A 71,556-nucleotide genomic window follows, 5' to 3' on the forward strand; every position below is an offset into this window, starting at 1 on the left:
AGCTGATGACTACGCAGTGCAGTATTGAGTCTCAGTACTGCCACACTCACACACCTCTAGTCTCTGCTAACTGGCCCCCCACACTGTGAAGGTCTGTGGCTGTGCCACATGATGCAGAGACAGTTTCAAAGCTACAGCCTGGATTTGGTGCAGGAAGGTGAATTTTCCCCCATTCTCTCCTGCAGTGCATGAAATAATAGCAGACCATGCAGCTTCTGGGGCGGTCATCAGGATCTTTTAGTTTTGCAAGGCAAGAACATCAATGGAACTGAAAGTAGGTTCACGCCACAGTGCCCACCCATGCAAAAGTATAACAAACCACAAAACCAGGCAATTACACAATCTTCTTCTAATGTTTACCAGGTTCATCTTCCGAGCACTGGCTGCTGAAAACAGCCTCAGAAGAGTTTAGTCATAAAAGTGACCTCTTGGTCTGCTCTTGCCAGAAAAACCACTGAGCTTGTCCTAGAAGGTAGAAGCACACGATTCAGGTCTCTAAGAACAAGCCCCAGTCTTCAAATAATACTGCAAGCATTTCAGTACAAACCAGACCTCTCATAACACCTTCTGTCACATACTTGAGCTCAAAGGGAGAACATGTAAAGCAAGCTTTTATCCCTGCATGGCAAGGATGGACAGCCATCTCCCAGGAAGACGGAGCCTGAGGTTCATGGTGCCTGCAAAGAACCATTCAGAAAGGCCGTATCTGATTAACAGTAGACAGTGGACCTCTCCTAGACCCAACTATGTCCTTTTAGCCCATTTCAGGAGCTGCCAAACACTGTCCCTGCCAAAACCCAGACCAGGTTCTCCTTGGTCATGCCAAAGGCACTATCACACACGGCATCCAGCAGAGGAGAAGGCAGGTAACCACAGACACCACCACAATGCCTACGTGATGTTCCTTCTCCTACAAACCTCCTAAAATAACTGAAGTGAAGTCAAGGTAAGAAGCAAGTTGCAGTACTCTCGCTGAAGAACAGAGTGTGGGAGCCCACCCGGACACACTGGCATGTGAGCTGCCTCGGCCATGCCATGGGGTCTGGAGCTGAAACCATCTCTACCCATAAAGGATGGTCAAGGCCAAGGCTGTGTGTACACTGAGGTGTGCAAACTGAAACCCCACTGGGCTCACACTTTGTAGAGCCATGCCAGCTCTGGACACTGTGCCCACCTTGATGCAGTGACACTTCTCCAGGTCAGAAGAGGGATAAGACCAAAGAGCTCTGGAGTGACCAGTTCCTTCCTCTAAGCAGATTTCCAAAAACCCTGAGAAATCCCTGTCCAGCTGCATATAAGGACTCAAAAGAAAGCACAATTTACAACCCCTTCGCACAGGTGAGGACATGCCCACCCCTCCCCCCACAGCACAGGAGCAGCAACATGGCTTGGAGGATCATGGGGCATCTGCAGCCACTGCTCCCATGTCCTCCTCACAGCTTGCAGAAAACCAGTGTTCATGGGATGGGACAACTTCCTCCTCCCTCCCAGGTGGAGAAGGAAATTTCTTCCCTAACAGCTGCTACTACCATGCTTTGCAAAGTGGTGGCTCCTGCTGGGTGGCAAGGTGCCAGCAAGTCGTGCATAAAATTATGCCTCAGGTAGGAAAAAGGCCAGAGCTCTGCATGGGAAATGAACCGCTCTTGAAATTACATAGCTGTCCTGGGGATATGAGCCCACAAAATTAATGAAGAGCCCTGGAGCGTTTCATACACCGGCGCAGCATACAGCCTCGGTGAACACCGAGCCCCAACACTCAGCCGCTCTGGGGCGTGATTAAGGCAAAGGAACACTCAGCAGAAGGGAATCCTGAACTGCTGTGCCCCTGCAAGGTTCGGTGGTGGCGGGGCAGAAAATCTCACCTGGATTGGCAGCACATTGGTCAGCAGTTTTGGTTCACACACGGCATTAGAGGACGTGGGGTGGGGTTGCATGGTGCTCAGCACACAACATCTCATGGGCTGAGGGCTGAGTTACAATGCCAGCCCAGCCCAGCTGGAGCTCAGGAGACACCAGGCATAAAAGCCATCTTACACCAAGAACAAAGATCCAATGCCTACCTCCAAGCATAGCTGAAAATCAAGGAAATTAAGGACCCACCTTTGCCAATCAAAGTTTGTTTGTAACTTCCTAAAAGGGGGGTTGCACCCAGAGACCTGCATTTAGAGAGCATTTGGAGACCTGTGCGTACTGCTGTCCCCCACGGCATCCCTGAGCTGGGAGCACTACAGCTTGGTTACACGCTCCAACAGAAACAGTTGTTCTCCCTTGTTTCACCTGTCTGTCTGATCCTTGCTGAGCTGCTCTACAGTTTTCATTCCCTTAGCAGTGGGAACTCACTCGTTTTATGCACTACTCCAAGGTAAAGCTGGTGGGAAGTGGCTTCCCACGCTGTGCCATTTGAGGGCAGCTCTGGAACGCAGCGAGGCTCCCCAGGAAGCAGCAGTAGCTGTGGCAGCCAGGACCTTGGAAGAAGAGCTGGCTTGCATGCAGTCTCTTACTGCCTCCTTTTGAGGGCTAAGACACATGCAAAGCAGTGTGCCGGGAGCATGCATGAGCTTTGAATTATCCCTCTTCCACTGGGCATTGCGGGTGGCTTTTCCAAATATCTTCTTATTGCAATACGTTTCTTTTTCTTGTGTCTTTTGCTGTCTATACAGCAAATGCGATGTTCAAAGACTGCAGCAGAGCATGACAAATGTTAAAGTCTTTGGGATCAGTGAGCATCTTTTCATTCTGGACGTCTACACAGCAGATTATCTTTGTCCTGACAGAGCCTCCTGGAATTGCCATACTAGCATCCTGACATTTGTCACTCGGGACCTGCACCACCTATCCATCGCAATCACTGGCACCACGATGAATCCATTGACAAACACGTGGCAAACTTAATTGCGTACGCGCAAACACATTGCATATCCTCAGGCATGCAAAGTACCGCTAATAGCACCAATGATCTCAAATAATAAGCAAAAGCAGCCAGAGGTGACCCTTGCTATTTGGACTGCCCCCGCTCTCCTTCCGCTGCAGTGCTGGAAGCAACTCAAGGCCGGAGACAGGAGAAATACCCTGCAAAAGGGAAGAGGCACATGCAGCTTTTGCATAACCCAGAGGCACAGGGGACTACGCACATGTGGCGAAAACCTGCTGCAGCCAAAAATATCCATCTAACGAGGCCAGACCAAGCGTCCTTCCTGACTGAGCCACACTGACACAGCTGGATTTCCCAGTTTAGGAAGAAATAAGTGTATGCCTCAGGAAGAAGAGATGCTCATCCTCTGACCCTGCCAGCCACACGCCAGCAGCACCCAAGCCCAATGCACAAGCCCTGCACACAGTGGAGTGTCCCTGCAGAACGAGTGATCACGATCACAGACAGCAAAATCACCAATATGATGTTTTTTTCAAAGAGAGCAGCTAGGAATATTTTTTTCTTTTGAAGAGAGATTTAAGGAGCTCTAAGCTCTGAACCAAGCCCTGAAAAGAAATGAATAATAATGGCTCATGTTTATCCAGGGAGTAAATGGCAGCACTGTGTGTTCAGGAAATGCAAGACCAAATTGATTTCCTACATCGAAAACAACAATATCTTCTGTCATGCCACAAAGACTTCAGGCTCTCAGTATTTTTACTATATGCCAGGTGACTGAAATAGAGGTACTTGAGTTTAGAGTCACCAAAGAATTAGACTGACGTTGCTGAAGCCATTGCTTTGGCTGAGTTTTCAGAAGGGCTTTTAGAGAAGTACAGAAACAAACCAAATCCAAATGCAGCCTTGTGAGAAGGGGTCTTAGTTTCATATCCAGCTACATTTGGGGAGAAAAAACCCGAACACTGATATTTTATCAGCAGCAGGATTTACCCAAACCTACTTCTGTATAATCATAAATCATAAAAGTAGCTGTCAGCTGAGACGCAGTCTCAAGAACACACATCAAGAGCCAACACAACAGCTTAAAAAATCTGCAAATGCATAGAATGATTCGACTCATTTAATTGCTTAAATCAAGCCAAAATCCAATTTAATAACACCCTTATGTACAAAGAATATGTCACAAATAATGCGTCAACAGAAATACATGTTTAACACAAAGAAGTTAAACTGGTTCTGTGGCAGATGCTCGTTTACATATGTATTGATTTAATTACAGATTTCTCTCTATCCTTTCAAGATTGCTAAAAAAGATTCAGAACACAATCCCAGAACTGCTCAAACTGAGCCAGATTGACTAGATGCACTAATTTTTTTCTTTGGTTGTATCTACAGAGATGTGCAACATTCCTGCCCTTGTTGACATAAACAAAGTCGGAGGCACAGGCAGGACTGCCACGGCTTAAGCTCCTGATGCACTGCTGCATGCGAGGAAGTGTGTATCTGCCTTCATACACGTAGCAGCCAGAGCCAGGCCAGAAGATCCTTGGGTTTTTCAGGCTGTATTAAAGCAAATTTCTGTGTACGCTGCAGCTGTGTGTATGAGAGGCGAGGGGGATTGACATGCACATGGAAATAAACCTGGCTTTACGTTCCCGTGCTCCCCAGTCTGCAAAGCCACATAAAACATTTTTCCCAGGCAAGGATGAGCGATAGAGAAGGCTCTTATTTGCCTGAAACCCCTCCCTTCCCAAGCATTTCTGTGTGGAGACAGGCAGCAATTCTCATTAGTCACTATTATACAGTTGTTTTGTGCCCTACAGCCTGTCAGTGTGGGAAATCTGCCTAGAAGAAGACCAACCTGGCAGCCTGATGCAGCCCGGGCAGTGCCAGCACCCTGCAGGATGATGCCAAAGCTGCTTCCCAGACTCTCATTTCTCACCAGTATTTCCAGGCTGCTTTCCTATGTAAGCAAGGAAAAATAATAATAAAAAAAATACCACCTACTTTTTGGGATACCGCCTCACAGCCTGTGGGAGACAATGGGTTTCTGTGCAGGGAGGTGGGTCACCGCTTGTGCCTGTGCTGGAAGGATGCTGCACGGGGATGCCTTGCGGGATGACAGCGTGTGCTGCATCCCTTGACTCACTGCCTGCCCGTGGCTGTGAGCTCCCGTGTGGCTTTGCCTCCTGATCTTCCCCATCGTCGCACCATCCCACGGGTGTTCCCATGAGACAAGAGGTCCGTAACAACGTGTTTTGAACGACAGACCTGGAAGCCTCCTCATCAGACCAGCTCACCCTCCAGCCCTGCTTAGGTGTGGGCAGGTGTTAGTCATGCACTGACCAGCTTTGTTCAATATGCCACTTATAGACAGTGCGTATGGATTTTGTGCCTCAAATCCATCCAGTAAACTGAATCCTCCAGCATTTTTTTTTTTTTTTTTTTGCAAGAAGTGGAACAAATGTGCAACAAATGAGCAACGGTGATCCTGGTCCTACATATTTGGACAAACCCAGAAAAACATTCCAAATTGCCCGGGGCAGGCGTTGGGCAATTGTTCACACTCTGTTGGCAAACACCGAGGTCAGCGAGAGGGTGCTGAGATCCTGTGTTGAGTAGAGCAGAAACACCGCCTGCCCCAGCCCTTTTACTCAGAATAAGTCACTCACCTTCATGCTACGCAGAGACCTCGGGAGCCGCCAACCCCTAACGCAGCACAGTCCTCGATGCTGCTGTTGTAGCAAAGTACCTTTATGATTCACAAGGAAAATAGTGCCTGGCTGCTCTTTGCACACTTACAATCAGCAGTCACTGGTTTAACCTTAGGGGAAAAAGAGTATTTCGATATTAATCTTTTCTTAAAACATGGCACTAGTCCAGCACCAACAAACAATATGTGGTAGGTGGAACTGTGATAGTATCACACGTCTCAAATGTCTTAGTTATGTGACAGCTTGACTAAAGACAGTAGATTTGCCTTAAAATCTACTTATTCTATTTAAAAAAACCCAACTCCTTTATGCCTTGAAAAGTCCAGCTGGAGGACTTTCCTAATTGCCCATCTTTTTTAATTAGCCCTTGTGTTTTTCTCTGGAGTGATTTGAGTACAGTACCCAGATTGCACACAGTGTTCCTCACGCTGATGAGCTGCATATAGCAACTTTTGTTAAATATCATTTATCAGGCACACACCTGAGATTTGACGATATCTGGGTAGTTTGCAAGAAGTGGTATCATTCCTCCCTGCCCTCCTGAGAACATGGCTATGCTGCATTAGCCCATACTGCTCTACAACCTACACAAATCCAGGGGTCCTGGTTTCCAGAGCCACGAGACCCAGCCAGACGCGGGGACTGTTCTGTGGGGCCAGTAGCTGGATGGGCTTTGAAACAAACAGACTTTCAGGGTTTTCATGGGAATTAATCTCTAAAGACCAATAAAAGGTTGATCTTCTGCAAGACCAGAACAAAACATTGTTCCTTGACTACATCATTCAGTGGTATCTGCAAGACTTGAGTCACCTCTGAGCCTACGAACATGGTGTAACAGATAAAGCCTGTGCATGCGGGGGTGCTTCTCCGCTGCCGGTGGAGTCACTTGCAGCCATCCAGGCACGGGGAGGCAGCGTGCAACAGGCAGCCAGTACAGGATTATTTTAGGCTGTACTCAGTTACCAGACATGCCCTTTGGGTGTTCAGTACATTCAGTTTCCTTCCATCCGCTCAATTTGTTTTTTCGTTTGGCAGAGGGATTTGCCTAAACTGACACTTCTCTTTGGTAAGTGTACAGCATTGGGAGCTAACGTGAGTCATAATGCTGAGCGTAGAAACTTTTTATTTAATCGTGGGAGAGAGCTGTTACTTTATCCCTGTCTCAGGTGGGAAGGTAGTAAACAAATGAAATACTGCTGCATTTCAGTATGAAATATTGCTTGATAATATTTATATAGCCATGTGCTGTACCTAGCATCTTCCAGGTGGAGGGAGAGAGACAGGGAAAACACAAATTGCTCTGTTCAGGCTCAAACCCTGAGCCTGCAAAGCCCAGGCTAGGGTGATGGGGGAAGATGGGGGTACAGAAATGAGGATGGAGGTCAGGGAAGGAGCCAGCTTTCTGGGGTGCGAGGGCTTTGCAGGGCCAGCCTTGCTCACAGGAAGCGCTGCACCCAGCTTAACCCCCACTGAGAAACCAGGCTGCGGGGACCGCGTGAACCGGCAGCGTGGGTGCTGACAAGCTCAGCCCGGTTCATGATGGCCTCTCACTGGGCCATGTTTTGGGTAACACCACCTTTGAGCTGGCTCATGGCCAGTTTCGGTCAGCCAGCTCCATTATGGCTCCAGCTGCCCAAAAGCATCCTCCAAGGTGGCCCAGAGAGCCCTACAACCCCATGCCACAGCCCAGCTGCTGACTTCCCACCCCTCAGCTGCCTTTGCACCCCTTCAGCAAAGAAACTGAGATCTGGATGATGTGACCACAGCCGAGTTGCTTGCACAGCAATATTGCCAGTGCGGTAACACACAGCCCTCTGACATGGTGTGTGATACTGAAATGAGGAGAGCATCCTCCTCCCAGCAACCAAGGCACCCAAACAACTGGTTTGCACCAGTTTTCTGCTGAAACCATCCAAGTGTAACGAGATATGATAACGTGGAGGGGAGTACCAAGGTCTCGGTGGATCAGCAGATGAGAGCCCTGACCCCAAACCATAGTGTTTTAAACCAGACAGTAGAGGAAAGCAGGGCTGGTTCTAGATTGCAGTGCAACAAGGCTTTTACCCTTCCCAGGCAACTGCCTCTTCTAGTTATTTTGGGTTCGCCTTCATTTGTACCAAGGCCAAATGGTCACTTAGTCATAAATCTGACCAAGGGTAAAAAAAAAAACCCCAAACACACACAAAAATTAAAAGGCATTTTTACTGACACCGTTTTTGGAAAAGGCTGGCAGAGCCCTGTGCTGAGCAGAGGCACTGATGGGACAGGCAGGTTTGGCTCCAGCACCCCTCCTTGCCGCAGCTCCGGCCGGGGTGGCTGCAGGCGGCAGCACCAGCCTGCCAGGCTCCTCCTGCCCAGGGGCAGGGCTGGCAGCCTGCAAGGCTCTCCAGGCTGCTTAGAAATGAAGCAAGCAGAGCCAGCCCTTCAGAAAGGGGTAGAAAAGGCTTGGCTTGGTTTGACTGCTGCTTTCCTGCAGGGATTTGGGAGCTCACCCACGCAGGAAGGAGGAGCTGTCACATTCACGAGTGAAGGTGAAAGCCTCTCTGGTCAGGCTGCAAGCCCTTTTCTGCCCGTGCTTCTGCTGTCCATGCTGGGGGGGAAGGACGCCATGAACTCACAGCTCTGCTCCCCCAGACTACTTGCTTTCTTTAATGCTTTCAGAACTTTCCCATGTGAACCACCCAAGATTATTTTTCTTTTAGAAAAATATAATTTGGGGCACTTGCAAACATCACCCCTATTTCCTGACCTTCGCAGCATTGCGCAGGGTGCAGATCACACCTTTAGTTCAGACAACAACAAATTCACCAGTGCCAACATGCTCCAGCCAGGTCTCAGCCTTGCCAGGTGACTCTGAACCCCTCATCAGGAGCAGGACTCTCCTGCTTGGCAGAACCTGCCAGAAAAGAGACTTAAAAACCGCGAGATGGTTAAAAATTCCAGTGATGAGTGAGTGTTTACGAACGACTGTGTGCCACGTCCCTTTCTCACCTGCAATGGGGCAAATTAATTGACACCTGAATAAAAATGAAAGCAACAGCCGCTTGGGTTCTCTTTTCTCAAAGGGATGAGGAACATCAGCTCCAGGGTGAGGGCCACCAGCTACGGCCATTTTCCACAGATAGCATCACTGCGAGATGGTGGTCCACTGGCCTGGGGGCTGCCAGCCCTCTCGCGGTGACCCCGCAGAGAACCCAGCTCCCCAGCAAAGCGCTGCCACCTCCAGCCCAAGCGCACACAGGAAAATTTGTGTTTCTTTCAGCTGCTCATCCAAAATTAGGAATAACATAAATGCAAACATACTGTCACATCTCTGACACATTTCCAGGACGTTTCAGAACTAGGCTGACTTCGAGTAAAAAGCTAGGCTGATGGGGAAGGGAGGCAATGAGCGCCCAGAAGAGGCCATTTCGACTGTGGCCAAGTTACCCAGTGGCATTCTTTTATTTTTTTAATAGCAAAAGAATCTCTCTTGTTTGTCATTGCAGTCCGGGACTATTTTTAACACTGCTAATGAGTGACTAAAATGGGGTGGAGTAGCTAAGCCAGCCGCTCTGCTCCCAGCCACCCACAAGGTTTATCTGACCATCAGAGGAGGAGCTGGACCAGGGCCATCCTGCACAAGAAGGCGGAGCAAGGCGCCTGCAAACACGAGATGCGTGGAAGAAAATGGCCGTGTCCTGGGACATGTATGGTGAAAAAATGTACAACAGTTCCTGCAGCTTCTTAAAAAAGCCCCAGACTCCTCACAGGTTAGGCATGTCAAACACTTCAGTATTTTTCTCTCTGCATTAAACCCTGAACAGGGCTCACAGAGCATGTAGTTTGCATTTCATCTGCCTGTCAGAAAAAGGTGGGAGAAAAACCATCTGTGCAAAGAAGTTATTCCTGGACTAGAGCTTTACAAGTGGTACCCAAATGAAGGCAAATAGCAGTTTCCCACAGGGTCAGTAAGTTACCAGAAAATGTAACGCCCGGCCCGTGTTTGTCCTTCTGGGCTGTCTCTGCAGAGGTGCGATAGCGTTCCAGGAGTCGGAAGCTGTTTAAACGGGTACATCCCGCATCCCTTCTCCTCCCATCACCACCATGATTGCTGTATTCAGAGGAGGAACTGAAAATAACCGTGGGAAGTACCAGATGGCAGCTGCTGAATGCAGCGTGCTGTCTGCCAAGTCCTTCTGAGCAAAACAGTGCATGTCCTGAATGGGAATGAAGACACCGTCATTGGAGCATGGCAGCAATACGGCAGCATCAGGAACACAGCACTAGCCTGAGCGAAAAGCAAACACTCCACTCTGGACAAAGGATATTGTAGAGGAATATATATGTGTATATATAAATATATATATGCATGTATATATAACATATATAAGCATGTATATATAAGAGCCTACCTAAGGTAGGGAACTGCTGTGAAATGTTCAAAGCTCTATCCATACTAAATCATTAAAGACAAATTGCACTGATGCGTTGTTAACTATGTTTATTGCCGAAGAGAAGTAGGATGCCTACAAACCCAGGCACGCCCTGACGCACGATGCTGCGGTGGCGTAAAAGAAAACGCCGGAGCAGCAGAGCCTGTCCCCCAGCCCTTACCCCAGGGTCACCGTTCCTCTAACAGCCTGGGAAGACAGCAAGCACCCACGCACCCAGTGCAGAGCCCAGCGCACAGCGCTAGCGAGGGGGGTCTGGGACAAGACCCCAGCCCTTGTGCTGCCCGGGCACGCACTCCCTTTCCCCAGGTTTGCCGCACAGCTGGACGGCAGGGACACAGCCTTGCCAAACCTTGCAGCAATGGCTCAAAGTGTTCCCGTGTCAAGGCAGAATCCGTGATGCCCTGCGTCCTCACAATAAGTGACATGCATTTAAAAACAAGGGTTTTTTTTACCCCCCTGCACTGTCTGGTGAATCAACCAAGTAGGGTTGGAAACACGGGCTCTGTAAGCCACATTCCCAGCCGTAACATGCACAAGACCAAACTGCTCCAAGAAGCACTAAATTTCAAGAACATATAGATTTTTTTGGTATTTTGAAGCAATAACTTCACTGGAATTACAGCACTCACTGGTAAGACAGATGTACGGAGAGCGGCTTGGAAACCTTTGCTTTGGCCCATAGAGGAAGTTAGACTATATTGAAATGTAGCACTAAAAACCAGAGAATGAAGTGGTTTGTGGATGACAAAAGAAAACTGAGGAGGTGTTCCTAAACTTAAAAGAGAAGAAAGGCAATTTTGTAGAAGCATTAAAACCAAGTGATTTTTCAGTGCTTATCTTTAGGAAGACAGGCTGTTGGCCTACCTTTTATTAACTTAGTTAAAATGGTTCCTCTTGTATGTGATTCCAGGCTGCTCTAGCTCACATATATGCTAAAGCAAGTTTGTATGATACAAACTGGGATTTGAAAAAATTTTTTTTTAACATCAGTGAACATCTAAAGTTGCTGAACTCAAATTATTTGCAAAATTACAAGGTTTTATAACTGAAGCAGACCAGTGGCAGCATAGATATCTGGTGTAAACAGAGCCACAAACACTCAGACCAGCGAAGGATTTGTCCTGTAAATCACAAGCTCCAGGGTCTCAAAGGTCAACTTTCCTTAAACAACTGCATAGAGCTGTCAGATAAAGTTAAGTGTGCTCCTTTATATTTATGTATAGCTAATGAAGAAAGAAAATATAAACCCAAAGCCTTTTTATCCTTAGGATTTACAAAAAAGGCTAAGCAGTCTCTCTCACTGCTTACCTGTGGGCCTGATGACGTACCCAAACCTGAGCATCAGTCACATGAGGTTCTACTCACAGTAGCTTCAGCACACGTGTTTGCCAAGGGTCAGTGGTGAAGCGAGGCGGGGATCTGAATGTGCAGGATTGATGCACAGCTCGGGGCTGCCACTTCTGCTGCACGGAGCAGCATCAAGACATCCCCCCTCCCACCCCTGTTCAGCCGTTCTGAGGTCACTGGGGCGCAGACACCACGAACAGTGGGGTTTTTGCTTGTTCTGGTGACAGAGCCCTTCAAGCTCAATAATTTAAAATTCAACCACACAGGGTTTATTTAGAAAAAGAACCTTTTACACCTGCAGAGAGCCTGGGAAAACAGACCATTCCCACCTCCAGCCTTTACCCAGTGGTATTTTAACCGCATCCAGTGAGGGCCCAGAATTTCTCCCAGGTCTAGTGTTAATTCACTGTTTTCTAGAGAGTGATTATACATTATGAGAGGGCAAAACAGAGCCTTCGGGCATATGCCTGATATAGTGTTTCTGAAGAATGTCCCTGTGGCTTGCAAGTACGGTTACAAATTACTGTCCTTCTGAGACGTAAATACAATAATGTGCTTCACTGACCTGTGGTTGTCTTCAAGTCTCTTGCCCATGATCTAAGACTATTTTCAAGAATATCAAGGTATCAAATCAAGGTAAGAAGCTGCAGTACTGAATTTATGCTAACCGCATCCCAGCAGCTATCAGTTACTCACTGAATTGATAAGGACTGTGCTTCTTACCAAGAGATGGTAAATGAATAAACACAGGAAGATTTAAAAGTGCTAAGAGTTCTTTTGGAGAGGACTACGTGAAAACCCTTAAGTAGACGATACTTCTTCACAACAAATGTACTGTCAGGTTTAATACCACAGCTATTAGAAGTTATTTACTGAATAGAAAAAGATGGTTTTTCATACTAACTAGTACATGTATTTTTCCAACTGAGATAAAAAGGACAGAATAGCCGCGGTTCATTTCTTCTTGATTCACAGGTGCAAACAATGAAAGTTCACAGCAAGAACTTTCTCTTTCAGAATAAAGTAGAAACATCCAGTTGCTAAAAGTACAAATCTCGTCTTCTGTCATGAATCTGAATACCTGAAAGACACAGCAGTATCAGAACAGTCAAACAGCATAGTCCATGAAATCTCTTAGGATGTTGTGCAAACAAAATTGCACCTCTGGGTCTGATGCAAGAGGGCCCGTACTAGAATAACCAGAATGATCCATCCAAAGTATCCCAAAATATTGCATATCAGAGAATCAACATCAGGGTATGACAGAGTCTCAAGAGACTAATAAAAGTAAGGAAGCCTGAATGCTTTGGGAATAATTTCTTAGAACAACTCTCCTAGCAGTGTGGTGGGTTTGTTGGTGACGACAGCAGTAATGCTAACACACAGGTCCAACAGGGCCCTCAGCCTGAAGCGAGGTGCTTGAGATACAAAGCAAGCAGTGTGCTATCTCTCTGCAATCTGAAACTTGGACAGACAGTGCAAAATGGGCACTGTGAAGTGGCAGACGATCGTATAACCACAGAAACTAAGGTAGTTCAAGTTAGAAAAATAATATATCTAATTTTAATAGAATGTTTTCCTCCTCTGTTGATGTAGTTATAGGAGGTTTTTGTATATCTCAGGGAAAAGCAAGGTTTTGAAATACAGTCTGAAAGCAACCAAGGAAGCATCTTTAATTCTGTGTGCATAAGCAAGGCAGCTGTCCATCATAGCTGAGTGCTAATTTGTTCCAAACCTGTTGATTTCATTACTCACCTGTAGTGGCATGGCTTACGCTGGGATTTTCTGAGCCTTGGTAAGAGCTTGCTTTCCCCTCTTAAAAAAAAAGCAAACTGGAGATGAGCAGAGATTAAACACAGAGCTAAAAGTAGACAGTAATTCTTAAAGAAACCTTGTGCTTTTGCAGCCCAGCCTATAGCACAGGTGCTGGGGAGCTCTGTGCTGTCTGGCACAGCAATATACACTTCCATAAATATAAATATCAGCTGTTCTTAAACATGACACAGCGTAACGAGAAGTATATTTAACAGATAGAGCCAAGAAACAGGGACTCCCACAGCCAGACTAGATGCACACGTCCTAGAGACTTGCCAAAGACTCCCTGTGAACACGGGCCAGCCATTTCTTATCGGGTTTTTTGGGTTGCTTGATAAGCACATGGATGGCATTACACGTGTGGTGTTATGAGGCTCCCCAAATATTCAGAAATGTCCTGTAAACATCCTGAAGGAAAAGGCTTTAATTGGGGATGGTTGGGGAACAGACCTGTTTAATTTCCTTTTCAATTTTTCCCCACTCATTTTGTTTCTGAATTTTTTTTTTTCTTTTTTATTGGGGGGGGGAGGGGAAGAGTCCACTGTTGTTAGCACTGCTTCCCTTTTTTGATCCCAAGACCAGTTTCATGAACCATCTCCTTTTTTGGAGGAGTCAGTTCCTTGGGCTCCCGATTCTTGACAGACTCACATTGCCCCCTTGGGGGAACAAGGCACCTAACCTTGCTCTTAAATTAAATCCTAGAAGTCCAGACAGCGTCTTTAAAGTAATTAGACTGTATTTACTAGCTGCAAAAAGTCTAGGGTGCATGCCTGTGCCACGCATACATGCAGTCTCAGCTAAATCTATGTTCCATGAGCAGAAAGTTTGTATTCCAACTGAAAACATACATACTCTCCCTTTTCCACACAGACAGGCATTAGACACTCTAGCAGGAATAAGTTAGCAAAACACCTAAGCTGGGGTCCTCATAAAAACGTAGCTTCGGTGTAGCCTCAAAAGAGGAGCCGTGGATAAGACTGCCTGCAGATATAAATAGTAGTTTAGCCCATCTTCTGCCAAATTCCTGTTGATGCAGATTAGAAACTGGGTAACCAGTAGGTATTTCACAGCTGGTTATTTTTCAAAACCTATGACTCAGGATCGCTTCTTCACATGCCTAATCCTTTTTATCTAGAAGCACCAGGTAGGAGGTGCTGTATTTTTCCAGCAGAGTCCCTAAACAATTTCACAAGCCTTTTTCTTGGAGACCAGTGCCAAGCTGACTATCTGGGTACAGCAATGCAGGCATTGCTAACAGGCCAGGAAGCCTCATCCCGGAGAGCTTCTCAAAGGCAGAAATTACTCACAAGCGAGCAATTTTATCCAGCGTTCCTAGATGCTGTGGGGATGTAACATCCCAGGAAATGGACTTCAGTCACCAGTCGCCTTTATTCTCTGTGCTGGCAGTACATAGCATCAGGATTCCTACTAATTGTTATTAATAAATAACAAAACAATCATCGCTCCTGCATGAATTGCATTAGCTCTGGGAAATGTACTGCAGAGAGCAGTTGCAGCCTTTGACACGGAGGGCAGCGGTGCTTCATGGCAGGCAGCAATGAGCTGGGAGACAAGGCAAAGTCGGCCCACCAGCCCCTTTACCCTAGTCCTTCCAGCTACAGAGAGAGACTGAGGAGGGAGAGAAATCCCCAGCCTTTCTGGTAAGGGCAGCAATTCCACATCCTGTATTCAGAATATCATCAACGCCCTGCACAGTAAGACAGGCTGCTCAGGGCTCTTACCTGGCCACCCCTTTCTGGTCATCATACGGGAGCATCTGGTACACACTGTACCTGCTGCCTACAAGGCAGAGATCCCGACAACACTGTGAATAATGTTTACATTCGCTTAGAATATCTCCCTAATGTAAGCCAGAAGGTAAAATATTGTGCAAGTGGGCAATGCATGTTTTGATTAAGCCATACTATATAGCTAATTAATCCCAAGTACCACAGTACAAATTGTGGGTTTTCTATTGAAAAAAATATCTGAGCTGGACTGAAGATGGCTCCAGTTTGAGAACCTTATGAACAGACGGTATTATTTTGTCTCTGTACATAAGATGCCATCAAAGAATAAAGTGATAGTAAGTATTTCCTTACCTCCCCCAGGAGCTGAACTTTGACTTATATTTTGTAACCTAGCAGGTCCAGTCATACAAGCAGAACTTGAGTGTTGCTTCATGGTACATTCTTGCATGGATGTTAGGCATCTTTCCTGTTGCAGAAGACCAAGAAGAGAACCATATTTCCTGTCAGAGATTGGTTCCTCTACTGTGTGCAGGTCAGGCAAGGCATGATGATATACTGAGCTGGTAAGACTGGGAGTCCCAATCGAAGGGAAGGGCCATAAATCTGCAGGTTGAGTTGGATGACTCCGCAGAGCAGATGGCTGGTATTGGCCTGCCATACCAGCAGCAGAAAAATTCAGACCGGGATTTGACATGCTTGTTGCAGAAGACGACAGATATGGTTTGGAGCAATGTGAAGAGAAATTCCACTGATGGGGAGACATGCTATCTGTGTAAAAAGAGAAAGAAAGCATCTGAAGCCTCATAATTTCCTACTTTTTTCCAAGACAAGTTCCAATGGACCTCTAAGGGAACACTACCAGATTGCATATTCATTTTTACAGAAAAATATTCATTTTAGTGCTGCTTATCTTAAAAATCAAACACAAATTCACACTCAAAGCAGACTACACCACCACCAACAACACTTTTAAAAAAATATTTCATGTGTTTTCTCACAGGCCACTAGCATAGGTAGGTTTTTTCCAACTGCAAGCTTAGACAAACACATTTTTGCAAAGATGCAAATTAAGTCATAAAGCACTAACGTATCTGACAGCGATGGAGATCTTGGCTGGAAAAGGAGGACCCAGTCCTGCCAACAGGCCCACAGAGAGCTTGGGAAGTACCCCAGCAAGCACAGGGATTCACCCAGCTACATACCCAGGGCTCTGCAAGCATGATTTTCTTGCTTTCTGTTTGCACACAGTTCCAAATTCAAGCACGCTGCATCTTAAATTCCTTAGTGAAATCTAGTCACCCCCATCTAACACCATAGTCACGCATAAAAAGCGGCTCACCGTTCTTCAGGACAACAGTCTCGCCTTTGTGCTTTGTGCTCAGGTCTTGTGGGTTCTTGGTGTTGCTTAGAGCTCTAGAAAAATGTTCATCTACCACGCTGTTAATGTCCCCTTGGAAATACGTGAATACAACACTCTGAGACCCCCATTCTGTTTTCACAGGTTCTTTGCTTTTACACGGCTTTGGAGAGAGCTTCCTTGTGTCTTCCATTTTCAATAACCAACTGCCCCTGCCAAAAAAACCCAGACCGGTCAAAGAAATACTATTCAACCTGAAGTGCACAGTCAGTGGCGAGTCCATCATGCCCCTGAAACTGGTAGGGCCAGAAGAACAGTTACAAGTAAGATTAGATTCTTTATCTGGGTTTCTGCTTCTTCCACGCACCTTTTCTTTACTGGTTTCCTTATTATATGTCTCTAATATGAAATACTTTAAGTATAAAAAAAAAGGAGAAACCTTTCAATAAATGTGTACTCTGTTTTTCAGAACTGTGACAGAAGCACATTTTTCCCAGACAAATTGAGGCCAATTAGTCTGTAACTTGTTCAGTGCAGTATCTTTTGCTGGTCAGCCCTAAGTTTGAAATAACTGTACAACATGCAAGATTAGTAAGGGGTACTGCATCTTGAAAGCAGTGAACGGCTTAGAGATGCATAGGGCCAGAGTGATAGCAACCTTGTATGAGCTACTTTTCAACGCCATAGCTTTGGGCCTATTGAAGAATAAAATAGGTACATCTCTCCACCAGCTGTCCTTCCTCACCCCTGCCTCCATCCATCTTTGTAACCCTGGGCTTAGGACCTAGCACTGTGCAAACACACCCTGGGGACAGAAGTGTGCTAAATGAACTGAGCATTCAGACAAATAATTCAGACAATACAGAGGTGGCGTTAGCCCTGGATGAAGCTCAGGGTGAACTTATCAAAATGCTTTGTTCAATTCTGGTTTTTGCATTGTTCAAAAAACTTACTGACAAAGTGGAAAAAAATTAAAGAAGAAAAAAATACTTATTGGAGCTTAAAGTAATAACTTTAGATAACATAAAGTTCCAAGTACCTTGATCACTGTCAGCACAGGCCTTCACAAGGAAAAGACTTCTGAGAGTAAGTAATTGCTTCACCTGTTAGAAAAAAGACACTCAGATTAAATCACTGGAAATTCAAATTTTGGCAAATTCAAGTAAAACAAACAAACAAAAAGCCTTTTTTTGTTTGAAACAACTTACCTAGGAACATGGTGGGTCTGCCAGTTGCTTAAAGCTTTGGTAGCAAGACTGCTAAAACACACACTGTAGCTCAAACAGAAGTTATGGATTTAAGGCAGGAATTACTCTAAAATAGTTTGCAGGAAGTCAACAGAAGACTATAAGACTCCTTTTTGTTCTCCTTAAAAATCTCTGCTGCCAGATATGGTAAGAGTAGGACAAGGAATGTCATTGCTTGCCCTGGAGAAGCATCATTTTTATGCATTTGTGCAGTTTCTGGCCGCAGGGGAGCTAGTTCTACAACCAGAGCTCATGTGTTCTGCTGTAATCAAAATCATATTTAGCAATGCTCAGGCTATGAATGCAGTGAGAAGTGCCTGCTGTTTCTATTCAATTTTCCAGTCTCATTGTCAGCTCATCACACTGTATAGCATAATTGATTTACCTTGGTAGCAGAAAGAAGGCTGTTATTTTTCAGAAACCAGGGAAACCTTCGGCCAATAGCCAGTTGTATCATGCAAAACTTAATGAATCATTAGATTTGTGTTTCCAGCCAACTACCCCTGAAATACAGAGTGCTGCTTAACCTATTCTGATACATTTATCTGATTTCTTTTCTAGTCATAACCCCCCCAATCCTCAGAAGCTTCCTAATAAACCTTGCGCTCATCTGTGCCTTGAAGGGTATTCTGAAGTATCTGCAAAGGCTGCCTCCAAATGGTCTCTCAGTGTTTCTTAGACATGAAAAGACTGTTCACGCTGCAAAACCAAGTATTCAGACATTAAGGGCTATGAGGATTAAGGTTATCCAGCCATAATCCACCCCCCTTTTCATGCTTAAACCTTCATCTACAAACTTCCCGTCCATGTTTATCATTTACTTCTGTGTCTGGTTTTGCTTGTAACCTCTACCTCCCCCACATTGTCTATTCAGTTCTTCCCCCCTCACGATCCGTTGCTCAGCTAGCCCTAACCCCCTGTGATCAGCTACCAAATTATATTCAAACTCAAGAGTTTCTCAGTCCTCATTTTAGGATCTGCCCTTCCTGCATCCTTTCCCCAACTCCAAACCTGAACACAGTGGTGGAGACAGGACACACACAGCTTGGTCACCAGTTAGGAAATGCAAGGGGATACTCCGTAACAGGCATCTGATTCAGAAGACCGTCTTTCAGAACTTTCCCAAACACAGAAACTTACACTGAAAAGCCATCCTCCTGATTTACAGGCACCTTCCCAAAGCACACGAGGGGAGCAGGAACTGGCACAACCCAGCCAAACAGCTGGAAGAACTTCAAGCTAGGAAGAGGCACTATTTTTAATCAGTCTTGTTTTAGAAAGGAACCCACTGTTTAGGTTAAGAAACTTTCTGGTGGCTCAGCTGGAGGCCAACGCTTGCCATGGAAAATTCCAACCCAGGCAGAGAAAGCTTGGCAAAGTCATCAGCAACCATGTGGCCTGAGAAAGGACTACATCAGGCCATCTCGACAGCAAGCAGCGAACCAGCTCGTCCTACGCTGCTCCACCACTACACATCAACATACAATTTAAAAAGCATTAGCTCTGGCCCAGAGGTCTATTTTTCCTGTTCCTCACTCGGTGCAAACTAGCCATTGCTTCTTTGTACCACTTTATTAACATGCTTAACTTGCTCGTGACAGTAATTGTAAGCTCTTTTAGCACTGTTTATTGGTGTGTAGCAGCCGTTACACTTGTATGAATTGTGACCACATTAGCTACAATGCTACAAAAATGATACATTTTTTTTAAAAGAATGGTCATTTATCTATTTTTTTCTCATTTCCCTTAAAATACTCTTGTGCTTTCCAACAAGTAGTCATAAGAAGGCTGGATATAACTAGGTTATATCTCAGCCCTCTCAGTGATCCTATGCACATGAGGAACCTAATGTCCCAAGAGTCAGGGCTGAGATTTGGTGCACCGTGGTCTTCATTACCTGAACTTCCCATTCTTCCATCTTCCAGCAGGAAGTCTGCAAAAAAAGGCAGAAATCCTTCCAATTTGTGTCTGCCACAAACTGCCGTCAAAATATAGCAGTGGAGCTCACGATGAAACAGACTCAGCTCACCCCACACTACCCTCAGAATGGGTTAATTATGGCAAAATAGTGCCAGTAATTGTCCAAGTTATTTGTCCTTTGGGTGGACAAGGGTGCACGGTCAACACAGGCTTAAGAGACATGGTTGTTGACTGCTCAACACAACACTTTACAATATTTTTCACATTCCTCACCCTTGCTAATACTATTAATGTCCCACCACTGTAGCATCAGACAGGGAACTCTGTTCTCTATTTCATCAGCCCAAACCAGTTTTAAAAATAAATAAAATAAAAAAAATTTCCACTTCCCAAGTATTAAGTAGTAATTTAACAAGCAGGCATTCTCTTTCATCAAATATCTTTCAAATAAGGGAATATTTGAGAAAGTCAGTGAACATATGTTGAAATTATCATTGAGTTCTCCTACCTTAACTCGCTGTCACTAGCAGTGTCACACCAGTCAGATTTCCCAGATGCGGGATGGTCATGCTGTGTCCAGCAGCTTGGGATCCTTCCCCTGGCAGGCTATGTGCACTCTGCAGGGACTGCAGGAGGAGACAAGCAGCGTTCATGAACTCCCTACACGCTTTCTAGCCTCTAGCTGTGAGCGAACAAGGCGTTTCCTTCAGCCCATCGGCTAAGAATGCATGAAATGCACTCCAACAAGTCAACCAGGTTAGGAGGTTTCAGGAATGAGGAAAATAGGATTGTAAGTAGGGGGTTTTTATGACAATGTGTACACAATAAAGAAGACAGCTTCTGGACTTTGGAAGACTCTAGTGTAAGATGATAAACAAGTTATAGCAGAGAACCAAACTTGGCCAGGATCAGAAAGGACTTCAGCATTAAGTATGTATCCACAAACATCTGCAAGAAGGAAAAGATCACTCCTCTCCATCCCAGAGAAGCTAGATAACCAATTTTCTCTCTCTTCATCACTGGATCCATTTAAATGACTACAGAAATCTTCAGAAAATAAAAATACCATTCTTGTTCTGTAAGGGCTGTAGCAAGAATCAGGTAGTTTGGGGTGTTTTTGTAGTTAGTTTACCAAATTTACCAAACTGCAGCCACTCCAGAAATGCTGAATCAGGGTCAGATTTGCCAGACTCAGCTGGAAAAATACACTGTGGAACTAGAGTCACCAAACTGGTGACGTTATACCTTTTATGCAGTAGCTTAAGAGTCTGTTTACTCACTCAGAAAGTAGGAGAGCAGAATCCAGTTCCCTCTGCCTAAGTGCGTATGAATCCGCCCTCTGCCATCTCCCGGAACAACTTAATACCAGGCTGTAAGACTTCCCGGGACAGTGCCTAGTCTTTTATTAACATACTCTTTGCATAAACACATTTTCAGTTGAGACAGACTGGATTCCAGGCTACCAGCAGGGCAAGTGCCCTCAACATCTCAATCGTTCATTCTTTGATCCCCTTTTCTAAACTGTTTCATACAGTAGAGGTTTCTTCTGCTGAAGTTTTTCAAGACCTCATTCAAGGATTTCCTCTTAGGTTGGCAGCTAAAGCACTCGTACAGTTTTAGATGGCATCAGTTTAAAGCTCTTAGGTGAGCACCCCAAAGGTCAACTGGGTAAAATTGGGATTGCCATCCCTGTTCTTTTCTAGTTTGTGAATTGAAGCAACTGATTTCCAGTGCCTTTTAAGCAAAGTGTTAAGCTTTGAACCAAAAAAGAAAAGAAAAAAAAAACTTCACTTCTGAGAATAAAAACTGAAATTCTGCTTGTCCTTAACACCTCCCCCCCTCCCCCAACCAGTCCCCATCAGAACTCCAGTGTCTGCGGTCATTCCTCACGCTCCTCTCACCTCCAGGCTAACGTGCCACGCCAGAACAGAGTCCGTGACAAAACCCACAGGAGGGAACAGATACCACGTCCCACTGCACACACTCACAGTTCTAGTGACAAAGTCTGCTGGGCTCCAGCTGGAAAGCTCTGCCATGGTAACACACATGCTTTATAAACTGCAGTCACTGGGCACCAAATGCTACGGTATCTTTTACTGAGGAAAAAAGTAAGACAAATACATCATCTCAAAACTAACCAGAAAAGACTTGTTTTGTTCACGAGTTTGTTTATTAAAAAGGTAGTATAAAACACAACCCCTTTAAGAAACAAAATTGAAGACAAATCAAGGGATTCTTAGATGCTGTCACAGGTCTAGATATTATTCAAACGATATTTTTTTGTTAAAATGTTGGTTTTCTAAAGGATGAATGAAAATGATCAGTTTAACTTATGGAAAGAAAATAACCTGTCAGAAAAATTCCAAGACAACTTACTGAAAAGTTTAATCTAACAATATACTTCCGTATTACAGAATGAGCAAAAAACAATTTGCTGCAAAAGTTTTCATAATTCTATAAATATTTTACAGACCTTTCAGAGTATCCTGACAGTAAGACTTCAAGCCTTGTATAATGAGCACTAAAGTACACACAAGTCAAATCAACACAAGTACACAACTTACATAATTCATTTACCATACTGCAGTATGTTTCCTCAAATTCAGAAATAAAAATAAGAATTTTAAATCCAATTAAAATCTATAGGTATGTACGTATTTTTTTCAAAGAACTTGATTAGGTTATACAGCTCAAGAATCCAGGGTATGGATATTGATTTTACTGGCAAATTTAAAGGCAAGTTTGTGTTTCTATGAAGCATCCAATACCTTTAAGTTTTCTTAAGTGAATTAAGCTAAGTATTTATAATTGTAAATAGATTAACCTTAACTGAATAATGCCTAGGACATGTTTTAGCTAAAATGCACTGCATTTAACATAGTAATGATTTTAAGTGAATCGCAATCCTTATACAAAAGGTAAGTTGTACGAGGGACTGAAATTCAATTAAAAAATTAAAAAAGTCAGCAGGAGAAACAGATAAACATTTTGATGCAAAATGAAACTAATTCTCTCTTTACAGCTGTATGTGAACTTTCGAGAACCTGCTACAACTTATGTGCCTTTTCTTTTGGGGCCTTTTGTTTCCAGATGTCTACCTTGGCCATGCTCCTCAGACCATGTCATCTCTGAGGAATACTTGTAACTCTGTACAATTACCCTGCCAGCAAACCACTAAATGGCATTTGATTTTGAAGCAAACTAGCAATATATCTTGAAGCTAAGCACGTGATTTTGTATTGCATGGTTAAGAGTGATTATCTACGTTGAATTATGCTGAAGTATCAGTTAATACTCTTTCCCTGCTGTTTTATTTAAGTGGCTTCACAACCACTTTTTTACACTGTGTGGATTAGTAGAAACAGCTACTTCTCTAGTTCAAAACTGCGCAACAATGATTATCCACAAATTGTTTCAACCTGCTGCTGGTTATGGTTTTCATAATATACGGAGGGAAGGAGACAGTTTTTCTTAAAAAGAACCTCTCGCCAAAAGCCTGGGGATGAAGGATACTGGAACACTGGCACGGAACCTAAGAAAAATTAGAAACTGAGCAAAAAGGTCGATTTTGTCACTTCTAGTGAGCAACACAAGTCATTAGAAAGCACTTTTAATTAAACAATTAATATAGTGAAAACAGCAATGGGGTTTTAAATTCTTACCAATTTATTTATGATGCTGCTCAGTCACAAAAATCTAAGTTTAAAAAGGAACTCAGCTTGTTCAGCTTCAGATTTGTTAAAATTTGGTATTAAACTGCTCTATTCTACAAGATTTTCATGATCATACTTCAAAATAGTAAATTTAACTTTTGTGAAAAATTTTTGTTTACGTTAGGATTAATTTATAAAAATTTGCATAATTTTAAAAAGAAAAACATCAAAAGAATTCAGTCTCGATGAAAATCTGCTGAAAAGAAAGTCACAGCTGCATTAAACTCTCCATAGACCATTAAATGCCTCAATAACTCACTGAGTAGTTTATAAAAATATATTTTTACATTTTACTGGGGAGTAACAGAGGTAGACAAAAGGAAAATACCAGTTTGGGTGTAATGCCGCACTTCAGAACAACGTATTTGCATGGAAAAAGAGATTTTATTTTCTTATGAATCCTAGTTAATAGGAAAACCAGTAAAGCATTTGGTCTCAGTCTTTGTTGGTGCTGTACTTCAGTGTGAAGTCTAGAGGAAAAGGTGAAAAGACTAACATCACATTTGACTTTTGAAGCAAGCCAATCAAATCTGTACATCGACTGGAGAGAGGAAGGTTACTGCACATAATGAGTCTTTATTTTTCAAAGTCTTTTTTCAAACACTAACACTAACCTTATTTTTTATATCTGATACCATGATAAGGCTTCATAGAACTGTACAATATTTATACATTTCTCAATAGTTTTCCTATATCAGTTGCAATTCCACTGTGAAACAGGTGATTTAACTGTGTAGAGTGTTATATGACTAAGCTCTCTTAAAAAAACCCAAAAGCTAACAAAACACAGTAGTCTAACAGATCTAAAGCCTGGAGTCTAGAAGCTGGAAGAAATAAAAGGAGCACTGAAAGCAATACCCACCACACTAAATTACACTCTTCATATGGCAAAACCTTCAGCCCTCCAAGGTCTGTGGTGCTTATTACCAGTAAAAGTAACTAGGGCAGAACCAGCACAAGCCAGAGATGTGATGTGAATATGTCACCGCGTGCAGCTACACACCAGGCAGTATTTCAGATTCCCTGAACTGTTCAAACACCTGTTTTGCTAAAACGTACAATTTGCACACTTGTAAGGATGAGAAAATGGTCTGTCTTAGCTGGCCAAGAGTTACAGCTCTTCTTTATAACACAACTCCAAATTGGAAATTCGTCACGCCAGCGTATAATGAGCCCCGAGACTTTTAAACCCTAAATTCAAATATCACCTCTGTTGTAACACCAGATATTTTGTCACAAAAAGATATAATGTGCCAATTACATGGTGCCAAGTATTAACTTAGATGCTCTGGTTGGCATAGCTACCCATACATATCAATTACATATTAAAAAAAAACACACAGAAAACACAACACCAAAAAACAACCAAACAACCAAAACCAAGTACCACAGAGTTCTGGAAAAAATATAGATGGTAACCTCAGAGCACAAAGTTTGAAAATACCCATTTTCAGAGTATTCTGAATACTTCAGGATGGAAAGAACTGGCATCTATGGTTTCTTGCAATCCAGTACAAATCAAAAAATTCAAAAGACCCTCCTTACAATTGCACACTAGTAACTATTCATATGAACAGCATGCTATGAATTTAGCACTAATATTTTAATTTAGTGACTAAATCTGTATTCTTCTATCCTTAGGTATCAAAATAATGGGATTCTAAAATCAGAAGGACTATGCCCAAAACAGCTCCCCCAGAATTATTTTTGAAAGCCTGCCACTTATTAAGATATCTAAAGTTAGAATGCCTTCTAAATTCTTGACTCTGCAAGTATTTCTAAGAGGGCTAGCATTTGCTTTTTCCATACAAAAGAATATTATTTGAAAGCATATTTGCAAGTATTCTAACTTTTGCACAACAAACTGTAGTTCAAGTTGCCAAAGCCTCTAAATTTTAATCCCCACTTTGAAGAGCATGTAAGGCTAAACTAAAACACTGAAGAGAACTCACACTCATCATCTAACCAAAAGTTAAATGAAAACCTTTACTCTAATATTAAAGCAAAAACTAAACAAAGCAAATACATCAATCAAAAGCCTATTTTGCAGACTTACTGCATGCAGACCATGAAGGTTTAAATCAGTCTTATTTCATTATGGCCTAGAATGTGTGTGCTCATGCATATCTAGTCTCCTTTACAGAATTCCAGCCTCAAAAAAAGATCCAACTATCAACAGAAGGTCTAAACGGGAAGAAAAAATAGTTTACTGAATGCTGTGATTTAATTATCTTCACTCAGTTTGCCTCATGTTGGCTATGGCAACCTCGTTTGTTTTCCACTTCCTTTAAGTTTGTGACTTGGTACTACTCTTATCATTTGCTACTTAATGCATAGCAACACGTCCAATGCATTCACCCTATACATATCACAGCATCTGTTCCATAAAATTATCTGAAGTACTCAGGAGAAGAATCATTTTTAAGGATGAGATACTGAGTTCCAAAGGGTACAGGAAAATTAGCAGTAAAATCCAGAAATCGTGTAATAGCTTTGTATAACTGAAGTCACATATAGCTACATGGACTTGGGTGTTCCAGGAAGGGCTGGAACATATTTCACACTTGCATAATGAAACACTAACAAGCATAGTTAGAACAAAAAAGCCTGATGAGTTTTACCGCATTCTTGGCAACTTTACCTGAATAGCCAATTAATACAAACTTTTAGAGTCTCATTAAATACTGCTTTTAATGAAAACTTCAAAGCACACGGTTGATGACATTCTAATACGCATATATGAATACGAACATTGTCTGCAGTCACCCTGAAGAAAGGGATAAACTCAAACATCACCCTAAAAACCATGCTTTCGTCAAGCGTTAAAGATGTTATGTATCTGCTTCAACATCACTGCCTGCAAGGCTGCTGTCTGTAGATGGAGCACCATCTTCATTAATGCCCTCACCATTATTCTCCCTCTTACGGGCTTCATCATTTACATCCTTAGATGCGTCATTAACTTTTGAAGGCTGTCTGCCTTCAGGTGGCTTAACGCTACTTGTTGCGGAATCTGAATCAGATGTAGGCTGCTGCTCCTTTCCATCAGGATCCTCTAAAAATGATCCCCACACCTTGAGCCGTTCTTCCCTCTCTCTTGCAGTCTCCTCCACCTATTAAAGATACATTTATACACACCATTACAAAGTCACACTTGTAAAAATGAATACTTACACAGATAAAACTACACAAACATTTATATTGCAGTAATATCTCAAGACTTCAATAGGCCCTGTTGACTGTGAACTAGCATCTGTACATCCAGTGGCTAATGCTCTAAGCTGACATCTCCAACACACAATTTTTAACATGAAACAGGTCCTTTAAATTTTTGCTAAATTTAATAATTAAGGGTTTTTTTTTTCTTTGAGACTTCCTGGCAGTTTGACAACAAGCAAGATGGAGCAGGTGTAGGAAGGGTAGCAGGACGGGAACACGAAGCACTTCTCAAATTAAAACACATTTTCAGTTTGGAAGGAGTATTTGATGAGGTACGACCATGAAAGGCTACCTGATAATCCGTTACACCATCCCATGTTTCAGCACTGAGCTGACGGCCACCAAACCACCTTCCATTTAGAGTTAGCTTGCACAGGTCAGCTTCTGTTGCTTCTTTAAATGACACAGAAGCCACGCCATCAGGGTGTCGCTGTAAGGAGAGACAACTTTCATTCAATAGTTTTCTAAATAGTGTATTTATTCCAAAAATCTTTTAGACAGTCTTACAAAAATCCATCAGGACATAGCTCCCTCCCAATCATACACAATTGTGTTTGAAAAAGTCAATTTGCAGGTTTACACATTTTGTTCTACTGGTACAGAGAACCAACACAGAACACAGAAAACAAATCTTTCAGCTAGTTTAGCTACAAATAAATGTATTTATAAACTCTCAAACTTGTGACATTTATCCAAGTTATTGGGAAGAGTCAGAGTTTGCCTTCACATAGGCTGAAGTAGATAGGTGCTAATAAATTAATTTCTGAAACAGCTAATTTTAAAATAGTGGATGATTAGGCCAAGTTTCCATGAGATAAACACACAAAACAAAATAAATGCTCCACTCTTATTTAAAGCATCCTACATGTTTTGCACATTTACAGATTACACCAATTCTGCCAACATGATCTGTAAAAAATACCTACGTCAAATATGAGAACCTTCTTTACTTGACCAAACTTTTCACACTCTGTCCGCAGATCTTCTCTGATCTCATTTAGCACCAAGGGATCCTCCTGCAACGCAATCACACAGATTAAACCGGAGCACTTCTCAGCTTTATTTTTGCTCAGTCAATCACCAATGGAACACATCTGCCAATCTATCAGAAGTTCATTAATTAAGTGCTGTTATGCTGCATTTTCAAAGCCACTTGGGAGTTGACAGACAGCCCTTATTTGAATTTAATCAATGTACTTTATTAGTAAGGCTTTTTGTGCTGGCTTCTCCATTCTAACACAGCTACTGTCTACTCCTCTTTCTGTCCCAAAAAGAAATATTGTCAGGATACACACAGTGAAAAAGGCTGGTTTGAAAAATATCTTTGTCTTGTTTTCTGGAAATAGATGAATGAATTTTAAACAGATGCTTGGTACAGGGGAAAAAAAAAACCCTGCCCAAACAGCAAGTTTAATTTTGTTCTCATCTGCCCAGAATTTTGCTAAAATTCTTACGCCACAAAGTTCAGACAATGTTAACAGCACAATCTACAGTAGCAAACTGCATCTTCCTACCTCAAAGTCCTTTGGGTGAAACATATTCCTGATAATAACGATGCGTTCATGTCGCATTCGAGTTGCACCATCTTTCTTCTCAGGCCTCCAATCCAGCTGTCTAATGAAATGAAGCAACAGTAAGAAGATATTGTTGCGGCTCTCTTCAGTTTCTACAAGTATTTGTTGAAAAAAAATCATTAATTTGGCATTTCTTGCAATACATCAACTAAAACATGTATTTTGACACAAAGAGTTAAATTACTCTTCTAAAAAATGCAATAATCATCCAGTTTTACCACTTCTCCTACAAAGGAGTTGAGGTTTTAAGGTACTCTAATGCTCAAAGAGGGACTATAAATTATGGTAAGAATCAAAGCATTTGGTATAACAAACACTGAAAAAAATCTTCAAGTTTTAACTCCTTTCTAATATCAGCTCAGATACAGGAACCAGCTGCTGGCAAGTACACAAAAATGTCAATATTTTACCATTTTTTCCTTATTTTGTAAAAAATGAGATCCACTATTCCTTCTGGTAGAATTTAACTGCTTTTATTTAAGCAAACATGCAAGAACACCTTGAGTCTTACACAGGCATTGCTGCAAGATGTATTTTGCTCCACAGTGCATAGAGCCACTGCCACAAACCGTAATGTAACTCAGGGCATCTGTTCTATGACTTTGCCTTCTCACAAAAAATGTTACTTCTCGTAGAAGTGCCTACTTCATATCCTATTACAAAAAAAGGACACATTCACTTACACTTCTAAATCTCAAAATCTTAAATTTGGAGTTCCTTCTTGTATCTGCTACTTCAGCTGAAGAAAACTTGGATTTCCAATGAAGATAGTAGCAAGTAAATTATACTCTTCAACTCAAAAGGAACACCAACTGAAGTCAGTTTATTCACAGAAATTGCTGTCAAGTGCAAGTTCGTTATTTTAACACTCTTATCTCCACACTGGAGACTTCTTATAGCAAGAACTTGCAATGTATCTCTGAGGCAGACACATTCCAAGCTGCTTTTATTTTTAATTGACGTCAAATAGACTTTTTCCCCCCTTTAACTATGGCAAAATACTTTTGCATTATTATTTAAAATGTTTAATGGAATGCTGCTTTCATTGAAGTATTAAGAGCCTACGTACTTAAACTTTTTTCTTCTTTAATCCACATCTTCTTAGTTCCAAAAGGCAAAAAACAATTTTTAAGTGACAAAAGCAATTAATCTAGGTATAATTAAAAAAAAAAAAAAGCATGCCTTAAAGCAGAAAGAGAGGTCTGGGGGAATCTACAGAGATATTTTAGTATTTGCTCCTATGGAAAGTAGCATCTCTTGCCCTTTGCAATGAGTAAAGTATGGTACAAACAATATGTGGACAGTCAGAGCATTATTACCTTAAAAAAGTAAGCCTAGACATGCTGACAGGACTTGCACGCTCTCACATACTGAGAAAAAAGTCTTTTTTCTCCCCGGAGCTGTAATATTCTCTTCTATAACTGAAAGGACCTTCACTCCCTATCTATTACTTTAATGCATCAATCACGAAGAAGTTCATTATGTCAACATATAATTTAGGAGTTCCTCCCCTGCAAACGTGTATATTTAAACTATTTTGCTGTCAGACAAACTTCAATTTTTGCATAACTCTTAGCATTGCGTTCGAAAGAAAGCAGCGCTTAACTAATAGCATTTAGAATTCAAGCAACGTTTTACTGAAATAAAAAATACAAACTTCTGCTGTTGAGACAACTTCTTCTTGTAGTCTTTACATTTCTTCTTCTTTTTGCTTGCATCATACTCCCCCTTCAGTTGAAACTTTGCAACTTCAACATGCAATTTATAGCCTCTAATTTCTGCCTCATCCAGAAGTCTCAATGCAAGTTGAACTGATTCTCTCTATTCGAAGATAAAACAGAACAAGCTTTAAAGCACGTGGCACAGTCAAATTACTCCAATAACATTTAATTAAGAATATTATGCTAAGAATAAATTCCCTGTCACTGAACGCCATAATGCCGTGTCTCTTCCAAGTCTCGACACATGGTTGGCAATTGCTTTCTGTTATCTAAACCCAGTATTTCTTCACTACTGTTACAGCAGATCAATGCTCCCAAAAGCAACAGTGTACATTTCATTCAAATGCGTCATAAATGCTACTCTGCAATGGTCAAGCAAGCTGATGTACTCAAAAGTGACAAAAAAAATTCAGGGGGCTGATTTTCTATAAAGCATGTATCACTTTTCCAAGAAGAGCAGATGTTGAGTCTCTTAAATAATTTTTAAGATTTTCCTAAAAGTCCCTTATAGAGTGCACGTCATCTTTATACTTGTGCACTAAACAGCCCTAACTATTACAATTACAAACTAGCGTAGATTACAAGGCACTTGATTTAGTGCTGCCTGGTGCTTCTTGCAGAATGAAAGCAGATTGCACTTGCAAGCACTAAGTTTCCAAATGATTCACAGGTGAAACACGTGAAGGAAATAGTACTGCAGCCTAAACTTGTACAGGTTAATATAGACTGCAAGAACAGTTCCAAACCTAATCAGTTCTAAACTAAAAGCTGTAGAAACAGGACTAAGGTATGTTCTTTCCTGTCTTGTTATTTCTGTATTCTTGGCCACACAGTGACATATTTTCAAAGTAAAAGGTGAAGAGTCCCCCATTTCACCCCGTAATCACTGGCACCCAAGATAGGAACATGTAAAGACATGTTCAGCGGGTATTGTGGATGTTACTGGGGGAGGGTAAGAGGAAACGAAGGAGGTACACAAGCAGATGAGTGGGTGGTTCTGGAATAAATCTTTAGAACGGACATCTAAATGTTAAGTTATACTTTAGATATTTCAAGAATCTTCTGAATGTGACTCTGAAACAGCAGCCACAAGTAACAATGGGAAGGAAAACTGCATTTCAGTGCACCACTGACCTTTAGATAGCAACAGAGGCCATCTCCTTTAAGGTTTCCTTCCTTATCTTTGTAAAGTTTGATTTTGTGTTCTTCTGTCTGAGGATCTCGCATAATGATACCACATTTTGACATGACTTGTATAAATTCATCTTTTGTGATATCTGGAGGTAAACCTGCAAAATAAATTAAAATAGAAGGCTTGAGTATGTTCAATTTTTTAAAAAATCTCATAAGAACAAAACCCCACAGTGCTGTGTTTCTTTAAATGAAAGATATCAAACTTAAGGATGAACTTTTACATACACAGTAAGAAGCCACTGCCCTTGGGACCAATATTTTTGCTATTACCTTTCAAATGTTACTTTACACTAATATTTTGAAAATCCTTTTACTTTTTAATAGATGTAACATACAGCAACATCTTTGTGCTCCCTAATACGCAGACCTAGAGCTTTAGTGCTATACCCAATACTGACATTGCAGTGGACATAACGGCCTACAGGAATGTAACTATCCTGCCCGAGTTTTGAGTTCCACTGCAGCTGTAGGGAGTGGAAACAAAAAAAATTCCTGAACCTATAAACAGACATATATTTTCTCCACTTACAAATTCAACAACAACAAAAAAGCAACTGATAATATACGAAGTTTTCAAAGTCTGAACTTTGAATTGAGGACAAGGAAAAAACAAAATGGAAGAGAAAATTATGTGAACATTCCATGCTAGTTTAACCTGGATGAAGTTTTTTGAGAATTCAGACGTCTGCATTTCTGTGACTGCTCAGACCCACCAAAGGTACCTCTGTGTATGCACCTAAAGACAGCACCCTGCCATCCAAAACCCGTGGAGAAATACCATCATAAACGCAGATAGTTTTGTTTGATCTTCCCCGTTAATTTCCAGCTTTTTTGGTAGTTTCCTCCTTCTTATCCCATAATTTAATTATGTATTTATAAAATAAAAATAAAAAGTAAAGAGTAAAACATTAAGTGATAGTATAGTCAATGCAATCTTATTGTAACTTATTCTCATTATCCTATTCCTCAGGAGTTCGCAAAGATTGTTTTTCTTGGCTGTAGCTTACTTTAAAAAAATAAAATTAGTGACTTGGCTGATACAGCTTACAGAATATCACATTTAAAAGATAAAAGCATGGAATATGTCCCTTACATTACTTTGCCACATCTGCTATTTAAAGGTCACAAAGACGTTACACAGTCAGGAACGTAACTTTAAGTGGCAGTCTTGCAAGTGGCAGACTGAATAGGTAATATTAGAAGTCAGTGAGACATATACAAGTCTCTTACCATCTTTAGCTCAAAGAAGATAAGTAAACGCTATTACTTACCAGTCACATAAACATTTGTGTTTCTGTCTTCTTCAACATGAAACCATCCTAAAAACAGAGTTTTAATTCAGTTATGCCAATATATTAAACATGGGAGCATACACTAATGTTCACATTCCACCAGTTTTCTGAGAATTTTTGCTGCTCACAGGAAAAGCTCCGAATAAGCCTCATTTTGCGTTTTTTCCCCACCCTGTAGATGGGGGTAGGAGGATACCTATGAAGTACCACACAATTTAAAAATCATTCTGGAGATGTTCAGAACTACATGGTAACACTGAACTATTGCCAGTTTCCATTCAGCACAACACAGGTTGCAGCCTACACAGAGGGAAACCCTTTGTCACTTACCTGGCTCAAGCTTCCGTTTTTCTGCTTTATGTTTGGGATCTGTTTGTTGTGGTCCTTTCTCGTTTGCTGATGGTTGTGTTCCTGATGTCTTAGAACTGACGGGTTGCTTACTTTCAGTTGCTGTGCCAGAAGCAGATGAACTGTCTGTATTATCTGCATGGAAGCCATAGTTGGCATGATACGTTGCAAGGAAATCTTCTGTTATCTGAAAAGAAATTAGGAAAATTAATCTAAAATTTCAAAGAGCTACAAATTGAGGTTCGTAAATGTTTTAGTTAGTGAATCAATGATGGCCATTTTCTAATCCAGCAACCTAGAACAGAACAGTATTTTAAAACTTTTTATATCATCATTGTAAAGCTATCCATCAGTTCAGACATTACCTGAACTAGACTAAGATACTAATTCCATACAACATATAAACTTTTCAAACAAGTATTTCACAAGTTCTACCTTTTTTTCAAGCAAAGCTTTCTGCTTTCAACATAAATTGGATTTGCCTAAGGGACAGAACCAATCACTCCTGACCGTGTTGAAGACAGAAATTGGCACTGAAGGTAAGCCAACAACTTATCCACAGATGATGAGTGGCTGACATTTGTTGACGTCTGCCTTTTCATAGACAACATATATTTGTGTTGATAGACAATAAATATTGCACTTAGATTTATCTCAATGCACTGTTTATAAGGCCGTACACCCTACTTTATATCCTGCTATAACAAATAATTAGCTCGCTCTTTTTTTAGAAAGATGATATTTGGATAAAATACAAGATTGGCTAATGCCCATCTTTTAGACTGAAACAAAAACCCCTACGAATTACACCCAGTATTTCCAGCCAGGCAAATTTTAATACTAGCCACTAGTAATAACATGCAAAGAGATGATACATCATAGCTGATTTTGCTAGCATCGCTGCACTACGAAGCACTTTCTGAAGTTACACACTCTGAAATGATTTATTCACAAAGCTGAGCCTTAACCTTTGAAAACTGTACCTGACTCTGACCTGTGCTGCACTTGCTTCATCTGTATTCAAAAGGGAACAAAACTTAGTGTCATTCAGCTATTGTAAGAGAGCACAACAGACAGTAGTGCCAATGACAACAATGCAATCTTGTATCTTCCGTAATTATTTGAAGCTTGATGTTTCAACTCTAAGCTTTTATTACGACAAATAAAAACGCAGAATTGACAGTAACATCGTCATGAATAACGCAAGATGCTGTGGAGCATGAAATGTGTTTAGCATGAAATAGCTCCTACACTAAACAAGATTTGCAACCTACCTCAGTCAGGAATGTAAGTGGCTCCTCATACAGATATGACATAACGTCAAGAGAAAGCAAGAGTACAACCTTCCTACACACTTCTTAGTGAAGAAAAGAATACTTGTTCCAGTGAGGTTCACTGACACTAGCAATCTTAGCAAATCCTTAGTTTCACAGTTGATGAAATCCAGAGAATTAAGCTTTTAAACTTTCTGGTGAACAATGTTATTAACTTTCATCAGACAACCTACTGATACATTAGTGGTTAAACCTGCAACAACTAGCCACCTCCCTGCAGCAGTATATTTTTCAACTTCAGGGGGAACAGCATTCTCATGTAAAGCTATATTTATTCTTAGCAAATTACATACCATGGACTGGCAAATTTTGCGAGTCAAAAACAAAGGTTTTTTTCTTCCTTAATATGTTATCATCCTACCATAAATACCCCTATATTTATTTAACTTTAAAATGCGTTTTTGCAAGCATAAAGGAATCTATACAAGTATAAAGGCTTTTATTGGAACTTATGCCATACCATACCTGGATGGAAAACAAGCACTCACAGAATTTCTTACTTGGGGCTTCAATCCAGTTCTGGTGGAGAACATCACGGAAAGAGATCAGTTCTACCTCCATACCTGCACAGCTGTACAGTTTGGGGCAATCAAGCTTGTTGGAAGAGAAATACAATACTACAGGACATGCTAACATGTAACTAACTACTGGTCACGCTGAAATGGAAAGGAATAGATTAACCAGATGAAGGACAGATATCCTATGCTTATAGAGACATCCAACATCTGCTTTTTCATAGCAAGTGATGAAGGCAGGCAGATGAATTCAACACACGATTTTGTGCTGTCTGTGAGGGACTACAAAAAGTTGGCAGCCATCAATAGAGTGCCATTGAAAGAAAAATCATTATAGAATACACAAAGTTGCAACTGCTTTTATTAAATATTTGACTGTCTCCAAATTTTTCTGAGGAATGTTGACAGTTAATATAATTAACTCTGCACCACTTTGAAATGCACTTTAGTAGAAGTTCAGCAGATAGTCTACTCCCAAAGCACAGCAGCAGTGCAATACTACTCTGTAGATGATGATTACTTAGGAATATTTTCATCTTTTCTCAGAGAACAGAGATAAGGAATTTTATTACTGCTCACGGAGTAGAGAAAGAACAATAACTTCTGGCTCTTGTGGCCTCTTCAATCTATTTTGATTAAACACTCTGTTGAATAATCACCAGCAAGATGGTGTAACCTGAGATACTATGATATACAGCCCGGTGACCTATCTATAACACACAGTGCTTTGCAACAATTCTTTACCAACTTCTACTATACATCATATTTACTAACAAACTCTGCTGTACCTATATAATCCCTCCAGCCTATATAACCACTCTAATGTTATCTCTTCTCTGAGGTGGAAATTTGAGATCAGAGAGGCAATTAGGAAAGACCAATGCTCCTGAGAAGAAGAGATAAAACCCCTTTAAAAGTTACCATCCTTACTGGATACAGCACTCCACGGGGAGCCAGGAAGATTCAGTTCTCCGCCGATCTGCTTTGTGAGTCTGGATTCTTCACGTGTTTTTACCCCTCTGTAAGCCATCTGCTACACGGACACCTTACTAGGTTTACACACGTACAAACCTGGCACTACAGGCTTCATTCTCACTCAGATTCTCTGAATTGCAATGAATTCAGAGTCATGAATAAGAACCTGCACGTCACAGTTACCAAGTATATGCTATAAATGTCTTAATATTTGTAAATTAAGTAATTGCCCTCGTTCATTGTTACATTGTAACAAAATTACTATTTCATTTGCAGATCAGTAGATTGGCTCAACACATTAAATCTACGTCCCTCCTCACCTTGAAGAGCCACGCTGCTATAGTAAATTCATTTTTTATACAGAAAATATTTAATTAAAAAAAACCAAGATGAAAACCTGTAACGTATTTCCATTCCGTAGAATGCCTCTAAGCCAAACACACTTAATTTTCAAGTGCACTTCCAAGACCTAAGGAGATGGAGCAAGGCAACTCTACACATGCATCGTTTTCGAATAGTAGAAGAGGGATATACTAGTCCATTTTCACCCAGATCTCTTAAGAAGCTAGTTCATTTCTTCACTGCTGACAGGAAGATAAAGATCGGCAGAGCTACTGTGATAAAAAAAGCCTCTAAACATGTCAAAGGCAGTTCCGATTTGTTAAGATCCACAAATATAACTGTGACTTCATGCCAGGGCCGACCAATTCTACAGATTCGCAGCCAAGGAGAGAAGCCAACCTACAGCTCTTCACAAGAGAAGAGCAGAAAGGAGCCGGTCAGGGTACAGATGGTGACAACAGCAGCTGCCGTGGGTTTTGCCTGTAAAAAAGAGTGTTTTGGTGCTACAGACTTTGCAGCAGACGTCTACTTGGCTGACTGAACGCAGACAAGCGAGGCGCCTCCGTGCTGAAGGCACCCAGCATCAACTGCCCTTCTTTGTCACCCTTCCTTAGGGACCCTTCGGCACTCCACCGGGAAGGGGCTGCCCCGTGGCGGCCCGCGGGCGGGGGGAGAGACCCCCGCGAGGGAGCACCGAGACCGGGGGTGGGGGCGGGGTACCGGGGCCACTGAGCCCGGGGGGAGCCCGACCGACGGCCCTCAGGCAAGGCCGAGGCTCGCCCCGCACCCACCTTGGGGAACCAGGCCTTCTTCTCCCGGTCCCACTCGTAGGCGGCCCCATCGGCCGGGTCCACGTAGGTGAAGGGGTCGGCCTCGGCCTCGGCCTCACCCTCCTCGCCGCCGGGCCCAGCCTCGTACTGCTGCTGGAGCTGCAGCTGCCGGTAGAACTCCTCGTTCCCGTCCTCACCGCTCATCCTGGCCTGCTCGGCGGCCCTCGGCGGGGAACGGGGCGGGGCGAGAACACCCGCACCGGGCCTAGGCGCCGAGACACCCCCACCGCCGCCTGAGGCGCCGGCTCGCCCCTCCCCGCCCCCCCACCCACCCTTCTCGGCGGCGGGGCCGGGGCGCGCCCGGGCGCGGGCACGCGCAGCCGGGAGCGGCGGGAGCGCGCGCGCGGACCCCCTCCGCCTCGCGCTGCCGGTAACCGCCCCGAAGCCCCACCGCGCGCAGGAGCGGAAGTAGCCCCCTCCCACCAACACCCGCGGAAGGGCTTTTTTTTTTTTCTTTCTCCCGCCCCCATCCACGCCGCAGCCACTGAGCCGTGGGCTGACTGGTGACGTGCGGGCAGCGGAGCCAATGGAGAGGAGGGCCCTTCCCGGAGGGCGGGGCGCTCGGGGCTGCGCGGGAGAGGGCGGGGCTCGCTTTCCCGCCTCTGGGCGGGCAGAGGCTTGGGGCCGTGGCGGCGGTGCGCGGCAGGGTACTGCCTGAGGGAGCTCGAGCCGGCGTGGGGCCTCCTTGCTGCTCCAGGCCGGCCTCGCTCCTTTTCCTTAGGCTGCAGCCCTGTTTCACCACAGGCGGGGCCTTGGCATGAGGGCCTTGAGGCCCTGGGCCCATTGTGGGTGGGGAGATGTGGGTGTCGAGATGGTCTTTGCATGGAGGCTGTTAAACCTGCTAAGGGGCGTGAAACACTGAAAGTACTCCTCCTGCAATACTTTTCTCTAGTGTGCCTTGGACAATACTGACCAGTCAAGGTCATTCTGTCAGGTGGGTGCTGTGCAGTCAGCTGGCCCTGAGGCATCACTAAGATGGACAGTATGTTTTCATATCCTACTAGAGGTGAAGATAAAAAGAGGTAGATAATACTTAAATTGTATGCTAACTGTCAAAAAAAATCACATTGGTCTGTGCTCCACCCCTGGCACAGGTTGCTGGTGCAAATGGTTTGACCGGTTAAGCCTCCTGGGGACAAGGAGCTGCTGCTTGTGTCTACCCGGGTGACATAAGTGTCTGCCTTCCACAGAACAGGGATGTGACAGGCAAGAGTATCTATAGAATCATAGAATCATGGAGTGTCCTGGGTTGGAATAGACCCCCAAAGATCACTGAGTCACCTGTCCCTGCACAGGACAACCCCAAATTCACACCATGTCTCTGAGGGCCTTGTCCAAGTGATTCTGGAATATCGCCAGGCTGGTGCTGTGATGCCTCCCTGGGGAGCCTGTTCCAGGGCTCCACCCTCTGGGGAAGAACCTTTTCCTAATAACCTAACCCTCCCCTGGCACATCTCCCTGCCATTCCCTCGGGTCCAGAGAGAAGAGATCAGTGCCTGCCCCTCCTCCTCCCCTTGTGAGGAAGCTGCAGACCATGATGAGGGCTGCCCTCGGCCTCCTCTGCTCCAGGCTGAACAAACGGCTGAAGTCACTTGATTTTAGCCGCTCCTCATATGGTTTCCCCTCTAAACCCTTCACTGACTTCACATCCGTCCTCTGGACACTCTCCAGTAGCTTTATATCCTTAATATACTGTGGTGGCCAAGACTGCACCCAGCACTCCAGGTGAGGCTGCACCAGCGCAAAGCAGAGCGGGACAATCCCCGCCCTTGACTGGCTAGCAATGCGGCGCTTAACAGTCCAGCACAATGCTGGATAGTGCTCAGTACAGTGCTTACAGTCCAGCTACAGCTCCCTTCCAAAAGGGGTGGTACGTTGGTGCAATGTGAGGGATGAGGCTTCTTTTCAAAATGTTGAATTGGCTTGCATTAATGAAGCCTGCAATTAGTTATTCATCAGTGTAGTACTCTATCTGTGGATACTTAAATACTTTAAATAAAATTTTCTTATTCAAATCAGTTCTAAAAGACCTTCATTCAGTGCCATCTAGTGGTTTTCACAGTGTAATCCTGGCGGCATTACATCAAAAAACAAATTTAATTGCTAAAGTATGTATTTAAAAGTGTTTCTTTCTATTTAGAGGACGACAATGCACACTGATTAGGTTTTGTTTTGCAAAATTTAGCCTAGAGCTATAAACCCCAGGTATTAAAACAGTGTACGTGTTTTAAATGCAAATTTAGCTGAACAGCCGCATTGAAGCTGGTGGTGGCTGGTTGCCAGTGGCAAAGTAATCTTTCCACTCAGAAATGAAAATTGTATTCAGTACAGAGGTTTTCTGGAAATTAGTATTCCAGGAACAAATGTATCTTTACTGTCATACAGACTGGAATGATAATTTAAAAATCAATGACACAGTCCTGGGCCTGTGAAGCTCTGTAGGGAGAGACCAACATCAGCTAACTGGCTGGTCAACAGACAGTCAGATGAAATTACTGAGGATATAAATACAGACTTCTAGTAACCTTTGGCTGTTACACAAAGAACATCCAGCCTAGTTAATGACATCTTTCATGCTTCAAGGGTTTTCTATTGGCAGGGCTATTACGATAGTTGTCCAAAGATTGTTTTGTGATCACCTGCAAACGGACAGTTTAAGAGGCATTGGTATTAGCTCTCAAATAGGTATTGGGTTTTGATGAGGAGCATGAAAGGCTTAACATAAACTCTGCTTACATATACAAATTTGAATTGGGTATACGTTTGGATGTAAGATAATCATAGCCTTAAACATTGCAAGAGCCATACAATTTAAGTAATAAACTGCTTATTTGATTTTGGCAGAGTATTTTACTTTCATGACCTGAGCAAATGTAGTGAAGACTGTGCCCACACAGTACAGATTTCCCCTGTGTGCAGACCTGCCTACAGCAAGTCACTGGGGCACTGTCCTGGGGAGCAGGAGATCCAAATTTAATCCCATTCAGATGGAAGTGAGCGCATGCTTGTGTGCAGTAGGGTTAGTGCATGGTAAATCTGATCTGCACACTTTAATGTAGCTGTGATGACAAACTACCTCAAGTTCCCTCACCCTTTCTGCAGATAATGGCATGCATGACGGCAGCTACTGCAGCACAGCTTCTTACCGTGTTGCCATCATAGAATCGTTAAGGTTGGAAAAGACCCTTAATATCATCGAGTCCAACCACTAGCCTATCACTGCCAAATCCACCACTAAACCATATCCTCAAGCACCACGTCTACCCTTCTTTTAAATACCTCCAGGGATGGTGACTCCACCACCTCCCTGGGCAGCCTGTTCCAATGCCTGACAACCCTTTCGGTGAAGAAGTTTTTCCTAATATCCAACCTAAACTTCCCCTGGTGCAGCTTGAGGCCATTTCCTCTTGTCCTATTGCTTGTTACTAGGGAGAAGGGACCAACCCCCGCCTCGCTACAACCTCCTTTCAGGTAGTTGTAGAGAGCGATAAGGTCTCCCTTCAGCCTCCTCTTCTTCAGACTAAACAACCCCAGCTCCCTCAGCTGCTCCTCATAAGACTTGCTCTCTAGACCCTTCACCAACTTCATTGCCCTTCTCTGGACACGCTCCAGCACCTCAATGTCCTTCTTGTAGTGAGGGGCCCAAAACTGCACACAGTACTCGAGGTGGGGCCTCACCAGTGCCGAGCACAGGGGCACGATCACCTCCCTGCTCCTGCTGGCCACACTATTCCTGATACAAGCCAGGGTGCTGGTGGCCTTCTTGGCTGCCTGAGCACACTGCCGGCTCATGTTCAGCCAGCTGTCAGCCAGCACCCCCAGGTCCTTTTCCTCCAGACAGATTTCCAGCCGCTCCTCCCCAAGCCTGTAGCGTTGCATGGGGTGGTTGTGACCCAAGTGCAGGACCTGTTCTCTTCCTCTTCAGCAAAGGCAGCACAGTGAGCCAGCTCAGGGAGCTCATTTGTCTGGAAACACATCATTTTGGGGGGTCAAGACAGCTTTCCTTTCAGTCACATCCTTGAAATGATATAATTCGTGGCCGAACAAGCACTGCTGCTGCCAGCTGCGTGTTCTGGGAATGGTGCAAAGAGCTCGAGCATTACACAGCTTGGATCAGTCTAAGCTGTCAAGCAGTGGTGTTTTAAATCCTGATGAAATGTCTCAAAGTAAATATTAAAAGGAGGCATTAGCATGATGAGTTTGTATCTGTGTCTGACTCCTCTGTGTGATAAAAGGCAATCTTGGTTCATCAGAGGTGATTGTTGGCCTACTGAAAGTACTGAAATCTGGGTTTTTTTGTAAAGGGCTGTTTTGCTCTTGATTTAGAGAGGAACCATCAATTCACTAGCTAATACTTAATTCGGTAAAGAGTTAACACTCTTTTCATGAGATACTTTGTTATGTTAAATCAAGGAGGCAGTAACGAGTGATTAAGTACAGAGAGGTTATTCCTCTTTGGGCTTTCCATGGGGCTGGAGGCTGCAGCTGTTACACAGACTAGTGAGAGTGAAGACAAACCTTCACTGTGCGAAAAATGTCAGGCCCAGATCCAGATGTGCTAAAAATTCAATACCCTTTCCTATGCTGGCAAAGGAAATTCCACAAACCAGTTCGCCTTGCACTGAAGGGACCATCTGTGGCAGAGCCTATAAGCTAAATGCTGGTTTGGGTTTGGTTTTTTTTTAAGTACCACTGAGTGAAATGTGTAAGTGCTGTAGCTGTGTGTAACTTTAGCTTATTCTGTAATTGTAACATTCTTAGCAGAAACATGAGAGTGTCAGCAGGCAGCCATATTTAACTATGGAAAATGAAACACTACTTCCTATGAAAAGAGGCAGGTGAGCTTTAAAATGGCTGTAATTTCATAACTGACTTTAATATTCCATACCATTTGCTGGAGATGCAGCCTGTTACACTATATCCGTGCTTTGACATGGTTTTGTTCATTTTTATGGATTTTTTTAAACTAAACCAGATGTCATAGTGACAGCACAGATTAGAGTACTGATACTAAACCTGTTGCTGACACAAACATTAATTGTCATATTTATATGTATTAAAGCTGTTAATGTGTACATCTCATTCACAAACAAACTATAAAAAGATACATTCTAGAAGCCATGTTTACTTACTCAAAACAAACAACAAAACCTTTGATGGAGTCTTGCCTTTCAGTATTTTGTGCCCTTTTTCTACCTGTTCCTTCATTTGTGGATATAAGTAGTAAAACCCTAATTATTCATGCCTGTTCTTTGCTAAATAACACTCAGTATTTCTGTAAATAGACATTATACCCATATGCTCTTAATAGAAATACACTTGTATTACCTAGGGGTGAAAGAACTGGTTTTTGGAACACTGAGAAAAGATTGAAAAGGAAACAACCCTTTTCCCCTAAATCCAGTTATGGTAATGTGGAGACATTTTATGGATAATTATATTGGGGGTATAGATGGAAAGAATAATATCAGATTGTTTAGATAAAAATGACTGTTGACCAATATATCACTCCAATACATCATGAAGATTTGAAAGTACAGAATTATAAAAGCATAAAGTACACAGAATAGTTAAATTATGGCTTGAAATATTGCCAGCCTTTAACCAAAGCATGTGCAGCATATAGCAAAAACATCAATTTTGTAATAGGATATATTAACAATAGATAGACCATCCAGTTAGAGGAGTAGTTACACAAGCAAAAAGTAGCTGCATGCAAAGCAAGGAAAATGGTGAATTAGGAAACTGGTTTTTAAGGGCTACTGTGAGGTGTAGCCAAGGATTTTGCAGTGAGAGATTTGGTCTCCAACAGAGACAAATTGTGAAGTCCAGAAACACGTGGCAGATTTGTTTTCCAAAGGCTTTGATAAGCTAGAATAAAGAATGATATAAGGAGCTGTAATGTTCATTGATTTTTCTGTTGTTTAGAGTTCCCTATATTAAGATGCAGGAAGATAAAAGCAAGCTCATAAGAGTGTAGGCTTATTTAATTTTTTCAGTCTCACCCTGCAGCTCCGTTAAGAAAAAAAAGAGAAGGGGAAAATAGTGCAATATGTTTTTTATATTTGTACATAGCTCGCTACCAGAGAATGTGTTATATTAAGAGAGTAAAATAAGGTCTCTGGAGTCTGCTTTGCCATAGATTGTATTTCTGTGCTGTTATATTTCCGTTTATTTCAGTGGTGCTGTCCTGGTGTACCATTGGTACAATGAAAGGGAGAATCCATTTGAAAGTTAGACCTTATAGCCTTGCAGCTTGTAACATGAAGAGTGGAGTAAAATAAGGCTGGGCCTAAAGGCATTAAAACGGGCTGTCATTAAACTGACAGAGGTTGTATTCCAATGCCCTTGGGATTTATAGTTTGGTTTTATTATTCTGATTAGGGCAGTCAACAGAAAGAGACTGCAAATAGATCTTCTTATCTTAGAATTAACTCAAATAATGGTGCATGGATAGATGGATTTCCAACCATGTGTTGTTCTGTGCAGCTGGAGGGGTGTTATATCTTCAAGGGTTAGTTAAAATTGAACCTTCTGTGACCGACAGCACTATTTTGTGTAATTTGTGTGTTGCAACCTCTCCTCTATACTTTAATGCACAAATTCTTTCTTGAGATAGAAGTCCCTTAGCTTAAGCCATGGAAAATTTATTGGGTTTTCTATCACCAACTCCCACAGAACAAAATTTTCGTTCAGGGTACACAAAATTCATAAAAATAAGTGTCATTCAACATTTTTGTAATGTGGGGTAGGAAGACTTGCCTCCTGTATTTCCTGGTGGGAAGACAGTCTCTGCCAGCAGTGCTGCTGAGCTTTTTAGGGATGCACAGGCTGCCCATGATAGGCTGCCACTGACTTGTCTCTGCACGCAGAGGCGTAAAATCAGTGGATTTGAGATTAGAAGGCCTATCTCATAAAGACAGTCTATCCTAATATTAAAAAAGGATAATACTTGAATAATTTGAAGAATAGAAAATTAGTGCAATAGAAAAATCCAGCTCTCCCAGCATGCTTGAAAATGTGCAGACCACTTAGATATGACCACTTACACTACAGCAGGAGTGGATCTGTGGAGGTAAATGATTATGCTTTTGGGGACTTTATTTCAAACTCGCTCTAGTCTGGTTCCGTGGACTGGATGCACAGCTTCATCTGAGAGTAATCCAGGTTGTGCACGCAAGACCACTCTGGGAGACAGAGCAAAGTAAGGCAGGAGGGGACATTTGAGCGGTTCGCTTCAAAAGTGCACTGATGAGCCAAACTAGAACTCTAATACAGATCCACTCCAATTTCATGATGTTAAATTACTATAACAATAAAGAACTTTGCACTGTTGAGATGTTTCACCCATAGATCACAAAGACTTTTACAAGTGTGGTTAAAGATGATTATAGCTTTTTAAGAGAGATGACCAAGCTGCTGCTTCCCTTGACTTCCTTAGGAACTGGGAAGGACATCTCTCTACACAGCAGTCAGCTCTTACCCGGAGTTTCAAAGTAAGTCACTGACAGAGCAAAGGCTAGTGTGGATCTGGCCCATATTGCTTTTCTTTTTTTTATTACACCAGACTACAAACCTTACCTTTCCTTCATTTTCTTTTACCTACAAAACCTTAGTTTTCTTTCATTTTAGCATGCTTTCTGATGCGTTTACCAATTTTTAACATTCAGCATAAGAAAATAAATAAATTAAAAATCTGCCTGGTTGATTGTGTTATGAGGATACATGGTTTTGCTTGCTTGCTGTAGAGGCAAGTGCTTCACAGAGGGTGCTCTGAGTTACAAGTCAAAGAACAAGTCACCAAGAACAAAACCATCCCCACAGCCAATTCTCACACCAGCTCTGCTGACTCCTGCCGTGCCCAGTCCAGGAATGCCAGCTAGGGAACCGTGTTCGTGCTTGGGAACATGAACAATCCCTTCGAGCTTACTCTGGAAAGTTCAGCTGTTGCAGCTTCTCCCACACAGTTTGGTTTCTTTACTGTGTATTTAAAAAATTGAGGAACTCCTGATGAAAACTCTTTCACAGACAGGCAAGGCATGGCACCTCTTTCCAGGATCCCAGCAGTAATGACTTGATTGCAAAGGCTCAATTTCTGTCCTTCTTCATCCCAGACAGACTAAACACTTTCCTCTTCTTTTGTGATACTATAATCTGTTAGCAGTGTAACACTGATTTCTGAGCCATGTGTGCTGCCTGTGACTGACAGGGCTCTGGTGGGCGTATTACTGTGGGTGGCACTGGGAGGCTTTGTACGCAATTTTGCCTTGCAGCACGAGATTTGCTTTTTAAAATGTTGCCGGAAGCTTTTACTCAGCCAATAAAGAGCAAAAGGATTGACGCAGGAATTGCTGAAGGCCAAGGCACGGGAAAAAATAGTAGCAATCAGATGAAAGGTGGAAGCATCTACAGAAGCATGGTATGTAAAAGAGCGGTATAGGTAGAGGATGTGGTTAGGCAGCCAGCAAAAGGCAAACAAAGCAACAAGCACCAGCACTGTTTTTGCAACTCTCTTGCGGGATTCAATCTACGAGAAAATAATTAATATCTGGTATTAATGGCAATTAGTAACACACGTTTATGTAGTTGGTGCTGATTTTCAAAGGGGTTTAAGAATCTAAATGCATTAGTGACAAAAAAAGCAAAACAAAAAAAATAAAACACAAAACAAAACAGGAAACCCACAGAAAAATAAATCTATTTCGTATTTTTTTTAACAAAGTATTTTCAGTGCAGAGCACGTTCCCTTTCCATTATAAATCATGTTACAATCTCATTTAGACTAGGATTTAAAATACAATCATTGATTTCACTGTCAACTGGTAAACAAACTGTTAATTTTGTCAACCAGGTAGACGAGGTCTCAGTGTTTACAAGTCAATGTTGTAATTCCTGAATTTAAAAGGGTCATAATAAAGCAAAACAAATGCCATCCCTCTGTAGGAAGGCATGCACGCTCACAACTGTTAATGAGTCATGAGCATGTGCTTAAGTGCATGGCTGAATTTGGATTGCTAATATGGGCTGAGTTTATGGAGCTTTTTACTCTATTACCAGGTAAAGGTTTTGCACTCAAGAATTCACCCTTCATCAGCATGATGACAGATTTTGGAAAGCTGGACACTTCAGTGCTTGATCATAGCTTACCTGCTTACGGGCATGACCATGTTCTTCTGCTGGCATGTTGGATGTACTTTTATATAAAGTTCTGGCAATAAGAAAATAGTAGACAGAAATGACAGCTAAGGGTACAATATAGAACACTAAGAAGCAAACCAGGGAGTGAGCTTCCTGCAGGATCTTCTCAGATACAGGATAGGGGGCACATGCCTCAAAAGTTACATTTTTCTCAGGATTGCTGAAAGAATACAAATCTGAAAAAACAGCCTCTGGGATAGCAAATATCATGGAGATGATCCAAACACAGCCAGCTTTACAGCAGGTCTTCAGGAGCGCATCCGAAGTCTGCAGTTCCAAGGGCTTAACGATGGCTCTGTACCTAAAACCAACCAACACCGTTGTCAGAAAAAGTACAGAAATAATACAAGTACTGACAATGCAAACCGCGTGAGGACAAAGCCACCTCTGTTCTCACTAAACTAAGGGTGGTAGAAATGTATTGGAAATTAAAACAGGTACTAGGTCTTTGTAATTAAGATGGAAATATAAAAGTTAATTTTAAGCATGCATTTTAATGAACTGGCTGGCAGGACTTAGCATTAAAGTCTTCATAATTAAAGATGCCTTCTACTGTTTGGATTAGGATCAGCAAGGGCAATCATCTCTCCTATTCATATGGCGCTGCCTAGAAAGGTAAACGAGGGACTTAGTATGCAAAACTGGTAAAGGTACGGAAGAGGTTACCTATTTTATAAACACATGAAACCAAGCATGTACACCCCTCTTTTCTTCCATGTTCTTAAGATCCCAGCTGAGTGCAGAGATCTGACTCAAAATAATGCTCCACTATTCATTCATAATTACAAAACAGAAGCTAACACTGCTGTTGATTCATGGCTGTGATTCTGCAGCATGTGGACTGAGTAAAACAAACACCCCCACAGGGAACACAAACTAGAACAAAGGGAAAAAGACCCACAAGCAGAGTCTGGGGAGTGGAGAAATGAACTGTGGAGGAAAGCATTGGCACTGGGCGTTCCCAGAGCCATGATTAAGGGACAGCCTACTAGCATTATCCTGAGCCTAATTCAAGCGTTCCAGAAACACTATGACGGTGAAAGGAGAGAGCGTGCTCTGAATACTCTGGTGCCATTGCCAGCTCGAAGAAAGAGGGGTAACCCTTTCCTTTTCCATAGGGGTGAATCACAAACCTTGAGATCAAAAAATCAATAATGCCAGGATGACAACTGGCCCTGTCCATCCAGCAAGTGGGCGCCTACCAATGGCTAAATGAAGGAGGGCCTTACATTTTAATTCCAGTTGGCCCTCAATGACAACTGATAAAATTTCTAGTAGATACGGGAGCACAAATTTCAGTACTAACACAACAGGATGCTGAGAAGCTGGGTGTGCGACCCAGATGGCAGAGAGTTCACCAGGATAGACAAGTGTTGTTTGCCAAACTGCAAAAGTTAATTTATGGCTCCCGGGCGAGAAGCGCATGTTGTCTACTAGCTTTGCAGTTAAAGATCACGGTGAAAATATTTTGGGTTTTGATGTTTTGGAACAATCAAACATGGCGCCTGCTGGATTGCAGTGTGTGGCCCTTCGGTTCAAAAGTTGACCCTAACCCTGAGACGAATGGGGAGGCTACAGTGCATGTGCCCCACACAGCCCCTGCACTCCCTGATTCAAAAATTACTAATGTACCGCGATACTCAATTTCTGCTGGAGCATGAACTGGAATTTCTGAAGTAACAACAGATTTGGAAAAAAGGCACATTATTTCCAGAACCCACTCCCCATGTAATTCACCAGTCTGGGCAGTCTGAAAGCTGGACGGGAGACGGTGTCAAAAATATCAATTATTGGCCCCTAAATACCAACACAGCCCCGCTAATGGCTGCAGTACCTAATATTGCAACATTAACAGCCACACTACAAGCAGCCGCACATCCATGGATGGCAGTGCTAGATGTCAGAGATATGTTCTTCATGGTCCTCTTACAGGAGGAAGATAGAAACAAATTTGCTGTTACTTGGGAAGGTATACAATACACCTTTAACAGATTCCCGCAGGGGTATAAACATTCACCCACGACTGCTCGTGCTGCACTTACTGAACTTTTACAGACAATCTCACTCCCTCACGATGTGAAACTGGATGAAACTGGAGTAACACAGAGGTGGTATTCTAATCGGAGGGACCTCTCATGAAAAAGTGGGAGAAGTGGCAGCAGCAGTGTGGCAGGCAGTGTATAAAGCAGAAGTTGAAGTTCCACCTGAAAAATGTCAGAGACCAAATAGAGAAATAAAATTTTTAGGTCCTTGGTGGATTGCAGGTAGTGCAGCAATTCCACCAGACACCCGAAGTAAAATAGAAGAATTGCAGATGCCCCAATCTAGGAAGGAATTCCAACAACTGATGGGTACTTTAGGGGGCTGGAGGAGATGTACCTGGATTCTTCATCATTGCTCGCCCACTGTACTGACTTTTATGAAAAGGAAAACTGTGGAAATGGAACCCAAAACATGAGGAGGCAGTCAAAACCCTAATACGGGAATTAAAAGCATACCAGTCACTGGGGCCAGTACACCCCCGCAGCCCTATTGTAGTAGAATGGGTTTTTGCAGAAGATGGTACTTATTGCAATTTATTCCAGACCAGACTGAGTTGGCCAAAAAGACCTTTAATGTTTAGTTCAGCTGCGTTCAAAGAGACAGAATAGAGATATTCCAAATGTAAAAAGGGACTTTTCTCTTTAGTCCGAGTAGTTAAACAAGTTGAGAAAATACATGAGGGGGAACCTCTTCAGGCTAGAGGGTCATTTAATATGCTAGAAACAGACACTTTATTTGGCAGCCCAAAGGCGAGGCTGGCCTCTAAACAGGAAAACATGTGAAACCATCCCTACAGAATGTCCCCAATGTAAATTGAAATTGCAGACGGACCACCCTGCTAAAACACCACCCCTCACATTAATAAAGGAAAAACCCTATGGCCAACATGGCAAATTGATTATGCTGGACCCTCTTTGGGATATCGATACATTCTCACAGGAGTAGAGGTCATCTCAGGCCTAATTATGGCAATTAAATGTTAGAAGGCTAATGGTCAGAGCACCATTAGAGGATTATCCTCTTGGATTTTAGGCCTACCAACCCCCAGTGTCATCCAAACTGACAATGGCTCACATTTTTCCAGCAAGGAAGTGTAAGAATGGGCAAAGCAGGAAGAAATTCAATGGGTATTTCATACCCCCTACTATCCTCAATCAAATGGGATGGTAGAACGAGCTAATGGCTTATTAAAAAAAAGCCTTAAGCCACACGAGGCCCAGTGGGATATTCTACTTCCCAAAGTACTTCATCAATTGAATAATCGTTATGGGCCTACTGGGAGCCCTGGGAGCCAAGCATTCTTTGCAAAAGCTGAGCTTAGCACTCCACCTATGGGGAAAAGAGAGTATCTGATAGCATTACAGCCAGGAGAACCTGTCATCGTAAATTTACTACAATTTGGAATTGTACCTATGATTCTAACTAAACCTCATGGCCCACTGACCTGGGAAGCTACTGATAGCAATGGTACAAAACACAGAATCAGTGCACAGTGGATTTTTCCTTCTTTGTAATGGGGTTACCTGTTTGAACTCTCCCCACCAAAACAAGTCTTTATTCTCTCTGACAGCACCCCACAGCGTGGCAGACGGAAATGCTGTGTTCATGTTAGTCCAAACCCTGACAGTGCTGTGGCCAAAGAACCCTAGAATGGCCAAGGTCTCAAGCTCATATTAAGTACATCAGGAGTATGGGAACACACGCTAACAGGAGAAATTTAGATCTTTCCACCGTGGTCATGCATGAAACTGTAGTATACTTAGAGAATGAGTGGAGCTGGAATAAAGATGGAGCTTATGGCAAAGTTCCCCTACTTTGGGGAACAGCAGGGGAAGAAATGAAAATAGGATGCCAGATGATCAATAGGTCTACCCATGAGAAGGCATATGAGATTTCTGTGCACAACATTACATCAAACCCAATAACAAAAGATATAAAACTTTGCGCTCTTTAAGATTGGACTGTTGGTAGAATTTTACCTTAGTACAACCTGTTTTCATAATCTGCATCTGGGCTCACAAGGATGTGGGACTATCATTTCACTTCAAAATAGACATTGCTGAGCCTAGCACAACAACATCCACCACTCCTCACTAAACATCCGCCCCCATTGTGAAAGGTAAGAAAACTCTATCCACACAAATTTCTGAAACTGAACCTTACATTATTAAATACGCAGGCCAACAGCGAGTGTTGTTTAATCCATCATGGCACCTCAAATTAATGGAACTTTCAATGCAGATCAATCTCTTCTGCAATTAAACCTACTTGTTCGCCATTCCTAAGTACATCCTATGCAGGATGGTTAGCATGATTGCATGGACAATCCCTCACCTCTCCAAAATTATCAAAAAGAGATGTGGCTCATATCGTTGGAACAGGATCAGGTGTATTAAACAGCATGGACGCTGAAGTTTTAGCAAACAAAATAAGCTCAGCAACAAGTAATTTATGCAAATTAGAGCGTCTGTTGCAATCTTCTCTATGGGCATTGGGAACTAACCAATGGCTCTTATCTGATATATTACCCCAAAGGGAAAGAATTAATGAAAAGAACCACAAACAAATTGTGAATGCAGTAGGTGCAGCAACTGTGGGTACAATCTACTGCGGCAGCGATTGTAAGAGAAGGTGAAGAGAGCACCTACCCACTGAAATCTGAAAGGTAACCTGGAATAATGCAACCGAATTTGAAAGAGAATTCCAATCCTGGTGGCGCCTGGTCAACCTCACTTCTGACCCCACCGACAGTCAAGCCACAGCTTTTGTTTTAACAATATGCAATGCTCGGTACACACCGTATACCCAATCGTTGCACTGCAATTAAATCACAATGGAACTGTCCTCTATGCGTTAGAACATAGAGTATGGGTCCAGTAAAATGGGAACAAATGGCAAACTATTGATGTTGATGCATGTGTTGTACAGGAGCAACAAGGATTTATTTGTGAAAGTAATACCATTAAGACCCAAGACATTTGTCTTGACACTGAACAAAGTGTTTGCCTTTTTGAAATACATCCTGACGAAAACCCTGAAGCTCTACTTATATATGTTGGAAATGGGCGTGTTTGATTTGAGAACCCTTTGTAATTCTGTATTTGCAGACACCGCCGCTGTAGAGACATATAATCACTCAAATATCTGTATTTGTAACTTTACCAAAATGGACAAAGAACCCCAATTAACTTTCATTTTGATGCAAAAGAAGTGTACCATGTTCTGGAAAGAGTAAAAAAGGATTGGTGGGATACCTTATCTGGATGGTCACCATGAGCAACAGGAACTTTGACTCAAATGCTTCATCCAGTTGTGATTTTATTAGCTCTAACATTGTTATGCTTATTACTTATAATCCTTCTATAAGTAAAGATTTGGTATGTAACAAAGCAAATACTCCTTGCTCATTATATGAAATCACCCAATAATGCACAAAATGAAATTAATAGTAATATTTTATACTAAAAATATTTGCTTACCATGGATCTGCAAGCCTGCCAACATGGTATATAATTCACATTAATTATGACACTTAAACTAGGCAGCTTATCAAATAATTGGACTCTTACCACTGATCTGCAACACACCACATATTTATGACATAGAGGCAAGAGGTAACCTTACTACCACCCTGTAAGTTGATAAAGTGGATTGACTGTAGTTACGGGGTGGAGTGTGATGGACGCACTTGACCCTGTAGCCAAACTAGCAGTAGTTTGGTATAGGCTTTGAAGGAGGCAAAGGCCTGAGCTGTAGCTGGGCCAAGAACTGCTCTAGTTTCAACCTGTTCTCCAAAAACCCATAAAGAAACAGAGTGACACAGTAAACATCAATACATATGAATTTGGAACCCTGATAATGCAATTAACGCATAAATGACAAGTGGCTTTTCCAAAACTCATGTATCAAAAACCAAAGAAGTCATGGGTACAAGGAGTCTCATGCCTACCTTTCCATTGGGTGTGATTTGACTATGACCCAACCACTTTATCCCATAAATATGACAGCCTAACTGAGCCTTCTTTGAGCTCTCCCTGCTAGGCAGCATGGCTGCATGGTGGTGGTCCCCCTTGAGCTGGGGCACCTTTCAAAGTTGGTCCTCAGGGCAGAGAGACCTTTTATCAACCACAGATAGTTGGACGAGCCCGATTTGAGCTCCCCCTGAATTGCAGCTAGATGGCCGCCAGGTGACTCTCCCCTTGAGCAGGGATGGCTCTCAAGATTTGAGGCTTCTCACCTGACACTCAGAGATCCTTCCTTGCCCAAGGCAGAGAGATCCCTTACTCCTCGACGTTGAGAGATTGCTTGACACAACAGGTCCTCGCTAAGTGACTAATAGCTTGTTAAACTTTGAAAGTTTCGCTAAGTCAAAATTCCTTTGTATGTTTCTTCCATTCAATAATTAATAAGGTGAACCTTGCCATCAAAGTTATTGAACCTTAGTAAACCGCCATCAAACTTTCTTAAATTCCACTGAATTTACTGAACTCTGTCAAATTATTATTTTACCTCAATAAAAAATTTGCTGCTTCTCACTTTTGAGTAAGGTGCATTCCACTCATCCGTGACAAACTGGCGTAGTTGGCAGGATTCTAAATCAGGATCCACGACAGACATATGAGAAAAATCTGGGTAAATCTATAGATGTGTGAAAATCTCTGTGGAAAAGGGACATGGAAAAAAGACCAACTGCCACGAAGGTGGATGAAGCACAGGAAACAATATATCCTGCTCCCAAAGTATGAGAGACTCTGGATGCTGCGGAAAGAAGAGACCCTTCTAGAGGGGCACAAGACTGGCCTGAAAGGAAAGGCAGTGAAAAAGGATCCAGAGGGTAAGACAGCTTAGCTATACCATTTTGCACAACCTGAGGATTTGGTCTTTTTCTCGTCTAGGCAAATTCAAATAGAAAACTGCCAGCTGGGCTGCTATTTATCAAATAAATACCATTTTTATCGACTTTGAGCTCTTCTAGCGTACTGGAACATGATAGCCTGGCATTGTGCACATGACTGATGTTCTGACCTTTCTCATTAAGTTTACCATATAGTTACCTTGTGAAAATATAGCATGGAGTAGTTACGTAACAGCTACCATGAAGAATTAAATGCAGAAACACCTGCCTAGATCATAGGATTGTAGAATATTTGGGGTTGGAAGGGACCTTTAAAGGTCATCTAGTCCATGATGGATTCTGAACTGATGTCATAGAGGACCAAGACCTTGGAGCTATGATAGATAGTTCAGTGAAAACATCATCTTAATATTCAACAGCAGTAAAAAACCCACACCAAACCCTAAAAAAGCAACAAAAAAGCAAAATGTTAGGAATTATTAGGAAAACAATGAAGAGCAAAAGGGACTATTGTGCAATTATCTGTATCTCTGGTTCATGCAACTCTTGAATGATGTGCGCTCTGCACACCTTAACTCAAAAAACCCCCCATACTAAGGGTTGAATATAACATGAATAGCCTGGAGAGATGGATAGGGATCACCATCTCTTCTGGCACAAGAGCCAGGACCATCAAATGAAGCCATGTGCAAAGCAAAAAAAAGGAGTTGTTTATGCAACAGGCAGTGAAAATCATTGCTAAACAAGTTCAAGAAGAGGCTGAATAAGGATCTTAAAAAGAAATCCATTGAGATTAGTAAACAGACAGAAAACACTTCTGCTCAGGAGGTCGTCTGAAGGCTTAGGGTATAAATGTAGTGTTGGATAGTGGTTTTTATTCTTCCTGTGTATCTGTTCTTGTCCTTATACTAGCACTGCTGGACTCTGGTGTTGACCTACACGGACCCTTGAACTGACCCAGTGCGGCCATTCCTGTGTTGGCTGACTTTTCTGAGTACAGTAACAGCAGCATTGCTTAAATTCTGGACACATGGACTACTTGCTGTTACATACAATCCACAATTCCTGGCATAGAAGATGAAAATCTTTTTCTCTCTTAATACTAAAATTCATTTTGGCTTTTTTCTGCTCCTTGACATGTTCATGCTGATTGAACTGAAATCTCATCTTAGTTTTGTTCATTCAAAAAAGAAGTGCATGGAAGACTCATTGTTCAGCAACTCCTGACAGCAATCAGATGGGAGCAGTGATCCCTACTAACGGTGCTGCCATTGTAACCTGAGTTTAATTTCAGGACCTCTGGGCTAAAATGTCTCTGGAAAAGATATAAGAACTATAAGAGAAAATATTCAAATTGTGCCATGTCACACTAAGCACTTATCAAGCTAAAAATTGGTATAGTATTGCAGTAACCATCAAATCATGAGAGTCATTCATGTGTCCCCCAGTCTGTTCTATGTTTTCTTTTGGCTTTTTACCCCACACATTAATCTTTTATGTTCTAGGATTTTATAGCCTTACCAAGTGGATAGGATAAAGGATTTCCATTCAGTCATTTTCACAGTTTTCTTTTTCATCTTCTGTGACTACTTTAACGCACCACTAGATAGCACCAATATACCATCTTTTCCATGCCTTAAGCAATTTCCCTTTTCTGTGTAACTGAGAAAAAAACCCCGTACTGTACTTCAAGCTAATAAAAGGTCAAAAGACTTAAAGAGTCTTTCTCACTTCACTCCATTAAAATGAACTGCTCCAATTTTTCTAGTGCATTTTAAGATTAATGGCAGAGTGGTTGGTTTTATGTTTTTTTTAGTTGATTACCATGTGCCATTTAATATTGTGCAAAATTATAATTTCTGCTCTTTTATTAATTTCTAACTTAACACCTGCGGTACCTCCTGGAAAATCAGTCATATCAGACCCACCTGTCAGCACTGAGAACAGTCAGGGTAAACACTGATACTCCAACTGAGGTTAACTGGATGAAAGACAGCAGCTTGCACCCAATCCTTCCGAAGAGCCAGGTATCCACAATATAACGTGTTGCATCTACAGGCACACATGTTAGTAAAAGCAGTAGGTCTCCAAATGCCAGGCTGGTGATGAAGATGTTTGGAACCGTCTGCATTGATTTAATCTTGAAAAAGACTTTGATGAGTATAGCATTTCCAAGGAGACCCACTGAAATGATGACAGCGTATGTAACATAAATTGTGCACAGTATTTCTAATCCTGGAAAGGAGTCTTCGGTCCATTTTTCATTTGCGGTTTCATTATCAAAGATTGATTTCAGTCCTGTACCATTTGTAGATGCACACAAAGTCTGATTAGCTGAATGCAAGTATACTTGAGACATTTCTTTAACCGTTTCTTCTCCCCAGGCTGGACTTAAACTGATCAAAAAATGGTTTAATATTTAGCTTGCAGCATATAGCAAGGTCAATAGAAAGGTACAGATTTCTCTCGGAAATTAAGGTTCCCGTTGCACATTAACTACTTTCATCCCCTTCTGGGTCTCAAAACATGCCTAAGAGAAATGCACACAGATCTTGTTCTGAACTGTGTAGGAGGTGGAGAATTCTTTTATTGGCTTTTCAGCTACTGGAGCAAAGAGGGAGGAGGAAAAAGAGAAGAGGGGTTTCTTTACAGATACTAGCTAAAATGATGCTTTTTTTCTTGGAAGTATCTGGCAAGTAAATATTGTATTGTAATTACTGTAGCATTAGCTTTGTGTATTACATAGCAAATGTTTGTTAACATTTTTCAAAATATTTTAAAAGGAAATAAAATGAAAACCTGAAATAGTTTTCTCAATAGTAGAGATAAGCATAAAATTTAACACAAAACTCTGCAGTATACCTTAACAGCAGATAAAATATTTCACAATATAGATAGCATTTGCTGAAAAAGCCATAGAGACAGCCTGTGCTTGTCTATGCTCTGATTAGCCTTTCTGTTACAGAAATGCAGTGACCTTCCAAAAGGCAGTGCAAGATCAAAATTTATGGCCATAATCCTGCTAACATATTAAAGCTAGGTTTGTCCCTGAAACAGTCCCATTGCCATCAAAACCACAACTTACGCTGAAGTTTGAACAGATGCTGTACGAAAGCCTGTTATCTGCAATAATCCATGTATTTATTGGCTTTGGATGGAGAAAAATAACTTTTCATGATGCTATCTCAATTGAACGTGTTAGTGCTACGGGTTTTCTTATCTTTAGATTAGTCAACAGTCAAATCTTAAACTCTGCTCTCTGATGAACTCCTGATTAATGTAAAGTAAGGTACAAGGATATGACCTGTTGAGTTAAATCTGAAATTAAGAGGGCCAAGATCTAATTTCTAAGTAGTGGAAGTGGAAAAGATATCAAAGGACTGACCTTGACAATGAAGATCAGTAGCTGGAGTATTTTTTACTCCAGATTGTTCTTCAGCTGTGATGTTCAAGTGGAGAGGGTGCCCTGCTCAGATCACAAAAGCAATCTTTTAGCTGAGTCCCTTTATCTTTAGCGGCACGCACAGAGACACACAGACACACAAAATCAAGCTTGTTTCATTTTCTCAACAAAACTCCTCTAAGTACTACGCATGAAAAGTCTAAAATTTTCTCCCTCTCAGTCCTTGCAAACACAACTATGCCAGAGGGATCAGGTGGTGACAGACCAGATGGTAAATCAGATGGAATATCAACGGTGTGGCCAGGTAGAAGAAGGAGTCACTGACAGAAAAAGGATGCATGGGTTAAAAATTCCAGTTATGTTTTTTTGAAAGTGCTTTTAGAAGAGAAGTTCTTGTCACGATCGACCACAATACATCCTTTCATGCAGGCACAGTATGTAGGTTGCTCACAGATTTAGGTGCCTTTGAGGATGCCCTATTATGTTGTCCACCCACACTGGCGTAGTACTGTGCATTATATTTAATATAGAGTTCGGCAACTGTAGCAGATTGTGACAGCTTAGTGTCAGATAGTTATATAAAATGTTTAGATTTCCTGTACAGGAGAAGTAGGGTATCACCAGACATTGGAAACTAATTGCTCTCCACCAAGTGTTGAATACTCAAGGGTGGCATCTGAATGAAACATCAGGTGTTTAGCTGAAACTGGAATTTAGCTGAAAGAGACTTGTTACTTGCCTTGAATTGCACTAGAGGTTGGCTGATGCTCCAAAGTTCAGCTAGCAGCGTAGATCCCAACCTCTTACAGTCCCCCAGCTTTCAGAGCCATCCGAGAGATTAGGGCTGACAATGTGAAATCTGAGGCTTGGTTTATTCTGTCATTCGATCATTGTGTACAGCAGGATAGAGGTCCTGAACTGATATCCTTCTGTGTAAGAGATAATCCAGAGGGCTGGAGACTTCCGAGCTGTATGAGATGCTCCCAGCAGTTGGTTTGGAGGATGATTCAGGTGTGAAGGGAAAGGTGACAGACCTCCTAGCCCTTATTTAAACCTCTTGAGGACACCAGCATGTGCCACAGATGAAAGCAAAGCTGGAAAGCAGCAAGGGCTTAAAATTCTGTTTACTCCTGGTACTTCACGTGCTGATTATTCCAAACTGCACCTGAATTCATATATCTGAACCTGAATGCTCAGTCCGATGCTTCACACTTTAGAAGCCTGCATTACCTGGAAACACAGACACATTTTTCCTGCTCTTTCTCTAATAGACCACAGTATATATGTCTAACCCAGCTCACAGCAACACTGAATTTGACTTGATTTTCTCTTTCCAGTGAGAGATTGTATTTTTCCCAGCTTTCTGCCTCCTTGGGGGAATCCAGCAGAAGGAAGCTCCTACCTTTCTTACAATTCTTCCTATGGTCCTTGTATTACTGCGGGTTTTAGCTAGTCAGCCAGGTTCTCTCTTTAGAGAGCATAAGATCCTGTCTTGGTTGATCGTTAGGAGATGAAAATTATTATTTTGAAAAAGCACACAAAACAACATTCTCCAGACCCAAGGAAATTCAAGACGACTGAAGGACAGATAGTAAACATCCAACACACAATTTGTTTATGATGGTAGAATTTCAGTGTTTCTTTCCATCAGTTTTGTGTGCCCTTCACTGGTGTCATGGGTAGAAACCAGGCAGGAGAAAACACACCACATTTTTAACACAGATTCTGATAGCTTTCAGTTGTGCAAATCCAGCTGAAAAGGAAGAGAATGGCTTAATTATTCCAAACAGTAAACAACTCTAAGGCGTTACTTTAGAGCTCTGTCTTCTGGTGAAGAGAAAAGCCATTTGGGTAATTCTGGCTATTGTTTAACATACCAGAAAATACACACAACATTCACAGAAAATGAATGTTCCTTTTGAGCTCCATGCTGCAAAAAAACCCCCAAGTAAAATACTCAAGAGTACATCACTTCACTGTATTTTTAATGCAAATTTTCTCTTTTAATGCAGTGTGACTGCTGACTTCAGTCATTTCCATGTGCTGCATAGTGTCACCCACTCAGAAAAATCTCTTTCAGAACCATTTGCTCTGCACCAAGCCAAAATATGGAGAAAACAGCCAAAATCTTAACTCCCATTAAAGAAATTCATTTTCCAAAATTGTAATTAATTTGTGCAACGCATTTTTATTATTTCAGTATACATCGGTCATGCAGAGTTGATATTTATTTATAGAAATATGACAAAATCTTTTGTAGCTAGGGTGCAAGGAACACAAAACTGATAACAGCGAACTACAGCTGTATTAGCCAGCCTGGGGTTTTTTATAGGATTATTGTAACTCATTTTCTTAGGTCATTATTTGTATTGTTTCTGCATAGAACTATTTAGTTGTCTTAATTCTTCTTTTATATCTCAAACTCATTTTCGACCCTTGCTTTAATTGTCTCTCCTAGCAATTTTGCCATCTGTTTACTGCTGGCTGATGTATCTCTCTGTCTCTCTGCTAAGCAAACTGACGTTTATGTTCTTTGGGTGTTAACGGCAGAGAGATACTGAACAGCTTGTCTATCCTAGTCCTGAATTTTGGTAGACTCTGTTGTGGCATCCCCTCTTATAAAGGGCTTTGCTTAGATTAAGATCTCATCTACAGATGAGCCTGATATTGCTGTCTGCATGCCCAGGCCCTTCAGCACAGAGCAGGGCTCTGGCATTGGGTCACCACAGGCACATTCCTCTTACTCTTCCCTGGAGGCAGAAAACTGATTTGAAGTCCAGCAGTCTGCCCATATCAATGTAAATCTTTCCCTTCCAGCAAATCTCAACAGCCTTTCTTTTACGTCATCTTCTTTTGACACAAAGGTGAAGGAAGGCTTTTTGCTCCTGCATCAAGAAGGCCTAATCTGGAGTCCTTTAACAACTCTAGTTTATAAGCTAGGCTCTGCCGTTATAACTAGAATTACGTTATCTGAAATATCTTTTTTTTCTAGTGTTTTCTGAACCTTTGTGCTGGGAAGAGGAGTCCTGGCCCTAGAGACAGTGGTCTCTCAGGGATGGGTGTGCGTAAATGCCTTATTTCTGACTTGCAGCTGTGTTGCAGCTTCACTGTCTTCCCTTTAAACTGAAATTGCCAATAGCGTGACAAATAATGGCGAGGTGAGGGGACAAAGTATCGTAACTCACATCAATAGTAAGATGAAGCTTTTATCTGACAGTCATTTGACAGGCTGACGCTTTTCAATCCATTTTCTAGTGCTCAGGCAGGCAAGTATTAAATGGGAAGGCCTGAATGCACACCCGGAGCGAGCGCTGATGTCAGAGGCAGCGGCCCATGTTTAGACCAAATGGCTAACACATCCAGGGCTGTTTCCAGTTCTGCTCTGTCCTGCTGCGAGAACAGGAACGAGTCGTTTCCGTGCGCTACATCCGAGTCCCTCCCTGAACAGAGAGAACATCACCTCCCCATCTCGCCAGGCATCCATTTCGGAGCTACCAGTGTCAGGCAGTGGGGAGGGAGGTTGCGTAAAGCACTGCCCATGCTGGATTTATTCACTTGTGAGCGCAAGAGCTTGGTTTCAGTGTCTGTCAGCCTGATGATTTTCCCCACTAAATGGGAACATCTTCTCTATCCTCTATTTTGATTTTTTACCATTGCCCAGTGTCCTCAGCGCTTGGAGACAAAACAACTACTATTAAAAAGGAAAGTATCTTTTTAGGACACTTTAGTGACAATTTAGTTGGCTGTGTCACATTCATAGCAGAGTGTAACCATTCATTGTCAAAGACTAACCATGTAGGAGAAAAATACATTGGTTTATTACTGGGTTTATCTCCCTATCACTCCTGTGCGGAGTTGATTCTACACCAAAAGCAGAGGGAGCTGTGCACTCAGAGCAACAAATCCTGCACCAATGTTTGATTGGAACAGCATTCCTTGTTTTTGGAACTGAAGATGAGCTATCCAGTTACACTTTCAAACACCACAAGACCTATCAGCATGTCTAGAAACAAAAATAATGCCACTCCAGCCCTCAGTGTTACAAAGGTGAGATGAAAGTCCGTTCAAATGAGCTGGCAGGAGCAGCATTCAGTGATACAGCAACAAGACGGATATCTTCTTGGTTAAAATCTAAGAAAACAGCTTCTGATTTTGTTATGATGTCTAAATGCAGTGGAGTTAGTGGGACTCGGTCTGCCTGTGACAGGATCTCAAATGCTGTCATTAATCAATGGCTCCAAATACTTTTTACCTTGTTTCTCCATTCTTGTGTCCCTTCCATCCTCCTTTTCTAAGAGTTTCCTCAGCCAGTTTCAGTATGGGAATGGCCAGTGAAATGCTGGTGTCATTTCTCAGAAAAGAGAGAAAAATAAACACTGGAATGTATTCTTGAATTTGTTCCATTACAAGAAAAATCAGGCAATGAAATAATAAAGCAAGCATAATTCTTTTGGGCATTCTTGAAACTCTCAATGATACATTTAATTCAGAACCATTAGCGTGCCATTACATGCTAAATACTTTCTGATATCTAAAAGCACAGAGTATTTTGCATTAAGACTTAACAATCATCTTACGCAATGGGTAATTATCTTCCCATTGTTTTGATTTTTAACCTCAAATCATTTTCCATAACGACATTTCTTTCATTGTCCCAATAATAACTGCCTGCTAAATTTAGAGAGAATTCTACATCTTGGCTGTTAGTATATACCTGTATTGCTAACCACTACCGGAGATTCATAAACTGTCAGAAGAAAACTTAAAACAAGCTGTACTGACCTTTAACTGTCATCCTATGTAATATTTTTCTATCACATGGCTATCAAAGCACTGCACATACATTGAGCTAGAAGGCAGCTTTAGCCACTTGTCCATGGGGAGTCATAAAAAGTCTCCAGGGACCCGAGTGAGCCGCCTAGACCTTGGGTCTGCATCCACTGACTTGGTACGAAGGGTGGTGGAGTTTTGTGCGGGTCTAAATAGCAGGATGGGAGGGGGGAGAGTTTTGCCTGAGTCACCACAGCTGCTGCAGAGATTTTTACTATCATTTTCTTTTTCTTTTACATCATCTAACCTATTGTTAACAACCCACTGAGATCTGACATGAAATAATTGTCTTCATAGACAAATATACTTTCAGAATCCTTTCATTGGTTTAAAATAGAGAATGCATTTCCTGGTGTATGTATTGCTAAAAATAATCAATCTAGGAGTAAAAGAGAATGACTTAGAAATCAAAGGAGCTTTTAGATTGCTGCTTTCTCAGAGAGCAAGCAGAGTCAACTGATACAATCAAAACCACGCCGAGGAGGATGCGTTTGTATCAGTAATGCACCACTGCCCGTCAGGTCACGTTCAAGCCAGAGCTGCAGAAGCTGTTCCCATCAGTTAAAATTATTGGGATGTGAATCACAAGCGCATAGCAATATTTTATTAGATTTGCCTTTGTGCATGTCCTCACCCTGTGAAAACCATCAATGCACAATTCTGTGACAGAATGTCAGCATAGATATGTTGGAGAAGAGCAAATGGAATGGTACCGGCACAGAAGATATTATTTCAGCCCAAAGAAAATTACATATCTTCATTCCGGCTGACAATCTAAACAATGCCATTCTTGAAACATAAATGATACACTGTTTAGCTGGAAAAGCCATGAGGCATATCATGAGAGTGGAAGTGAGCTAACCACCTTCCCAGAACAAATAGCTCTCTGCATTTTACATAAGCAAGTTGACAGGTTTTTAAAAATTTACTTCCAGATTTTGATTTTTGAATAGAAAAAAAATTAATAGCAAGAATGGAGAACTGACATGGCTCCACGCCATGCAGCTTGCTCTTCTTCCCACAGTTACACCTCCAAAGCAGGAAACATGCTGATGGATCTGCCCAAGAAATGGCATTTCCAGCCATGGCAGCCTGATAAGCCTTAAGGGTTCCAGCACTTTTGTCACTGCTTGTCCAGCTTTTATCCAAATCTTTGTTGCTCCTAATCATTCAATAATGTTATGAGGGCATTTAGCAAAAACTTTAGAAAATCGAGGTACATTTTGTCTTTTATCAGGAATTAAATAAAACAAGTACGGTATGCAGGAGACAAGGCCAGTCTCATGTTGCTCTCATATTGATCCTCTCTTGCTGCCTATTTATTTTCAATTACAATATTATAAAATAGAGTTGGGAGGTCTTTCAACAGGTCTTCCAGTCCATTCATTGCCCTAAGGCAAAATCAGCTTTACTTATCCCAATTCTGGCAGATATTGGTCTTACCACTATGAGTGTGTTTTAAGATCCACTATGATGGCAATTCCATGTGCACTCTAGACCACTTAGTCCTTAAAATTAGAAACAGTTACCTAATGTCTAGTCTAAATTTAAGTCTCTTACCTTCTGTACATAAAGTGTATGCAGACGGAATTGCTGCACAAAGGAGGACAGTGAGGGTCAAAGGGTGGAGAGAAGGAAACAGGGTCCATCCACCAAGACTTACCGACGTCATAGCAGAGACAAACTGATGTAAAAGGGACTCCAAGGATGACTAAAGCTCCAGTTCCTCTGAAGACCTTCACAGCTGCCTTCCTTACCCTCACAGGACACTCCTGGGGTGTGCAGCAGCCAGATTAGGGGTGTAAGGGGAGGCAGGCACAGCTTTAGCATGCTGCACCATGTATTCAGCAGCAGATTGTGGAACAAAGAGTTTACTAATGAAAATAAAGAATACAAGCAGAGAATGATAGTTCAAGGGTCCAACATATTGAACTATATTTGATATTAAATTTCTTTTTCATTGAAAGCAATTTCCAGTTACAAATGAGTGGGTACGAGGTGGAACTTGTTGGCATGTTTTAATACTAACGTTTCTCCCAGAAAGCCAAGGAACTGAAGGTGATCTGTCTAATTTCAAGTAGGCTGGCTGTAGCTACTGTACATTGAAATACTCATCTTTTTCTACTAATTGCTGTGTGGGAGTTATTCACAAAATGAAAGAACCTTTTGTATTTCCTATCGTACATACCCGCTCTAAGACATCACTCCGTTTTATTTTTTTTACTTCTTTGTCATTGGTACAGGTTAGTATTCTACTGTATTAGCAATCGTCAAAATATCTTTACTTGAATGACACAGAAAAAGGCATTCAAAATGGAAACTAGGGTTCGGTTGAGCAGGCAAGTTACCAGTTCAAACACATCTGTTGAAAGAAAGCCCCTCTTCAGTAGGAGAGGAAAGGTAAGTCTCTCTTGTGATGTTATGAAATGGAGTTTACCTCCTGCTGTATTCACAACAAAGTATTACTAAAGAGGTGAACTTCTTAAGCACCACCGCCAAAGATGTTAGGATTTTATCTGCTATTGGTCTGTTTTTTTGCAGGAGAAGTAATCTGAACCTTTTCTTGTAGACATGGATACCCATTAGAGGTGGGAATTTCTGGTTCCCACATTCCATTTGAAGGTACTGGGCAACATTTTCAAACATTTAAACACGCATCTACATCTCTTTAGAGATCTAAATCCAAGTAATCAGTGCCAGCATGTCTGAAAATAAAAACATACAACTGAAAGGAATATCTGGGAAAGCTGAGTCCAATTTCTTAATGTATAAATTTATCAAAGTCTATCTCAGAAAAAGTAAGGAAAGATAATGATTGAGGAGCCTAGATGTCCGTGCCTGAGACAGCTAACGGGCTCAAAAACATGACCTGAAACTCAGTATTACGGATATCAGGTTCTAAGGATAAGTATCAGATAAAGAAGGGAGGAGAGGGATGGCAGGAGGGTGTAGAGAGAGAAAAAAAGAGAGGACAGACTATGACAAGGGCTAATGATGAGGAAAAGAATGTTTTCAGTCTCTGTTTAACATGAGGGCTAATCTTGGAAACACAGGAGGACCAAATCCTTATGTGATCAATACTGCCACTCCACTAAAGCCTAGGGAGTTGAATCATGGGATGTTTTAGCTCTGTAATTGTGTTCAGAGCGATAATGGTACATTAAAAGTAATTATTTAGACCAATGTTTATTTCTACATGCAACAAAAAAGAATCATCATTAGATAATCAGAAGAAAACAAATTCAGTATCAATTAAAAAATCTTGTTTTCTGTGGGTAGTGCAGCCCTGTATCCATGGGGAGTAATCTTCGTGAACAAGGATGTTTGGTCTCACCATCTTCTGGAGGTACAGCACTCGGTTTGTAATGAGCTTCAGCTATGGAAAAGAATCAGGGCAAATTTTCCATTATTAAAATTTGGTTTAATCTATTTAGAAGGAAACCTGTCTATGCAGAACTCACTGATTTATTGTCTTTGGAGAAATAACAGAAATCAGTGTGTTTCCAAAAACAGCCTGGATTGTTTCACGCTTAGGTCAGAATTCCTAGAAAGGCATCCCTTTTTCAGAATATAGGTCTGCAATGATTTCTCCATCTTGGAAGGCAAAATCTCTTGCTGGGATTCTTCTGGACTAAACAGGCTGACAGCAGGTCCTGTTCAGCTTCCTGTAATCCCCAAGATCCTTGCTCTTTCAGGAATGCATGAGACAGACTATAGTACTCCCTAACTGGAAGTAGGTCCCGTGACAATGACAGCCAGCCGGCCCAGGGTAGAATATCTCCTAGGTGCCTGAGGTGGAGGCTGAGCAGAGAGTTCCCTTCCTTTTGGAAAAGAGCCATACCAGGATCTGAAGAGCTTTTCTACTTCCCTTGTTACAGCAAAAGCTGTCTGTAACACAGCCATTAAACCCCCAGATTAGGTCTGGCATAGACAAAGCAGCGAAAAGTTTCCTATTTATTTCCATTGGTTGGGGTTTGACAGTCACCATATGGAACCTATTGCATTCTACTCTACGGACTACCCACTGTTTTTCTTCCCGATCCTAAAATTTATATCTAGAGAAGTCCTGGGGAGAAAATCTGAATCATTGAAACTTGATCTTGTTCGATCAGAATTTAGACTCCACAAAGCCTGGGATGATGATCTGTGGTTTGAATGCCTTGGTGTAGATCCAGCAGTTGCATCTGACACACTCCAGTCTGAAATCAGAGAGTGGAAGGCACAGGAATGAAATTCTGTATGTGTGTCACATCTCAAACTACTAGAGATCAGGGAGGAGAAAGGTCTGTTCTTGCTTCTTGTGCCATCCTTGTACAGGCCTGGACGCTGTGAAGCACAATGCACAATTCCTGCAGTTAATTTTTCTGCTAGCTGTGTCACGCTTGTGCAGGTGGGGCTGGATACCAGCAGTTCAGTCTTCTATTTCCCCTTTAGGGACCCAAACCAGTAATACCAATTTGAATAAAATCATGCCGAAGAAGACAGGAGGTTCACAAAGGAGAGGAATGGCAGCATTACCCTTATTGTATGGTACAGCATCGAGCTGGCCCATGCTCAAGGGAGAATACTTTATGTGCTACTTAGAGCTCAATTCCCCCTCTGCAAATGGAAAGCTACATCGTCCTTGGCAGCACACAGTGCACAGGACTACTGTGTACAGGACATATGTGTTCATAGGGGATTTTCAGGCTGGCCTCCTGAAGACTCAGCTGAATTAGCTTCTCCTTGGTTATACCCATTCTTTATGTCAACTAATTTTGATAGACACATTGAGGTACTGAAGTTATTCAGTTATTCAGTTCTCCCAGATTTCTGTGAAAAATTATGTCAGTGTAATATCCCAGAATAAGCCACAGCACATGTTATTTCTTGCCGAGCTGGTAGATAGCAGAATCTTAGAATCATTTAAGTTGGAGGGGACTTTTGGGAGTCTTCACTCCAAACTCCTGCCCAAAGTTGGATCAGGTTGCTCAGGTAACTCTCGCCACTGCCTCTCTGGGCCACTGTCAACTAGTTAACTACCCTCATTGTAAAGAATGTTTTTCTTCATATTTAATGGGAAATTCCATAGCTATTACTTGTGTCCATTGCCTCGTCTTCTTGCTGTGCACCTCTGAAAGGAGCCTGTCTTCCCCTCAGACAGACAAGTACAGCAATTACAACTCCTTTCTTCTTCCCCGGCTGAGCAAACCCAGCTCCCGTGCATGAAAAATAGCTACTAGTATGTCCAATATCCTGAGTAAGTTTCTGAATTCAGCTTTATGAAGACTGGAAGGCCACCAAAAACATAGCTCACATAAGGGAACACTGAATAGCACGTGAGAACAGAATTAGAGACCAAGCAGAAATCTTTTTTGGAAATCTATGTTTTTTACTGCATGCTGGCACCCCATCATCATATCATATAAGTAGTTAATGGAAGAGGATAAAGACTTATTAAAGAACAATTATGCAATGCCATGCAGAAAGGCTACTGAGGGGAGCCTTATTTCTTAATGTAGAACAAAAGTGACACCAGTAGCAGGCAAAGACTTATGAGTCAAGCTAAACAAAACCCCTCAATGCTTACCTGAATAATTACTGAGACGAAATCTTCCCCAGCAAAAATGTACTCGGCACTGCTTCACTACTTCTTCCTTCATTAAGCAGTGAAACACAAAGATAAAGAACCCTAAAGAAGTAAGAAGAGAAATTCACAGGTTTTCCGGTGGATTCTCCAACCTGCTTCTCCCTTTGCTAAACTTTTTGTATGCCACTCAGTTACCAGTGTGTTATGTGTGGGCAGAGAGGTGGTCCCTGGGCCAGCATCATGTTGGCCCATAAGTGCACTGAGTCGTCTGTGCATAGGAAAGGGGAATGGGAAGAGCTTGCTGCACACTTGGTATAAGAATAATCTGCAAGTCACTGTAGATTCTATCAACTATTTTTATGCCCAGATGAAAAGTATTATGCCAGCTCCTGAAAAAAATGCATTTATTTAGACCCATGTTTCAAAGGCATGAATTCCTGTCTTTAATAGTGTATCTATCACAGCAATGCTATCTAAACAACACTGTCATCCCACTGCAATGGAGCTTTCCTATTGAAATAGCTAAACAGTGTAACACAAAAGCTACATGAGCACTCCTCTTCTCCCATGCTTGAATTACACAATGTTACAGATTTATTCCTATTCCACAGTCCTAAACTGTTGTATTTAGAGCAGTACTCCTTTCAGAAATTACCTTGCAAGGTGTTAAAAATGCTGAAGAGATACAAGAAAAATATCCTCACTGCTCCCCAGGTAAAAAAGACAGAGCCCCAAGTTAAGCCCAAAAGGAACATCAGGCTGACAGCACTTTTGAGGTCTTGGAGAAAACCCCATTTACAGAATCTGGATCTCTTTTGTGTCCTTGATTTCAGAGTGGATTTGCAGGAGAACAGTGATGAACATGGCTGTATTTGTCAAAAAGATTAAGAAGACATAGGCCACAACAGAGATGTAAAACACTATGTTCTCTTAAATCCAGCAACTGCAAGAAAGGGATGTATGTATTTAATATGGAGTTTTGTGATCAGTGAAGCTAATGAAGTCTGGTATCCAGGATAAGTCTCCCGTATGGTTCTTCAATACCTAGTAAAGGGCATTCCTTAATGCCCATTACGTTCCCCCAGTAAAGATATTCACAGAATCTCTCCACTTGAGTTTTTTATGGATGTTATAGAAATTCAATAACTTCGAGACTTTAACATTTCTGCCAAATTCAGATAAGCCTGACAATTGTTTCATAACTTAATAAGGTATACACAAAAAGACACACTGCCTTAGAAAAACTGAGCTAAATATGACTTGATCAGGAGTCTAAATAATAGTAGAGCAGAAGATGAGCACTGATTAGCTTTTCCTCAGACAGCAGCTAGTGAGTTTTGCTGCCTTTTTGCTAAAAATGGGTAACAGTTTTCCCTCTGAGGTGTCACAGGTGTGAGTTGTCCCTCTGATGGTATAGAATTAAAATATTCCATTTAATCTTCACCAACAAGAGATCAGATTGTGCTAAACAGAAAGCAGGGGGGGAAATGGAAGCATCCTTTGCTATAAAACCCTTTTGAAAAAGGATGAAAGAATGCAGTGTTTTCTCACTGGAAAAGGGAGGTGGTTGAGATGATTTAATTTGACATGATGAAGAGACAGGGAGGTGAACTGACATTAAAAAAAACAGAAGCAAACATGTAAAACACTAGAACAATTATTCTGCCTTTAGGTTTTACTGGAAATCTAGAACATGCAGGAGCATATACAAATGTCCCATCAGACTGAGTTAATGTCATGTAAAGAAAGAGATTTTCCAGAAAGTAAAAATGGAGTTGACTGGCAGAAGCCCTCCCTGTCCTCAAGCCCAGTCCACTGACATGAGGGTTACTCCATGTAGCAGCCATACATCCAAAATGATCCTCCGAACCAGAACCCCTAAAAGGAGAGGGTTAAGATGGGGGAGTAAAGACAAAAGCAAGAGAAGTTGTTGCCTTCTGGTTATTTCTCCTATCTTTACGATAAGCTGGGGATCATCAAAAGGCTTAAAATATTATACTCACAAATTGCTGAATGGATTGCTCTCAGAATGTGATCCATTGCCATAGAAGTCTCTATTTATAATGAGCACAACAGTAATTACAACAGCTGGTATTCCTAATATGGAAGGCAAGGGGAAAAGAGATATTTAGATTAAAAAGATAAAATGGAGAATATGGAAAGACGTCAGATAATCCCTGATGAGTAATTATAGCAGACGTACATCTTGGGATCAAACTCTACCCCTGAAGCTCCTTCTGAAACGAGGGTAATTAAATAGGTGGCATAGCAGGTTTAATCTCCTTATTTATGTAAATTACAAATGAGTACACATAAAAATATCTGTGTTTGCAAAATGTTTGCGAGTGTTCAAACATCTCCAGAAGCAAACCAATCTGGTAAAATAAACCCAACTGATTATTACAAAATCACAGTGTCAAATGTTAAGCAGACCACAGCACTTTGCGTTAAGATCTGATAGAGACAGACATTTTGCAGACAGTGTTTTAACAGTCCTTCCATTCATTTCCCATTTCCCATATTTCTTTCAGTTCAGGCTTCTCTGTTGAGAGTGACCGCCGCCAACAACGCCACTGCAGACGGCTGCCCCTGAGAACAATTATGTGTGACATTAAATCTAAGGATAGAGATGATGATACACTGCATACTATTCAAAAGCCTAAAAACCCCTTTAAAACAGCATCTAACAGCAATGCAAGAAGTACAGACCAAATCCTGCTCTAGGTCAGTGCCTCTGATAACACCTTTTCTAACAGCTGAGCCAGCATTTTTGGTCCTTTTTGTTGTTTTTCCCAAACAACACTGGAGGAAAGGTGAATCAGTGAAGTCCTCAGAAGAGCTATGAACAAAAGCCAAAACCACCCTGCACAGGGGAATCGTGCATAGAACAGCAGCTAAGGACACAAGGCCTGGAGGAGATGATGAAAATCACCTCTGAGCGTCACCAATGCAGGAATGAAGGCTGTGGGCAGCTCATACTTCCTCAGGCACGCCCACTGACATGAGGTACCGTGATAAATCATTCCTGTAAAGAACAGAATGGGTAGGGAAAGCAGTTCTTTTATGCCCACTTTTGCCTTTCCTTGCATAGGACTCTGTGCAGGAAACAAGAGGCGCTTTCTGCTAATGTTTCCCTGGACAGAAGAAGCTTAAGCTGAACCTGCCTGGGGGAAGAAATCCATCCTCACAGCTTAGGGCATGCACCACATCTCTACTAGCTCAGTGTCCTAACTTACTTTTGCAAATATGCCCCTATCTTAGAGAAGTCAACAAGCATAGAAGTGGAAAAGAAATTTGTTTACTCACCCCAGCCAGCAATGGAGCATTTTAGGATGTACTTTGGGACATAAACATTGAAAACTTTGACAAGAGCCAAGTAAAAGCGAACAGACTCCAGGCACATCCATGTGAAAGCTGCAAGCAAGAAGTAGTGAAGGAGCACAGCCACAGTGATACAGAGACCCGGCTGGTTGAACGAGGACAGGCAGGAGTTGATGAGGAAGACCATGTTGAGTATCAGCAGTGCAGCACCAAGACTGAGCAGGAGTTTTGAAGGATTGTCTCTACGTAGCTTTCTAAAAAGAAGGGGAAAGTCCACACGGTTATCACTGCGTGAGTTGTGCTGGGTGCATTCACTAATGCAAAGTAGTACAAATGTGTATTCAGCATTTTATAAATCGGCTTTCTGTCACGTAAGTTGTGTCTACCTTAGTGTTTTATATCAAATCACTGGTGTGTTTTGAAGCAGATCTCCCAGCCTGAAAAAGCAGAGCTTCTATATACATGGAGACCTGCTAGGTTTTTCACACTTGGTGGAGGAGAGACAGACTTAGCATCATCTTTTTTACTACTGCATCAAATATTATTGTTATTGCAATATTACTGGACTATGAAAGCACCCAAAGTTGCCTAAGACTAGGGCCCCATTGTGCCAGGAGCTGCTGGCACATACAGCATAAAACGAAACCTGTCCAAAAGGACAAAACACAAGAAAGACCAAGATCAAAAGAGAAAAGTTTCCCTATTTTACTATTGATGTCATCCAATGTACAGTCTATACACAGGGAATATTCCAGATTCTTCATGTGATATCTTACCCATGTCTGTGGGTAAGTTTATGAAATGACAGAAATTTAGGAACATAGAGGTTGCTGAACAGTTCAGACTAGTGCTTGTATTGAAGCATGAGTATTTGAATCCCTCTTATTGCACCACAGTCACAGGTCAAAGCAATATTTATACTGTCAGCTCTCAGTCTTTCCTCCTATCCATCACAGCATCAAATATTACCAAACATTCTGATAGTTGCTGCAAATTCATTATTGCTAAAATATTAAAAGTGATATAAGAAAAAGGATCAGACTTACTCAAGGGCTAGATATGTCACCAGTGTTATACCCAAAAAAAGAGAAGCAGCACCACATCCTGCATAGCTTATCAGAGTTAATATACGATCATGTGTGGTATCTGTCGCTGTCCGGGACAAGTCCTATGTTACAAGATAAAGAATCACAGCTGTTTGCCATAACAGATAAAAAAAAAATTGCTTCCCACATTTTCACATTGACAAAGAAATCAATTTCTCTTCTGCTACTTTTGGAGGGTTTCCATTAATATTTTTGTGTTATTTTATAGTCCTACAGAATATCCAAACTAGCAAAAATACACAGTATTTAAAGTATCCAGTAATAAGCTGTGAAGCTAGAAAAGCTGTACTTCAGGAACCACAAACTCAACAAGGATTCCAGGATCTTGCCAAAATTATTCCACTGGGAGCTCACTTTGTAGGAGAAACTCTACTTCGTTTCAATGGCAGCTGCCACTCTTGGGAACTGCACAAACCTGCTAAATGTCTCGGAGCATGGGAGGGTCCTCTACGCCCAGAAAGCATCCCCCTGCAAAAATCAGCTGGGAGGCTGGGCCCTGCTGATCCACAGCTGCTGCCAGGAGCAATACGGAGAGCATTTTGTTGTTCCCTGCCACAGTTTCTCTTCTGTTTGGTGAAATTCAACCTTCAGCCTAGTAACCTATATCGCTGACGTGCCATCGATGGTGCTGTTAAATCTTTGTAACTGTGCTGATTACTAAAGAGGCAGTACAGAAGAGGTGTGATCTTCATATCAGACTGAATTCTCTCTGCTT

At 42.0% G+C, this 71,556-nt stretch overlaps 3 protein-coding genes and 1 non-coding gene across 4 annotated transcripts; all 4 read right to left on the reverse strand.

The window, feature by feature from the left end:
- Window positions 1-12,196: 12,196 nt before the first annotated feature.
- Window positions 12,197-21,682, reverse strand: VGLL1 (vestigial like family member 1). The gene is made up of 6 exons (XM_064462939.1): window positions 19,968-21,682; window positions 17,332-19,472; window positions 16,275-16,504; window positions 15,287-15,703; window positions 13,125-13,184; window positions 12,197-12,450 (listed from the first exon to the last, which is right to left on the reverse strand). The coding sequence occupies exons 3-6, from the start codon at window positions 16,483-16,485 to the stop codon at window positions 12,410-12,412; spliced, it is 729 nt and encodes a 242-aa protein (XP_064319009.1). The 5' UTR covers window positions 16,486-16,504; window positions 17,332-19,472; window positions 19,968-21,682; the 3' UTR covers window positions 12,197-12,409.
- A 143-nt stretch (window positions 21,683-21,825) lies between these two features.
- HTATSF1 (HIV-1 Tat specific factor 1) lies at window positions 21,826-36,920 on the reverse strand. Its single transcript, XM_064462938.1, has 9 exons — window positions 36,478-36,920; window positions 32,503-32,707; window positions 32,152-32,199; window positions 30,821-30,975; window positions 29,623-29,786; window positions 27,906-28,005; window positions 27,318-27,407; window positions 26,684-26,821; window positions 21,826-26,285 (listed from the first exon to the last, which is right to left on the reverse strand). Exons 1-9 carry the CDS (start codon window positions 36,658-36,660, stop codon window positions 26,004-26,006), a joined length of 1,365 nt encoding a protein of 454 aa, XP_064319008.1. The 5' UTR covers window positions 36,661-36,920; the 3' UTR covers window positions 21,826-26,003.
- A 4,456-nt stretch (window positions 36,921-41,376) lies between these two features.
- Window positions 41,377-55,173, reverse strand: BRS3 (bombesin receptor subtype 3). Its single transcript, XM_009503561.2, has 3 exons — window positions 54,541-55,173; window positions 45,664-46,015; window positions 41,377-45,043 (listed from the first exon to the last, which is right to left on the reverse strand). The coding sequence occupies exons 1-3, from the start codon at window positions 54,969-54,971 to the stop codon at window positions 44,636-44,638; spliced, it is 1,191 nt and encodes a 396-aa protein (XP_009501856.1). The 5' UTR covers window positions 54,972-55,173; the 3' UTR covers window positions 41,377-44,635.
- A 7,738-nt stretch (window positions 55,174-62,911) lies between these two features.
- LOC104043855 (uncharacterized) lies at window positions 62,912-70,466 on the reverse strand. The gene is made up of 4 exons (XR_010374728.1): window positions 69,721-70,466; window positions 68,418-68,511; window positions 66,415-66,516; window positions 62,912-65,044 (listed from the first exon to the last, which is right to left on the reverse strand). It is a non-coding gene; the product is annotated as an uncharacterized LOC104043855 (transcript).
- Between the last annotated feature and the right edge of the window lie 1,090 nt (window positions 70,467-71,556).

This window comes from Phalacrocorax carbo, chromosome 11, assembly GCF_963921805.1.
Source record: "Phalacrocorax carbo chromosome 11, bPhaCar2.1, whole genome shotgun sequence".
Classification (NCBI taxonomy): Eukaryota; Metazoa; Chordata; class Aves; order Suliformes; family Phalacrocoracidae; genus Phalacrocorax; species Phalacrocorax carbo.

Excerpts from the sequence above, each read along its gene's own strand:
- VGLL1 (XM_064462939.1), bottom strand. The coding sequence starts at position 16,485 with ATGGAAGACACAAGGAAGCTCTCTCCAAAGCCGTGTAAAAGCAAAGAA. Across the intron at positions 15,704-16,274 it reads GACTGTTGTCCTGAAGAACG|ATAGCATGTCTCCCCATCAG; the intron begins GTGAGCCGCTTT and ends CTTTTTACACAG. Across the intron at positions 12,451-13,124 it reads CGTAAGCCATGCCACTACAG|GTATTCAGATTCATGACAGA; the intron begins GTGAGTAATGAA and ends TGTGTCTTTCAG.
- HTATSF1 (XM_064462938.1), bottom strand. The coding sequence starts at position 36,660 with ATGAGCGGTGAGGACGGGAACGAGGAGTTCTACCGGCAGCTGCAGCTC. Across the intron at positions 32,708-36,477 it reads AGAAGGCCTGGTTCCCCAAG|ATAACAGAAGATTTCCTTGC; the intron begins GTGGGTGCGGGG and ends ATTTCTTTTCAG. Across the intron at positions 26,822-27,317 it reads AGAAGGTTCTCATATTTGAC|CGACACCCTGATGGCGTGGC; the intron begins GTAGGTATTTTT and ends CTCTCCTTACAG.
- BRS3 (XM_009503561.2), bottom strand. The coding sequence starts at position 54,971 with ATGTCTCAAGTATACTTGCATTCAGCTAATCAGACTTTGTGTGCATCT. Across the intron at positions 46,016-54,540 it reads ACTGTTCTCAGTGCTGACAG|GTACAGAGCCATCGTTAAGC; the intron begins GTGGGTCTGATA and ends GGTTGGTTTTAG. Across the intron at positions 45,044-45,663 it reads ATGGTCATGCCCGTAAGCAG|ATTGAATCCCGCAAGAGAGT; the intron begins GTAAGCTATGAT and ends ATTTTCTCGTAG.